General features: G+C 37.7%; 2 protein-coding genes across 2 annotated transcripts; both read left to right on the forward strand.

Annotated features, from left to right (window-relative positions):
• The first annotated feature begins 22,621 nt into the window (after positions 1–22,621).
• Positions 22,622–23,998, forward strand: LOC128111705 (tripartite motif-containing protein 43-like). The gene has a single exon (XM_052739923.1). The coding sequence runs from the start codon at positions 22,622–22,624 to the stop codon at positions 23,996–23,998; it is 1,377 nt and encodes a 458-aa protein (XP_052595883.1).
• Positions 23,999–30,815: 6,817 nt separating this feature from the next.
• On the forward strand, positions 30,816–32,192 carry LOC128111706 (tripartite motif-containing protein 43B-like). Its single transcript, XM_052739924.1, has one exon. It carries the CDS (start codon positions 30,816–30,818, stop codon positions 32,190–32,192), a length of 1,377 nt encoding a protein of 458 aa, XP_052595884.1.
• The last annotated feature ends 39,897 nt before the right edge of the window (positions 32,193–72,089 follow it).

The raw sequence follows: 72,089 nt of genomic DNA on the forward strand, positions 1-72,089 counted from the left end.
GCTCCTGAACAATAGGTATTTTCTTAGTGCTTTGGGAACAAAGGAGTGGGAAATGATCTTGGTACTGTTTTCAGTAGTTGCAAGTATCTGCTCAGAGGCTTATTGGAGTCATAAAATGAAAAGAAAAACTAGTGTTTCCTCCTCAGAAAAAAAAGTCCTATTTTTATTAAGAATAATATAGACTCATGCTCACAAAAGGTGCATAGAAAATAAGTTGTGTATATCCATTGGAGCTAATGGTAATTTAACAAACATGATTAAGGAATAATATATCTACCACACAAAATTACTTATTGAAAGAGTATTAAATGATGCTCCAAATCCTCATAATTAAAGCTTTCATTGTGAAGTATTGTTTTCTTAGGTGTGTTATATATTAGGCCAGTTTATTTTTCATTTTATTCTACTCCACAATGCAATTAGGCTTTTCTACTTCATTTTTCTGACCTAGTTAGCAAAGTTGAGTTTTTTTTAAGTATCTAAATAAAACAAACACACAAACCAATGGATCATCATTATCTTACAGGATTGTGTATTTATTCTTGAACATTCTTGATTCTGTTGGATTATGTTGTCATAGAATACAATTTGGGCTGTACTGTTGTATTAATATCTATAATTTCCCACAACCTAGGTTTAACTCAAGCAGAAAGATTACATTTTATGATATACCCATACTTCAGTACAATGTGGTAAGATTCATTAAAGCAAGTTAGAAGTTATGTACAATCATGGACTCTTCGAAACAACCAACTACAGTATAGCCAAGAGTGACACTCATCAGAATGCAGCTCTGCTTCTAGGTGGGCTATTAAACTATTGAGATGTTTCAACCAACATTTTCACTTAGCTGATGCTCTGAACCCTAAACTATACCACTTGTTTTTGTCAGTTGATAACCTCCCCCCAGACTATTGCTCCTCAGCTCTTTTTACCAAGAAACTAAACATATAATGCCTAGAATCTCAAAAGTAATTCAGAATTCAACTTCAGCACCAAGGCCAGCACTCTGTTATTTTTCTCATACAAAAGTTATTGAATATGTTGAATATTATACCCTTAAGAGTGTTTGGTTGTTCACATAAGACTTTCTGTGCCTGTTTCTTGCATTTTATAGTGATCATATTCTTTGTATTTCATTTAGTTCTGTTTGTTTGGGGGTTGTTTTGTTTTTTAAAGTTTTTTATTTTGCAAGAATCTTAAATGTTGAATTTTATTTTCACTCAGGACTAGAACAATTTGTCTTATATTAAATAAAAATTCTTTCTCACTTTTGTTCTTCTAAGTAGGCCCAGTAAAACATTGAATGGATTTTTTTAGGGTCCCAGTTAACACAGATATTCTAGATCCATGGGTTAAATGTGAAGAGCACTGCTTTTCAGCAGAGTGCTTTTAAACTGGCTACATACTTGAATAGTCTGGGATATTTTTTCTTTAACCCTGAGTTAAGAATTTCGTTTGTTTTTATTTGTGCTAAATAGTGTATATTATAAAATTTATCAATATAACTCTTCTAAATCCTTACTTCAGTTGTGTAACCAAGACTTTTTCAATTACAAGTTTGAAATTTTATACTCATTAATTAACAATTACTTGTGTATTTCTAACTGTTGTAGACACCATTTCTTTTTTCTGTCAGCTTTTATATTCTCTGTACCCCATATAAGTGAAAATGTATATATGTGTCCTTTCATGACTGGCTTATTTCACTAAACATAATGTTCTTTTACTCAAGTCATGTTGTAGAATGTATTATATTTTTTCTCCTTTCTCATAGATGGATAATATGTATACTATATATATTTGCTACAATAGTTTGTTCTAGCAATGAAAGCATGCATTTTGTCTATATTTTAATTATTGTGAATAATGTAATGAAAATGTGTGTCAAATATCTCTTTGACATCCTGTTTTATATCCTATGGTAATTCTGTGTTCAATCTCTTAAGGAATCAGCAAAGTGCTTCTATATCAACTTTACTATTTTAGTTTCTAACAATTCACAAGGATTACAATTTCTCTATACCTTCTTCAATATTTTATTTTATTTATATTCTAGCTTTGTTGTAGGCCCCATTCTAATGGAGTGAGATGACAAGACTGCCTTCTATAATCAAAGCTTACTAAAATTAAATGGCTTATAAAATATCTGAGATAATTTCTAATATCTGTAATATTTTGGGTCAATGTTTTTTCAAAGTTTGAATACTCAAAGCCACATTTTTATCTTACCATTATTTTTGTAATATTATGCACTATAACTGTAAACTTTTTTAAGATTTATTTATTTATTATGTATACAATGTTCTGTCTGCATATTTGCCTGCACACCAGAAGAGGGCATCAGATTTCATTATAGATGGTTATGAGCCACCATGTGGGTGCCAGGAATTGAACTCAGGACCTCTGGAACAGCAGCCAGTGCTCTTAACCTCTGAGCCATCTCTCCAGCCCCTATAACTGTAATTTTGAAATGAATTAAAAATATTAAGTAAAATTGTATTTTTACAATACTACTTTAAAAGGTGATGATTTTGACTGTCACTAAGGATACATCCAAATAGCCCGTCCATGAGACTGAGAACCATCTCCTCAGTTCTTACTCTTGGCATGTTGTTATTACATGACATTCCTGTGGTGAATCTCATACTTCCAGGTCTATTGCTAACAACGTGTATAGAAATGATAAGATAAAAGGTAGATTTTTGGATCTACTAAAAAAAAGAGAATACGGATATAAGATAAAAAGGGAGACTATTGAATCTACTTTTTAAAAGGAACTACTTGCTTTAAATAGGATAGGTAATGAAAATTTTTTGTCTGAATCTGTCAAATGTTAATGGACTAAACATTGTTAATGTAATTCTTGACTGTATATATTGTATATACTTATAGGATATAGTTTTTCTTGTATTAGTTACAAGCTTTTTTATTTTAGACAAAAAAGGAAATGTGGTTGATATGTTGTGCACCCCAATAAACTTATCTGGGGGTCAGAGAACAGAATAGCCATAATATTAAACATAGAGGTGAGGCAGTGGTAGCACACGCCTTTAATAGCATTCCAGAGGCAGAGATCCACCTGGATCTCTGTGAGTTCAAAGCCACACTGGAAACAGCTAAATATGGTGATTCACACCTTTAATCTTAGGAAGTGATGGCAGGAAGCAGAAAGGTATATAAGGTGTGAGGACCAGAACTAGCCTGGTTAAGCTTTTAGGCTTTTAGCAGCAGTTCAGCTGAGATCCATTCGGATGAGAACACAGAGGTTTCCAGTCTGAGGAAACTGGATCAGCTGAGTAATTGGCAAGCTGTGGCTGGTTCTGTCTGTCTGATCTTTCAGCGTTCACCCCATACCTGGCTCTGAGTTTGTTTTTATTAATAAGACCTTTTAAGATTCGTGCTACAAACTTGTAATTTGGTAATGGATTTTTTTTTATTCTCCCTATATTTCAAGTTCTAAATAATTCTTAGTGAATTCTCCACATCCATCTTGATAATTTCTAATTTATATTATTCTGAAATGAAGAATATATTATGTGTGATAATTTAAAAATGAGAAAAACTGCATTCAAAGAGAATGCATTATCCTGATAATCTGCAGTGCCATGAGTTAGCAAATGAACAAAGACAGTTCCAAGGCACAACTTGGACACTCCTAGAATGAGTTCCAACTTTGAACTACTTACTAAATCAATAATGCTTCCTTTTTAAGTAGCCACTTGACAGAAACTAGATATATTTAGCACAGAGAGGTATTACACATTAAAAAAATTCATTATTTAAAAGTCTGCAGTTTGATGTAGACTGTTAAAAATCAATTTATATACAGAAGCAAAGAGGTTGGCATTATTTCCCATTTAATTCTAAATTAATATCCCATGTAGATTCCTGAGATATATAAAATTGTAATTTAATAAACTTGAAAATCATAGGAAATATACACAAGTAGATGGATAATTAATTTTGGATATGGGGGTTACAAAACCATTGTTTTACATAATAATATTACCTGGGCTTTATTAAATTGAGTATAAATTTGAAAGAATTTTGATGATTTTCTATTGGAATTATGAAACCTTCCACCTTTGCAATAGTATACTTTAAACAAATAGAACACAATATTTTCTTTATTTCATATAATCATTTTCATGCTATCAGTAATATAAATAAAACTTAATTGGAATCTTTTGCCAAACTATCTCTATTTAAACAGGTGATGCATGACTTCTATCGTAAATCACAATCCACATTTCACCAGCTTCATATGTTATGCTCTGCACCACACTTAAAATTTACTTACTAAAACAGACAGCTATATGGTGAGCAGGATATCGGGGCTTTCCCCTGAGATGTAGATATGCAAAGAAGTCTCTGATGTAAATGACTCACAGACCTCCTTTACATACATGAAACCTTACAAGAGTCCTTCTCCACTCAGAGCAGCTTACTCTCTTGGACAGCCATCTTCACTTTGAACTACTTGGTGAGGCATGGCCTTCTTCATCAATGAGCATTGGGTGAAGAATATATAGGACACTCCAAAAATTATAAGAAAATCAAACTATTGAAAATTCAAAAGTTTTTAAATTATTTTTATTTTATGTGTATGAGTGTTTTGCCTTCATGTATGTCTGTACACTTCATGCATGCAGTTCCTGTGGAGTACAGGAGAGGCCTGTCAAAACTCCTGGAACCGGAGTTACAGGTTAGCTGTATGTGGATGCTAAGAATCAAACCTGGGTACTGTGGAAAAGCAGGCAGTGCCCTCACCACTGAGCCATTTCTCCCATCAAGTTAAAAACTTGAAAGCTTTTAACATTCTTGTTGAGCCTATGGTTTATGTAGTCACCTTACATTCTTCTACTCATATGTGAATAGTAATACACAATAAAATTATTAGCATTGATAAATACTTAAGTCATGCCAAGTAAACTGAGATTTTACATAATTTGCATATACTATCTCTTTTAATTATCACAGCAGTCCTATAAAGTAAATATTCACTTTTTATAGTTGATAAACCTGAGATGCTGAGAAGTTAAAAAAAAAAAAAAACTTTTACAGGTCTATAAAACAAAAAAAGTGTGGGGCCAGCATTTAAATGTGTTTAGACTGACTCCAGATTCTAGCTATTCACTGTGAAAAATCTACTTGGTTTTCAATCACACAATATCACAACCAAAGGAAAAAAAGTAACTAAAGAGTGCTTACAAATACTGATTGAACTGAACCACACACTTTCTCACATTTTTCAGTAGCAGTTAGAACGTAATGAAGATGTTTATTTCCCATATCTATTTCTTCATTCTTGACATTGTAAAATAGGCCCAGACAGAGTCATTCTAGCTAAGCTCCTATGTTAACAAATCATAAGTGATTTGCTTGTAAAAATCTGACACTGAGAAGAAACAAGAAAGAGCAGGTGTCCAAACAGCAGTAAATATGCAAGATTCTCCTTCAGTTCCCTCAGGAACTTGATACAACCAGCTCTCTGCTGGCTGCTTATTTCTACCTTCCTCTGATCCCAACGAAATTCTCCACTGTTTTGCTCACTGGAGCCTCTTTCTACACTCAGCACTGTGGACAGGTGCTGCCAGACACAAGAATCACTGACACAAGACTAATTCAGTTTCAAAAATCAATTTCTTACATTTTATTGACAGACTCCATTCCCAAGCTGCTCGTTTTTAAGTTGGTAACAACATGATTATCCTCTTAAAAAATTCATCATGGAGGAAAGAAGGGGGTTCATTTCTCCTCATTATCTAGGAAACTGCTTGATCACAAATTGACTTCTTAACCAATTGCTATTGACCTGAAGTTAAAGGGACTGTAAGTAATCATGGCTGGTCACCTGCTTTTCAGAAAGTTTACACTCAAGACAAATCTCCTGTTACATGTGGACTGAGCTTTGAAATCTAATGCTTTCTCCAAGGGGAACCAATGCTGGATAATTAACAAAGGATAAGTCTTTATTGGGAAGAACACGGCTGTGTTCTGAACACAGACTGTGTTCTGAAATATGTCAGTAAAAGTAAAGAAAATTACACTGTTGAGACTGCCATGCCCTTGGCCAGTAGCCACTGGAAGTATTATTTGATCAGCTTAAAAATTGATATACAAAGCCAGGTGGAGTGACTTTGTATAGCTGTAACCCCAACATCCAAGAGAACAAAGCAGGAAAAACATGAGTTATGAATAGAAGCCAGCCTTTCTACATAGACATTTTTAATCTAATCCTCAGTGTTAAAATGTGTGGTATTTCGTAGCCCATCCTCATGGAACATTGTAGAAGAGACTGAAAAGAGATCATAAGAGCCAGAGATTGGGGAGGTCTGTAGAAAACACTATCTTTTGGATATGACCAGGACATTGCACACAGTAACTTACAACAGTATGGTTGTCTACAAAAGTCCTAAGTAGGATTGAGGTAGCCAACTATCCTGAATAGATGAGGGGAAAGTTCATGAGGCCACATCCATAGCTGGGAAGTAATTCACAGTTGACGGAAGAGGATGTAAGCTTTCTGCACCAGTATGATTGCTGATAGGTTGTTCATGCTCTAGTGCATGGACCTACGCAAATGCATAAATGATAAGCACTAATTTGACTCAGTGAGTTGTAAAAACTAATTAATTAATTTAAAAATATCAGAATAGCATGTTCAAATAATTCAGTTGTTCTTTAACTAATGTTAGACAATTTTGAAATTTTCAGAGATTAAAAATATTTACACATTTTTATAATAAAGTTCAAGTAACCATCTCTTTTTATGTCAATATAAATTGTGATATCCCATTTGTGACAAGAAAGGATAAACTAATTATCAATGATGTTCAATGTATCATTTCATATAACCACTTTGGGGGGCAATTTTGAAGACAAGATTTCTCTGTGTAGCCTTGGCTGTATGGAACTTGTTCTGTAGACCATTCTGGCCTTGAACTCAGAGATCCACCCACCTCTGCCTCCCAAGTTTTGGTAGTAAAGGCATGTGCCACCATTGCCTAGCTCATACAGCTACTTAAATAAGTGAAATGAATCATTAAAAAATTATTCCTTAGCAGCTTTCTGCTTTAAAACATTGATAAAATCCTATTTATCATTTCATAATACCTATTTGAGAACTTAGCATATGATAGCTACTCCACTGAGTATGGAAGATAAAAATCTTATACTGTCTGTGCATTTGCTCAAATAGCATGCTTTATAATGTGTGTATGAGATCCATTGAGATAGATCAGTGGGTAAAGGTGCTTGCTGCCAAGCCTAAAGACCTAAGGTAAACCCCTGAGACCCACAGGGTGGGATTAGATCTAGACTCCTACAAATTATCCATTGACCCCACATGCTTGCCACGCCACTCATGCACCCACACATGCAAACACATACAGATGCACACAGACAAATTAGTAAAGTAAATGTGATTAAAAATCTGGATACTGAAATGACTGGACCTGACTTTTTCATTATCCTTCAACTCTGAGTCAAGATCTGTTGTTCGTAAGGAAAAGAATGTGTGATTTAGTGTTTTTCTGTAATCCTTCAAAACCATGCACAGTATCTCCCTTCCTTGACCAGGTAAGTAATCATACTCTGATAGCACAAAAGCTCTGTAAAAGCTCTGTAGTTCTCTTTACCCGCCAAGTAGTTCATGAAGTATCAATTAATTAATAAGTTAATAAAAATTCCTTTATTATAGCATTTGGTGACAATGGAAGGCAAAGTAGTCAAACATTTCTCCTCCTGAAAATGCAAGCACAGTGGACTGATTTAGCCTCAGCACAGTTTCATGCAAGTTTAAGTAAAACATACAGCAATAATGTCACGTTGATATCTTATGATACAGTTTTATTTTATGTGATATTATCACTTGATAGCTGTGATTTCGATTTGTGATGAAAGTCACTGTGTTTTCCACTGTGTCACAATCTCGGCTGTTTACATGACATCTGACAGTCATTTTCACCTTGGAAGCATGTCTCAAAACCATTTTTTTGTATATTTGATTTCCCCCTGCTACTTGCATCCAATAATTGATTTGTTTTTTTCTTGCCAAATGTATTTGCTTGAGAGGTTACTCTGCTATGTTTTGAAGAGTTATGCCACTAATTGATAGCATCTTATATTAGACAGTGCACTGCTGAGTAAGAGTTGAAAGGTGTTATTCAAAGAAGCCAATATTTGGAAAGTTGAAAGGTGTTATTGAAAGAAGCCAATATTTGGCTTTTCAAGAGGTTTCCCTGTGTTCTCCTTCCTTTCAGTTTATGCTATAGGCATGCCCATCTTAGAACATAGAACTTCATGTTTTGTATTTATACTAGAATAGCAAATGCTATTATCCTTAAATAATATAGTTTCAATATATAAAACTTCTGTAACTGTTTCTGTCAGATAGCTCATTCAGGACTACAAAATTAGGTTGCCAGAGATGTAATGATACTGGTGTAAGCAGCATGCACATCTCAGGAAGATGTGTAATGAACATTTTGCACACTGACATAGTTTAATAATAGATGGCATGAGGGCCATTGCCAAAGCTTATGCAACTAGAAGCATCGGAATTCATCATTTCTTTGTCCTCTTGTCAGCCCTATACATAAGGCAATCTTGGATTAAACCTAGTTAGCTGTACAATGACAAGTAGGGAAAGAAGTAAAGCTGTTGTTATACACTTTCCCCCAGTTATCAGGAAGTCAGAAGAGTTGAGGTTGTGAGGGTTCTTCTGAGGGAAATAAAGCAGGCAGTGGGTCCAATGTAATTTCCCAGGAGTATAACTGTCTCCCTAGTAAACTGACAAATACCGCACTGTGAACACTCTGTCTGTCTGTTTTGAAATATTACTAACATCTATTTGTATTTCATAATATTTGCATGTATGTATATCATATATTTTGCTCATGTTCAACTCCCCCATTAAGTTATATTGCTCATATTCCTCTCCTCTCCCACTGGTTCCTTCCTCTTTCTCAACAATACCTTCTTAATTCTTGTGCAATAGTTCATAAATTGGTGACAGAAAGATGGGTATATGAATAAATAGACAGGTGAATATAGATAACAGACAAATGGACATTATCAAAGTGGATTTATGAATAAATAGATGATAGAAAGAAAGAAAGAAAGAAAGAAAGAAAGAAAGAAAGAAAGAAAGAAAGAAAGAAAGAAAGAAAGAGGAAGGTAGGTGGGTAGATAGATAGATAGATAGATAGATAGATAGATAGATAGATAGATAGATAGATCCTCCAAATGAGACATAAGATACATTCGTTTTTAAACATCTGGCCTATTTCACCTAATATGAAAATCTCCAGTTCTACCTACTTTTCTTGCAAATGATATCAATTCACGCTTCTTTATAGTTGAATTAAGCACCATGCAAATCACAAACAAATACACAAAACTCTATTGTGTATATAATTCTTTACTCATGCCTCTGTTGATGGCTAACCTAGTCTGGTTCCACAACTTGACTGTCATAATCATGTTGCAATAAGTGGGGCAGATATCACTGAGGTCTGCAGACATAGATTCCTTCAGGCATGTGCCAGCAGTGGGAGAGCAGAAATACTTGTTGGTTCTACCTTTAGTTTTATCATGAACCTCCATACTAACTTCTGTAATGTCTACACTAATTTAAACCATCAGTGCATAAAGGTGGTTTTCCTCTTCATCTCCCACAGTACTTGTTTTCACTTCTCTTTTTGATGCTAGCTTTTCTGCTTGGGGCAAGACTCTCTCTTTAGTTTTTGCATTTCTCTAATGGCTTAAGAATTTTTTAAAATTTCATGCATGACGAATTCTTACTTTTAGAATGCATTGAGTTAGATGCCTCTGATTTACACGTGTCTGATGTAAATATGCTTGGTACTTATATATTTGTGAGCCTTGTCTTCTTTGAAAATATCTTGCACACTCCCTGCTATAAACTGGAGATATTTCATTATTTGAATGTTCCCAGTTGTATGGATTATCCCTTAAACCACATTAGATACTTTCCCCAAAAAAGTCTGTTCCAACAAATATATCTCAGATTTTTTCTTATTTCTGTTATATAATTTGATTGCTTAAAATTTTAAGTCTAACACTTAGCAAGCTATCTGCTCACATATGAGTATATACTCATATAAATAAGTATATACCTCTGGTGAATATGTGGAGATGATATAAAAGTCCATTGAATCTAAACAGGTTAATAAAGAAGAGAGAATTCAAGGAAAAAGTAAATGGAGAAGAGATGGAATTTTCAAAAAGAAAAATCTGCTGGATAGAAGCATGAGTCTGTCTGGTAGTATTGTAGCTTTTGTTTGAGGTACTGAGTGTATTAATAAGGACATTTAAACAAAAAAGTAAACAAAATTATGAATTAAACAATTTCCATATGATTATATTATTGTATCTTATCCAATCAATGTACAAGCTGAAGGAAAAATGTTTCCAGAATCATTGTTGTACATTCAACAATGTAAAGGGCTATAATAAAACACCCTAACTGAGTTTTTAATTCTTAATTTGTAGTATAGTTGCTACAATTTACTGTGAACGGATATGAGAAATGAATGAATTTAAGGGAAACAAATGTGTTTTTTTTTCCATTTCCAAACAAATGAAACAGTTCTTAAGTTACAAAAAAAGTTAGGAGACAGGACTATCAATCTTCCATTTTCACTTAAGTCATTCAATAAGATAACAAGTAATAGGAAAAACTGTTCAAATAGAGTTGTCAACCTTGAGTTAAGTAAAGGAAATTGACCCAAAGTCACTGTCTTTCCTTTGTATGGCATCCTTAAAATGGCGAAAATGGCTTGGCATGGTTTTCAGTGACTAATTATAGAGCTGCTGCTTAAAATAACCTGCCATACCCAGCACTTAGGAATTCACAATGCATGAATATCCTGCTAAGTAATAGAAGCCGAAATGTGAGTATAATATTGCTCCAATCTGGGAGAGAGAAAAACACATACTAAAATAAAAATATCATCAGAGTGACATAGGAAATTTTCAGGATAAATTAAATACCAAACTCACATCTGTTATATAGACAGTTTAAAAAAAAAAAAAAACTAGCCCCAAATAACTACTTTATACGTACTACATAAAACTTGAAAACTTGGTAAATAAATAGCTTATTTGGAAAGAATAAATTACACATAATGATTGTAGTTAGGAAACAGAAGAAATTATCAACACTAAAGAATAACTTTCCACAACTGAGTTAGGATAAGCAAAGATATAGAAGTCATACGGTACATAGAGAATGAGAGACTGTAGGAAATTTTGTACGTTTCTATATTGTCATTTGCAATATAAATTGATGCTGTATTTCTTTGGAATGACAAATATATGAACACTATACTGTTTTGATCCATGAAAACAGTTCACAAATGAGACTCTTCCTTTGGAGGTAATGATTTGGTACATATAAATGAGCCATTTCTAATGCAAAGTCAAGTAGATGATTGAAATTTCCAGAATAACTACTAAAAGAGTAAAAATGCAGTATCAGTATGGCTTGAAAGTTTGTATCTTCTCAAAGTTCATCTTGAGACCTATCTACCGACATGGCCTTCTTAAGAGGGGGACATCCTCCTGAATCAGATTGGTACCATGATGAAAGAGGACACAGAGCACTGTCTTATCCCTTCCACCATATGATGATGCTGAAGAAGACACTGTCTATGAGCCTGGAATAAGGCCTTGTGTATAAGAGAGGAAGTCCTGAGGGAATGATATGTGTTGACATAGGCACCTCCATGTCAGGGACTCCAATGCCTTAACTCCATGGGAGTGGCAAAGCCTTCCCCAGGTGAAGCTCACTGAGATGGCAATGTCTTCCTTGGGGATCCAAGTGTGTAGATGTTGATAGTGTGTGAAGAAAATGCCCATTGTATCTTTCTCCTTCCAGATGTTTGCCATCTGAAGACTGCTCCTCCCCAGAGACGACTCCTGCTAAGATTATCTAAGCTTGTATTTGTTCAGCCGTATACCATAAACACTGCCTCCTTGATTAAACTGTATGCAGTAACCCTGCCTCCCTGTTCAGCTGTGTACAATAAACACGCTGAGCTTCCAGGATTCTGAGGTTTCTCCATCAGAGAGCCCAGTCCATCTGATCCCAGCATTTTGGTGTATATGCGTGTTTGTTTTTTCTTCATCTCCTTGACACTTCAGTCAGGTCCATCCCTTGAGCAATGCTGAACACAGCAAGGCCCTCTGCGGATAGTAATTCTGTCAGTGTTCCCAGATGCCAGCATGAGGAGGGACAAAGTCTTGCATTTAGAACTCACCCTGTCAGTAGTATGTTCTGAAGTGGCACAAACAGACTAAGACAAGCAGATAATTCCCAAACATTAGAAGAACGGTGTATATAAATACACATAAGGATAAAAAGAAATGAAAATAAGTAAATAGGGTAAATGCATCTAGCAAACTTAAGCTTCTTTAGCTACATAATAATTTACAGTTGATCTTTATCAGAAAAATGCATATTTAAAGATAAAAGGGGCTACTATATAAAGAATGAATTTAAACTTTTTAAAATCCCCAATACACCCTTGTATGAAAAAGTATTAATAAGTGTGAATGAAAGGTAATTATGATCTTTAAGACAGTAATGAATTGTAGGTCAGCAATGATACCTTGGTTCCATTCATTACCATTTAGAAACTAAGTATATACTGTGTGTGTATGTGTGTGTACACATATCAGTTTAAATGTGATATTTATAAAATGTGATATATTATAATACATAGAATTCAATTATTTGACATTTCATTCAGTTATATATGTTGAATATATGGACAATAAACATCATGTTGCATTAGAATGGTAGAATTGTTAACTTCTTTTGAGTACAGTTTGAAAATACTTCAAATTCCCTGTTAACTCCATAAAAAAATAAGAATACAAGTTAACAAACAAAGGTTGGGACACAGGTGAGTGGTGTTACTTTTTTTTTTTTTTTTCCCTGAGACAGGGTTTCTCTGTGTAGCTTTGCACCGTTCCTGGATCTTGCTCTGTAGACCAGGCTGGCCTCGAACTCACAAAGATCCGCCTGCCTCTGCCTCCCGAGTGCTGGGATTAAAGGCGTGCGCCACCACTGCCTGACGGTGTTACTGTTATTAACTGATTTGAATTAGTTTATAGAATAGTGGAACAAATTTTGCAAATAGGCTGTTTGGAAATTAAAACTTATGTCACAATTACAGAAATTAGAAAACAAAAGATAAATAATTTCCCAAAAAATGAGTCCCAAATGAGAATTAGATGTGGTAGTGCACACCTGTGATCCCAGGGAAATAGACACAAAAGTGTCAGGTGTTCTAAACCAGCCATGGCTGAATAGTGAATTGGAGACCAGTCTGAGTCAGACTCTTTAAAATGGTATTTTTATGTCTACAGTAATGCTAGCCATGTCTTTGGAGTATATTTTACCTGGAAAATATAAATATTTATGCTTTTAACCAAACATGTTTATATTCAAGCAAAAATACTTAACACCGACTGTATGAGTTTATTTTTTTTTCATTTTGCATTCACTGAAAAAACTAGGAAATATCCAGAAAATCATACTATCCTGCAACTAAAACAATTTCTCATATCTACTCCACATGAGTTCCTGATTTAACTGAATCTTGGATGGGTTAGATGGTGAATTAGCGTACCTAAAGTGAGGGTAAGGGGTTAGACTGTGTTACTCTACAGAACGTAGCTGACATCATATTCTGTTTAGGGTTATTACTTTTGTGTGTATTTATTTCTTAGATGTATAAGCTGTGAACTCTATCCTGAGTTCAGTGCAGTAAAATCTTCCAAAGGCGGAAAAATAGCAGAAAGTCCAGACAGGCAGTATAAAATATAATATGGCCTCTCCATAATTACGCTGTAATTCTGCTAGAACAAAACCATTTCTGGTGTAAGCCTTGTTTTTAGACACTTGCCTTAAATTTCTGGAAAAAGAAAAACTATTCATTTTAGCTAAGTTTATTTTATTCTTGGCATGTACTCAAAAAGTCTAATATTTCCTGAGTGGTTTTAAACGAAGGGAAGATATATCATACACAACACACAACACACACACATACACACACATACACAGTTCAAGATATATGCATCTTTTATTATCAGAGCCTTATCTCAAAGCATCTCGGTCTTGCAATCTTCAATTAAAAAGACCGGAAGTTTACCAGCTTCCTGAATCTGAAGTGGAACTGCAAAGATGTACACGGAACCCTCAAACAAGTGTGAGAGTTTCATAAGGCTTTCACCTCGTTTTGTTGAGATTAATTTATGACTACATAGGACACACCATTTAGGATAAGAATAATGACTCTGTATTTGTTTTTTGAGTGGTCATTAGCATGGCACCCACTCCCAAGCTGTCTCTTTTGCAACAGAATCTACTTTCCTAAGGAGTCAAGACATTGGAAGTAAACAAAATTTGCACTGTAATGCTATGACAGTTATATTTCACCTTCATACAAACTGTTCCAGAAAACTAAGTGGTTCTTGGTTGCCCTGCTCAAAACAGTACCTAGGGTTTGTTTTCTCACTGGCTAAAACTTTTTCTCAGGAAATGGACTGAATTGCCATTGGACTATCAACAAATTACCCAGTTAGAGCTGCAATAATCTGTGTTCTTGCCAAAATCAGAAAGATACCATGATTCTTTGGGATGTCTCCAGTGTGTATCTCTATAGAGAGTTTAAGTCTCTGAGATTGTATTCACATAGCCCCTGCCAACATCCTTTATGAGACATCCATATCCAGTTATTCTGCCCACAGGCCAACTGCTTGTGTAAATCAAAGTAATTGCGGACTTTAGGCTTTATCTAAACAACAGTTCTTCGTAATTAGATTTTTCTAATAATAACTAATGTTCTGGTTATAAAGTGTTTATTTCCAAATACTATTCACACCTAAGTACAAAGAGACACCATAATTAACAATTCAGTGAAATAAAACAGAAGTTTAAAGTTACTGAAGAAAGTCAATATTTCTCTGTTAAGTTTTGATTTGGGAGATTTGTCCAACGGTGAAAGTGGGGTGTTGAGGTCTCCCACTATTAATGTGTGGGGTTTTATATGTGATTTAAGCTTTAGTAATGTTTCTTTTACATATGTGGGTGCCCTTGTGTTTGGGGCATAAATGTTCAGAATTGAGACTTCATCTTGGTGGATCTTTCCTGTGATGAGTATGTAATGCCCTTCTTGATCTCTTTTGATTGATTTTAGTTTGAAGTCTATTTTCCTGGATATCAGGATGGCTACACCCGCTTGTTTCTTAAGGCCATTTGATTGGAGAGTCTTTTCCCAGCCTTTTATTTTTAGGTAGTGTCTATCTTTGAATTTGAGATGTGTTTCTTGTATGCAGCAGAAAGATGGGTCCTGCTTTCGTATCCATTCTGTAAGCCTATATCTTTTTATAGGTGAATTAAGTCCATTGATATTGAGGGATATTAATGACCAGTGATTGTTCATTCCTGTTATTTTTTGGTGGTGATGTGTGTGTACTTCTCTTCATTGGGGTTTACTGCTGTGGCTTTATCTATTGCCTGTATTTTCGAGGGTGTATCTGACTTCCTTAGGTTGGAATTTTCCTTCTAGTGCTTTCTGTAGGGCTGGGTTTGTGGATAAGTATTGTTTAAATCTGGCTTTGTCTTGGAATGTCTTGTTCACTCCATCTATGACAAGCAGGACACACAAAAAAAAGGACTTCCAATCCATGCCAAGACAAGGTAGAAAGGCTCTTTAGAAAATCTTGCTTCACAGATAGTCTGTCAGATGTGCTAGGCTTGTAGGCTGAAGATGGATGTCCCAACATTGCAGAGGAAACTTGGGTGACTGTCCAGGCAGCCAGATGTTTCTGTCATTTCTCCCATTTTTTGGAAGTCCCTTGCTTATACTTCCTGCTTACTCAGTTAATATTATGTCCTTCTTGGATCTCTGAGGGAGTTGAAGATTAGATAGTTATAGTTTTCCTTGTTAACAAATTCAAATTCAGAAAAGAAACTCACTACAGAGGTGTAAAGTGTATGAGTTAGAAGGACATCAAAGGATAGTTTTCTTTTGGTAATACAAGTTAGGATAAAAAGTGAATAGGGAACATTTCGGATCATGATCCATTCCTGGTGCATGAGTGGGCATTTTGGAGCCATGTGCCTAAGGTGTGACACCTTGTACAGCCTTGATTCAGAGTGGAGGGCCTTGGACCTGCCTCAAATGAATGTACCATGCTCTGCTGAATCCCCATGGGAGAGCTTAAAATGGAGGAGGTGGGAATGAGGGGTGCTTTGAGGGGGAAGACTGGGGTTCGGTAAGAGTGAGGAAGAGTGATCTGTGGTTGGTATATGAAATGAATAGAAAAATTCTTAATAATAATAATAAAAGAAAAAATAAGAGTGTACAGAGACATAACTCATATTTCTAATAATGTTACTCCATCGTTTCCAGTTTTTGTAGTTTCTTTGTTGAGACATGGTCACACTATGTCTTCTTGGCTTTACTGGTACTCACTCATATGTAGGCCTCAAATGCAAAGTGCCAACCTGCAGCTGCCCTAGGTGTGCTGGCATTAAAAGCTTGCACCACCCGATCCAGTTCAATATGATATTATATTTATAACTAGAGGAGGTGGGAATAGGTCGTGGGCTGGGGGGAAGGTGAGGGGAGCGGGGCGGCGTGGGGAGGAATAACAAGGGAATCTGTGGCTGATATATAGAACTGAACTGCATTGCAAAATTAAAAAATATAAATAAATAAAAAATGAAGAACCCATCACAAGAGAAAAACTTCTGTGGAATATTAGTTGAAGATGTTACATTTGTTACACTGTGTAATATTTGTTTAATGATGCAAAAATGTGTTGCATTTGTTTAACTCTGACATTCTGTGTTAAATTGCCTGTCTAAAATACCTGATTGTTCTAATAAACAAGTGAATTGCCAATAGCTAGGTAAAGGAGGGACAGCTGGGGCTGACAGTCAGAGAAAATGAATAGAGGGAGAATAAGAGAAAGAAAGGAGTGAGAAAAGAAGAAAGAGAAGATCATGCTGGGGAGCAGCCCCCTACCGATCCAGCCACACAGCAAGAAGCAGAGTAAGAGGTAAAGAAAACTTCTACAAAAACAGAAAAATGTAAAAGCCCAGCAGCAAAAGGTAGACTGGCTAAATTAAGATCAGAAAAGCTGCTTTCAACAAGCCCAGCTAAGGCCGGGCATTCATAAGGAAGAATATTTCTCCATATGATTATTTTGGAGCTGGGTGGCAGGCCCTGGAAAGTGTAAAGAATAAAAGGAAAAAAACAACAGTATATTAAATAAAGCTCTAATAAATAATGATAAAGTATTTATTAATTATGTACAAAGCACAGATCCCATCTCATATATTCTGCATGATGTATTTCAAGCAATAGATGAATGAACAAAGCATTAGGAACTGAAATTAAAGAGTATTTCTCTATAAAATAAGGAAGTTACTAAGCACAAATGATGGTTGTATGCATTTGTACATGTTTGGGCAAGTGTGTGCACATGTGTGCAGTTGCTTATGAAATGTTGAGCTTGCATACTTACAGTAGAAACTGATGCTAGAGTTTTCTCTAGTTGTCCTCCACCTTAGTTTTTGACAAAGAACCTCAAATTCAGCCTAGAAATGTTCATTGACCACTGCCTGGTAGTGAGCTCCAAATACCTTCCTATGGCTGACTCCTAGAGCTGAGACTGCATACAGAAACCACAGTGCCTAATTCTCTGGGTGCTCAGAATCCAACTCATGTCCTGATGCTTGAACAAGCATTTTACTGACCAGTCCTTCTCTTTAGACCCTAGATGTTACTTTTTAACAACCTGGTGTCTAAGCATTTAAATATATGAGTCTATGGGGGGTGGACATTCTGATTCAATCAAACGTTATCTACTTTTGTATCGTTTAGAAACCCTTACACAGGAAATGATGTAGTGATATATTGTGTACTCAAATAACCTTGCTGGGGATCAGAGGACAGATCCAGCCACTAGATTAGACATGGAGGCCAGACAGTGGTGACACACAACTTAATGCTATCACTTGAGAGGCAGAGATCCATCTAGATCTCTGTGAGTTGAAGACCACCCAGGAAACAGAGCCAGGCAGTGGTGGCACATACCTTTAATCCTATCTAGATATTTGTGAGTTCAAGCCTGTACTTGAAACAGAGCCAGGCAGTGGTGGCACATAACTTTAATCCCAGTACTGGGAAGCAATGAGGCCTTTAATCCCAAGAAGTGATGTCAGGGCACAAAAAGATATGTAAGGTGTGAGGAATCAGGAACTCATGCTCTTGAGGCTGAGGATTTCATAGAGGTAACAACATGACTGGTTTGTTCTGTTTCTCTCATCTTTGAACAGTCACCCCAATATCTGGCTCTGGGTTTTCTATTAAGAAGACGGTTTAGCAATTAATGATACAGAACAGAATACCCAAAAGACAAAATGGACCATTCATTCTTTCTAATTTATAGCGGTTAGTTTACAGTTTTCATTCCACAAACCAACCTCTGGATAAATAAACTGATAAGTCAATAGTGAAAGGGCTCTTATGAGATGGCATAAATATGGAGCAAGTACCCTCAAACAATATTATACCCTCAACTCTGCAGGCTGATGGGTTGGGATAAGTAGATGTGGGGCACAGAGAAAATGATGACACAGGATTCTCACAGGGCCATGGCAGGGGTCTTTGTTTGTATTTTGGTTTGTATTTGGTTACTTGATTTTGAGTTGGGGTTCCAATAGTTGTCCTGGGGTAGTTTGAATTTGTGATGGTCCTGCTTCAGTCTCTCATGTAATTGGTCCTCATAATAACTACTTTGATAATGAGTATGAGTATTATCAAATGAGAAGGGTTTCTTTCCTGGCCCCACCTATTCTGTTCTCTTCCCCACCACACCATGTTCTCTAGAAAGCAGATTTCTCAGACTGGCCTGACCTACTACAGTCGCCTTCAATTCTCGGGTTTTATTGCCTGCTATCACCTTTTGGTGACTATAGTAAGCTCTCCTGCCACATAGTGTTTGATATTTCTATCCTGAATTTTTAATTTGCTTTTTATTTGTTGTTTCATTGGTGTAGGAAACCAGCAAGTATCTAAACATACCCATAGAAAGTAACACATGCCTAAAAAGGAAACCATGTTTGATATTTAAGAGACTGTGCTCTACTCTAAGTGAAGAGGCAACGTGGACTTCAATTTCAAAATCCCAAATGAGATCCTCAAAATTATTATTATTACTACCAATATTATTATTATTATTATTGCTGTTGTTGTTATTATGAGATACATTCTCCTGTATCCCAGGCTTGTCTTCCACTCAATCTCTAGTTAAGTATGAACCTTAATGTCGGGCTCTGCCTCCTGAGTAGCAGAATTATAGGCATGTGACACAACACCAGATTATCTGTGATGCTGAAGATGGAAACCAGGGCCTAGTACATTCTAATCAAGTTCTCTGAAAACTGAGATATAGCTCTTTCCATTTTTTTTCCTTTTCAAAAATGGGACCACATAATATAGGTTATCTGGGAATCAAGTTTTAAGTGATTGCTGGTCTTGAACTTCTGATGCTAATGCTTCCATTTCCACCATGATTAACATTTATAAAAGTAATTTCATCATAGTATACCCTTCTAAATAACAGATTATCCTATAAGAATTTAATGCTTTGGGGCTGGAGGATGAAAGTCTGTTGGGAGAGTGAGTGCCTGGTATCTAAGGCAGGATTTCAATGAGGAAGCAACAGAAACTCATATTGGACCCATTTTACTTGGTGATTAATAAATTCTGTAAGGATCAGAAGAGTAAGAAATCATAAAGGAAAGGCAATGATGTTCCAAAAAATAAAATGCAGAAAAAGTCTCCTGGTAAACTCAATGGAATAGATCAATTATTTAAAGTCAAGGGTTTGATATTCTGCCATTGATAAAAATAGCCAAGCAGCTTACCAGTTATCCACATGCCTACTTAAAAACCCTGTGTTTAGGCCAGGCCTTGGTGGCACATTCATTTAGTCACAACACTCAGGAGTTAGGAGTATGTCTGTGAGGTCCAGGGCAGTATGGTCTACACAGTGAGTTCCAGGACAGCCAGAATTGTTACACAGAGAAAACCTGTCTTGGAAAAAACAAAGAAAGAAAAACAAAAGAATGAAAAACAAAAGAAAAAAAAACACAAAGCAACAAACAAACAAAAACCTGGGTTAAAGTGGGAGTATTCAGCAATCCACTGTAGATGGTCCACAGTATTTTTCTAGGATCATACTGTAATTGTTTCTACCTGAAAAATTGATAATGTCCTCAAAACACAGAACACTGAAAATAGATCCATACCTATGACCTTGCATAAAATTCAACTGCATGTGGATCAAACACATCAACATAAACCACATACACTGAACCTAATAAAATAGAATGTGTGGAACAGTCTTGAATTGGTAGACACAGAAAAGGATTTCTAAACATAACAACAGTAGTACAGTCCCTAAAAGAAACAATTAATAAATGGAACCTCATGGAATTGAAAAAGCATCTGTTTGGCAATGGACACCATCACAAGGACAAAGTGACAACCTACAGAAGAGGAAAAGTTTTTTGCCAACTACACACACTATAGATGGATGATATCTTAAGTAAGTAAAGAATTCAAAAAACTGGACATCAAGAAAGCAATGTACTCAGTTAAAAATGGAGTATAGTACTAAACAGAGAATTCAGGAAAGTGAAAATACAACCTCCACTTCAGGATACCTTCATCCTGTACCCACACTTCCTAATCCTCAGACTCCCAAAATGAAGATCAGAGAGCTCTGATACAGCTTAGCTCACACCCCAAATGTTCACTTCAATGAAGGAAATCATTTGCCTTTTTGGCCCTGGTATTCTCAAAGGCAGTTTTTAAATGACTTCTATGATCCTATCTACTAGGGTTAAGGCATTCTAGGATCTGGCAATGACTTTGGAGGCAAAGGAAATTGCCTAAGGGGAAACAGTAGGATCCATCTCTTGGTTTTCTATCATGTAACACCTGCGATTGGAGGGATTTTAATTCAAACACAGGAAAGATGCTACAGTGAAGACAGACCATGAATAAAATCACACTTGGTGACTTCATCTGTAGGATTCCTCCCAGTTCAGTTTGGTATGATCCTTATCTGAACAATATTTCTAGCTACAAGCCTCAAAAAAACTTTACATACAGGACATCTTCATTAGTCTAAGATTTATTAAGTTACATTTAATTTTTATGTCTTCCTCATGCTCATTTTATACAATCCTTGGAATACATCTTAACCTACTCATTATGATTCCTCGAGCTCTCTAATTACTAAACATATCTCAATGTCAACAACTGGCTTGACACATAAATCCAACAAAACGTCCTTTACCTGCCAGTCCTCTTAATAGTTAACCCAAAAGGTAGGGTCCTACACCAGCGAAGGACTGACCTTGCCACTGAGAACAAGAGCAAGAAGAGAAATAGCAAAGACGAAAGAGTTTCCTTCCTCCATGTCCTTTATACAGGCTGCCAACACAAGGTACAGCCAAGATTTAAGATGAATTCTCACATCTTAAAACATCTGACTTTAGGTGGGGCTTAATAATTTCAATGATTCAATAAAGAAAATTCCCTCAGAACAAAAATCATTGCTTCTTAGGTTTTTGTTCATTAAACATGTTTTTTTTTCCTTATCACAGTTTTTTGTTTGTTTGTTTGTTTGTTTTTCTATTTTTTTCTAGACAGGGTTTCTCTGTTTAGCTTTGGAGCCTGTCTTGGAACTCATTCTGTAGTCCGGGTTCACCTGAAACTCTCAGAGACATGCCTGCCTCTTCCTCCTGAGTTTTAAGAATAAAGGGGTGTGCCAGCATCTGCTAGCTTCTAAATGTATTTTTTTATAAAGCAAGAAGGAAAGAACAGAAAGGTGAGTGGGTAGAAAAAGGGATGAATCTTGAAGAAATTGCAGTTGTGGTAATATGATAAACATGTGTGGAAGTAAATTTCAAGGAATTATTAGGAATTTTTTAATGTTGATATTTACTAAAATCACAGATTGATATCATTAACTGTTAAATTGCAAAAGGTAAATTGAAATTATAAGAACATCACAAAATATTTAGAAACAGTGAACTATTGCAGTAAAATTGCTCTTTATTTTTTTTTAATACAAGTTCTCACTGTATATTCCAGGCAGGCCTTGAACTAAAACTCCTGCTGCCTCAACATTCCATTCCCTAAGGCTCTAGGACTAAACGTGTGAGCTATCACACCCAGATAAGGTGTGTGACTCAGGAAACCTTATTGTGGAGGATTGTTTTGTGAGTATCGGCCATAGATTTAATTCAATCTTCCATCCAATTAGATTACTGCTATTTAGAGTGGGTGTGGTCTCTAGGAAGTATATAAGCACACTCCAGGGACCAGCCAGGTTCATTCTTCTCTAGACCAGACAGAGTGTGTTGCCATACCTTCTGGCTCCTAGACTGCTCCATCATTGTCACCCACACATTGAGGATCACTCCACAGAGCTGAGTTAACATTGTTGTGACCCCAGCAGACACTGCTGAGAACAGAGTCTATTCCGTGGGAAAATGGAGTCAGACATCTCACAAGCCTTCCAGGAAGAACTCACCTGCTTCATCTGCCTGAGCTGCCTGACAGAGCCAGTCACCATAAGCTGTGGCCACAGCTTCTGTCGAGCCTGCCTCCAGCTTTCCTGGGAGGACACCCAACTTCCAGTCCACTGCCCTATGTGTCGGGAACCATGCCAACAGAAGGAAATGAGAACCAACGTTGTTCTGAAAAAGCTGGTGTCCATTGCCAGACAAGCCAGGCTCATGAAGGACCTGAGCTCTGAGGAGCATAAGTGTGTGACCCACAAGGAGACAAAGAGGATCTTCTGTGTTGAGAGCAGGATCTTCCTCTGTCAACTCTGCTCTAACTCCCATGAGCACAGAGGTCACAGACATTGTTCCATTGAGGCAGCAGCTGACCATCAAATGGAAAGAGTTCTGAAGCAGATGGCATCTTTATGGGAGAAGATCCAGGAAAATCAAGAGAATATCGAGGCAGAGAAGAGAACAACAACTTTGTGGATGGACCATGTGACTCTGCGGGAAGAAATGATCAGGACCGCGTATAGGGAGCTGCATCCATTCCTCTGTAAAGAGGAAGAGAAACATATCGAGTGCATGAGAAAGGAAGGCCAACGTGTTTTAGAGAAACTGAGGAAGAGTGAGGCCATGATGATCCAAAAGAGCAAAGAACTAAGAGATATGTATCAGGAGCTGATGGCAATGTCCCAGGAGCCATATGTGGTACTTCTCCAGGGTTTGGATGACATGGTCAGAAGGAGTGAGTCAATGCAACTGAGCATGCCCCAGGGTATGCAACCTGAACTCAGTGCCCTACCCATCACTGGACTGACTGAAAGGTTCAAGCACATCCAGGTGCTCGTTTTCTTTGACAACGTAACCACATTCCATTACAGGATGAACCTATTTAATGTCTTGAGAGAATTTAGCTTCGGACATCACCGTAAGGATACATCTGTGGATTCTGTTGGATGCTATTTGGCTTCCTGGGGATCCTTGAGCTTCAACTCAGGGAAATATTACTGGGAGGTGGATTTGCAGGAGTCTGGGGACTGGGCTGTAGGGGTCTGTAGGGATTCCTGGTTAAAGAATACAAACCAAATGATTGACGATGAGGGTGCCTTTCTTCTTGTGTGTGTGAAGGAGGGTAATCATTACAGTCTCCTCACCACATTCCCAGTCTTCCGGCACTATATAGAGAGGCCACTGGGCCGGATTGGGGTGCTCCTTGATTGTGACGATGGATGCTTAAGTTTCGTGAATGTTGCCAAGAGTTCCCTCATATATAAGTATCCCCAAGGCATGTTCAAAAACCCTGTCCAGCCTTTCTTCTCCAGTGGTCATGAAGGGAGAGGCTTTAATCCAGCACATTAGTGTTTTTGTAAATATTTCCTACTGTACTGTTATCTCTTTTATTTCTATTAAATAATAAAATACTAAAAAATGGAAAAAATTGGTTGTTTCTTTCTTTACAGACACTGTATTTGAGTGCATGTCTAAAACAGGGTTCACTGTGGAGCGATCACTGGCCTATACTAGGCCTCTGGTTACTAGAAACAGTTGTATAGCTTGAGCTATTTGGGGGGGGGGGGTAGTGGGATCAGGATCCATTCCTGGTGCATGAGTGGGCTTTTTGAAGTCATGTGCCTAAGGTGTGACACCTTTTGCTTCCTTGGTTCAGACGGGAGGGCCTTGGACCTGCCACAACTGAATGTATCATGCTCTGCTGAATCGTCATGGGAGAGCTTAAAATGGAGGGGATGGGAATGAGGGGTGCTCATTGGTGGGCAAGGCTGTGGTTGGGGGAGAGTGAGAAGGGCTGATCTGTGGTTGGTATGTAAAATGGATCGAAAAATTCTTAATAAAAATAATAAAAGAACAAATAAAAGAGGGTAGAGAGACATAGCCTGCATTTTTAGTAATGTTACTCCACATTTTCTAGTTTTTGTTGTTTGTTTTGTTGAGACACAGTCACACTATGTCTTCTTGGCGTTACTGGTACTCACTCATATGTAGGCCTCAAACTCAAAGATGTCCACCCGCCTCTGCCAGAGGAGTGCTGGGATTAAAAGCTTGCACCACCCGATCCAGTACAATATGAGTTGATATTTATAACTACCTTTTCCTCTTCCTTTTCTCTGAAATTGAATATTTGACCCTGGCTGAATATTAACAAAATGCCTAGCTATTCTAATAATGTTTAAAATTCTTACAATATTATAATAATATAAATGCTATGGTAGCACTTTAAGAAGAAATAAAGAAATATAATGAATGATTTTGGTATTTAATAAAGAACCCATCCCAAGAGAAAAACCCATCACAGGAAAATATTCTGTGGAATATTATTTGAAGATATGTTCCATTTGTTTAAGCTGTGTAATATTTGTTTAATGATGCAAAAATGTGTTGCTTTTGTTTAACTCTGAGATTCTGTGTTCCTTTGCCTGTCTATTATACCTGATTGGTCTAATAAAGAACTGAATGGCCAAAAGCTAGTTAAGAGAGGGATAGCTGGGGCTGCCAGTCAGAGAAAATAAATAGAGGGAGAATATGAGAAGAGAAAGGTTGTGAGAAAAGAAGAAAGGAAGGATGATGCTGAGGAGCAGCCACCCACCCATCCAGCCACACAGCCAGAAGCAGAGTAAGAGGTAAAAAAAATTTATATGAAAACAGAAAAATGTAAAAGCCCAGCAGCAAAAGGTAGACTGTCTAATTTAAGATAAAAAAAAAAAAAGCTGCTTTTCAACAAGCCCAGCTAAGGCCGGGCATTCATAAGGAAGTATATTCCTCCATATGATTATTTTGGAGCTGGGTGGCATGCCCTGGAAAGTGTAAAGAAAAAAAGGAAAAAACTCCAGTATATTAAAAAGCTCTAATAAATAATGATAAAGTATTTATTAAGTATGTACAAAGCACAGATCCCATCTCATATATTCTGCATGATGTATTTCAAGCAATAGATGAATGAACAAAGCATTAGGAACTGAAATTAAAGAATATTTCTCTATAAAATAAGGAAGTTACTAGGCACAAATGATGGTTGTATGCATTTGTACATGTTTGGGCAAGTGTGTGCACATGTGTGCAGTTGCTTATGACATGCTTGTGCTTGCATACATACAGTAGAAACTGATGCTAGATTCTTCTCTAGTTGTCCTCCACCTTAGTTTTTGACAAAGAACTTCAAATTCAGCCTAGAAATGTTCATTGACCACTGCCTGGTAGTGAACTCCAAATACCTTCCTATGGCTGACTCCTAGTGCTGAGACTGCATACAGAAACCACAGTGCCTCATGCTCTGGGTGCTCAGAATCCAACTCATGTCCTGATGCTTGAACAAGCATTTTACTGACCAGTCCTTCTCTTTAGACCCTAGATGTTACTTTTTAACAACCTGGTGTCTAAGCATTTAAATATATGAGTCTATGGGGGGTGGACATTCTGATTCAATCAACCAAACTATTGGTGAGCTTGCGCTATCTACTTTTGTATAGTTTAGAAACCCTTACACAGGAAATGATGTAGTGATATATTGTGTACTCAAATAACCTTGCTGGGGATCAGAGGACAGATCCAGCCACTAGATTAGACATTTAGGCCAGACATTGGTGACACACAACTTAATGCTATCATTTGAGAGGCAGAGATCCATCTAGATCTCTGTGAGTTGAAGACCACCCAGGAAACAGAGCCAGGCAGTGGTGGCACATACCTTTAATCCTATCTAGATATTTGTGAGTTCAAGCCTGTACTTGAAACAGAGCCAGGCAGTGGTGGCACATAACTTTAATCCCAGTACTGGGAAGCAATGAGGCCTTTAATTCCAAGAAGTGATGTCAGGGCACAAAAAGATATGTAAGGTGTGAGGAATCAGGAACTCATGCTCTTGAGGCTGAGGATTTCATAGAGGTAACAACATGACTGGTTTGTTCTGTTTCTCTCATCTTTGAACAGTCACCCCAATATCTGGCTCTGGGTTTTCTATTAAGAAGACGGTTTAGCAATTAATGATACAGAACAGAATACCCAAAAGACAAAATGGACCATTCATTCTTTCTAATTTATAGCGGTTAGTTTACAGTTTTCATTCCACAAACCAACCTCTGGATAAATAAACTGATAAGTCAATAGTGAAAGGGCTCTTATGGGATGGCATAAATATGGAGCAAGTACCCTCAAACAATATTATACCCTCAACTCTACAGGCTAATGGTTTGGGATAAGTAGATGTGGGGCACAGAGAAAATGATGACACAGGATTCTCACAGGGCCATGGCAGGGGTCTTTGTTTGTATTTTGGTTTGTATTTGGTTACTTGATTTTGAGTTGGGGTTCCAATAGGTGTCCTGGGGTAGTTTGAATTTGTGATGGTCCTGCTTCAGTCTCTCATGTAATTGGTCCTCATAATAACTACTTTGATAATGAGTATGTGTATTATCAAATGAGAAGGGTTTCTTTCCTGGCCCCACCTATTCTGTTCTCTTCCCCACCACACCATGCTCTCTAGAAAGCAGATTTCTCAGACTGGCCTGACCTACTACAGTCGCCTTCAATTCTCGGGTTTTATTGCCTGCTATCACCTTTTGGTGACTATAGTAAGCTCTCCTGCCTCATAGTGTTTGATATTTCTATCCTGAATTTTTAATTTGCTTTTTATTTGTTGTTTCATTGGTGTAGGAAACCAGCAAGTATCTAAACATACCCATAGAAAGTAACACATGCCTAAAAAGGAAACCATGTTTGATATTTAAGAGACTGTGCTCTACTCTAAGTGAAGAGGCAACGTGGACATCAAGTTCAAACTCCCAAATGAGATCCTCATAATTATTATTATTACCACTTCTACTAATATTATTATTATTATTAATGTTGTTGTTGTTATGAGATACATTCTCCTGTATCCCAGGCTGTTCTTCTACTCAATCTCTAGTTAAGAGTGAACCTTAATGTCGGGCTCTGCCTCCTGAGTAGCAGAATTATAGGCATGTGACACAACACCAGATTATCTGTGATACTGAAGATGGGACCCAGGGCCTAGTACATTCTAAGCAAGTACTCTGCAAACTGAGAAATAGCTCTTTCCCTTTTTTTTCCTTTTCAAAAATGGGACCACAAAATATAGGTTATCTGGGAATCAAGTTTTAAGTGATGCTGGTCTTGAACTTCTGATGCTAATGCTTCCATTTCCAAAATGATTAAACTTTCTAAAAGTAATTTGAACATAGTATACCCTTTTAAATAATAGATTATAAAGATTGAATGTACTTTGGGGCTGGAGGATCAAGTTCTTTTGGGAGAGTGAGTGCCTGGTATCTAAGGCAGGATTTCAATGAGGAAGCAACAGAAACTCATATTGGACCCATTTTACTTGGTGATTAATATTTTCTGTAAGGATCAGAAGAGTAAGAAATCATAAAGCAAAGGCAATGATGTTCCAAAAACATAAAATGCAGAAAAAGTCTCCTGGTAAACTCAATGGAATAGACCAATTATTTAAAGTCAAGGGTTTGATATTCTGCCATTGATAAAAATAGCCAAGCAGCTTACCAGTTATCCACATGCCTACTTAAAAACCCTGTGTTTAGTTAGGCCAGGCCTTGGTGGCACATTCATTTAGTCACAACACTCAGGAGTTAGGAGTATGTCTGTGAGGTCCAGGGCAGTATGGTCTATACAGTGAGTTCCAGGACAGCCAGAATTGTTACACAGAGAAAACCTGTCTTGGAAAAAACAAAGAAAGAAAAACAAAAGAATGAAAAACAAAAGAAAAAAAACACAAAGCAACAAACAAAAACCTGGGTTAAAGTAGGAGTATGTCAGCAATCCACTGTAGATGGTCCACAGTATTTTTCTAGGATCATACTGTAATTGTTTCTACCTGAAACATTGATAATGTCCTCAAAACACAGAACACTGAAAATAGATCCATACCTATGACCTTGCATAAAATTCAACTGCATGTGGATCAAACACATCAACATAAAACCACATACACTGAACCTAATAAAATAGAATGTGTGGAACAGTCTTGAATTGGTAGGCACAGAAAAGGATTTCTAAACATAACAACAGTAGTACAGTCCCTAAAAGAAACAATTAATAAATGGAACCTCATGGAATTGAAAAGCATCTGTTTGGCAATGGACACCATCACAAGGACAAAGTGACAACCTACAGAAGGGGAAAAGTTTTTTGCCAACTACACACACTATAGATGGATGATATCTTAAGTAAGTAAAGAACTCAAAAAACTGGACATCAAGAAAGCAATGTACTCAGTTAAAAATGGAGTATAGTGCTAAACAGAGAATTCAGGAAAGTGAAAAAACAACCTCCACTTCAGGATGCCTTCATCCTGTACCCACACTTCCTAATCCTCAGACTCCCAAAATGAAGATCAGAGAGCTCTGATACAGCTTAGCTCACACCCCAAATGTTCACTTCAATGAAGGAAATCATTTGCCTTTTTGGCCCTGGTATTCTCAAAGGCAGTTTTTAAATGACTTCTATGATCCTATCTACTAGGGTTAAGGCATTCTAGGATCTGGCAATGACTTTGGAGGCAAAGGAAATTGCCTAAGGGGAAACAGTAGGCTCCATCTCTTGGTCTCCTATCATGTAACACCTGCGATTGGAGGGATTTTAATTCAAACACAGGAAAGATGCTACAGTGAAGACAGACCATGAATAAAATCACACTTGGTGACTTCATCTGTAGGATTCCTCCCAGTTCAGTTTGGTATGATCCTTATCTGAACAATATTTCTAGCTACAAGCCTCAAAAAAACTTTACATACAGGACATCTTCATTAGTCTAAGATTTATTAAGTTACATTTAATTTTTATGTCTTCCTCATGCTCATTTTATACAATCCTTGGAATACATCTTAACCTACTCATTATGATTCCTCGAGCTCTCTAATTACTAAACATATCTCAATGTCAACAACTGGCTTGACACATAAATCCAACAAAACGTCCTTTACCTGCCAGTCCTCTTAATAGTTAACCCAAAAGGTAGGGTCCTACACCAGCGAAGGACTGACCTTGCCACTGAGAACAAGAGCAAGAAGAGAAATAGCAAAGACGAAAGAGTTTCCTTCCTCCATGTCCTTTATACAGGCTGCCAACACAAGGTACAGCCAAGATTTAAGATGAATTCTCACATCTTAAAACATCTGACTTTAGGTGGGGCTTAATAATTTCAATGATTCAATAAAGAAAATTCCCTCAGAACAAAAATCATTGCTTCTTAGGTTTTTGTTCATTAAACATGTTTTTTTTTCCTTATCACAGTTTTTTGTTTGTTTGTTTGTTTGTTTTTCTATTTTTTTCTAGACAGGGTTTCTCTGTTTAGCTTTGGAGCCTGTCTTGGAACTCATTCTGTAGTCCGGGTTCACCTGAAACTCTCAGAGACATGCCTGCCTCTTCCTCCTGAGTTTTAAGAATAAAGGGGTGTGCCAGCATCTGCTAGCTTCTAAATGTATTTTTTTATAAAGCAAGAAGGAAAGAACAGAAAGGTGAGTGGGTAGAAAAAGGGATGAATCTTGAAGAAATTGCAGTTGTGGTAATATGATAAACATGTGTGGAAGTAAATTTCAAGGAATTATTAGGAATTTTTTAATGTTGATATTTACTAAAATCACAGATTGATATCATTAACTGTTAAATTGCAAAAGGTAAACTGAAATTAGAAGCACATCACAAAATATTTAGAAACAGTGAACTATTGTAGTAAAATTGCTCTTTATTTTTTTTTTAATACAAGTTCTCACTGTATATTCCAGGCAGGCCTTGAACTAAAACTCCTGCTGCCTCAACATTCCATTCCCTAAGGCTCTAGGACTAAACGTGTGAGCTATCACACCCAGATAAGGTGTGTGACTCAGGAAACCTTATTGTGGAGGATTGTTTTGTGAGTATCGGCCATAGATTTAATTCAATCTTCCATCCAATTAGATTACTGCTATTTAGAGTGGGTGTGGTCTCTAGGGAGTATATAAGCACACTCCAGGGGCCAGCCAGGTTCATTCTTCTCTAGACCAGACAGAGTGTGTTGCCATACCTTCTGGCTCCTAGACTGCTCCATCATTGTCACCCACACATTGAGGATCACTCCACAGAGCCGAGCTAACATTGTTGTGACCCCAGCAGACACTGCTGAGAACAGAGTCTATTCCGTGGGAAAATGGAGTCAGACATCTCACAAGCCTTCCAGGAAGAACTCACCTGCTTCATCTGCCTGAGCTGCCTGACAGAGCCAGTCACCATAAGCTGTGGCCACAGCTTCTGTCGAGCCTGCCTCCAGCTTTCCTGGGAGGACACCCATCCTCCCGTCCACTGCCCTATGTGTCGGGAACCATGCCAACAGAAGGAAATGAGAACCAACGTTGTTCTGAAGAAGCTGGTGTCCATTGCCAGACAAGCCAGCCTCCTGAAGGACCTGAGCTCTGAGGAGCATAAGTGTGTGACCCACAAGGAGACAAAGAGGATCTTCTGTGTTGAGAGCAGGCTCTTCCTCTGTCAACTCTGCTCTAACTCCCATGAGCACAGAGGTCACAGACATTGTCCCATTGAGGCAGCAGCTGACCACCAATTGGAAAGAGTTCTGAAGCAGATGGCATCTTTATGGGAGAAGATTCAAGAAAATCAAGAGAATATCGAGGCAGAGAACAGAACAACAACTTTGTGCATGGAATATGTGAATCTGATTGAAGTAATCATCAGGACCGCGTATAGGGAGCTGCATCCATTCCTCTGTAAAGAGGAAGAGAAACATATCGAGTGCATGAGAAAGGAAGGCCAACATGTTTTAGAGAAACTGAGGAAGAGTGAGGCCATGATGATCCAAAAGAGCAAAGAACTAAGAGATATGTATCAGGAGCTGATGGCAATGTCCCAGGAGCCATATGTGGTACTTCTCCAGGGTTTGGATGACATGGTCAGAAGGAGTGAGTCAATGCAACTGAGCATGCCCCAGGGTATGCAACCTGAACTCAGTGCCCTACCCATCACTGGACTGACTGAAAGGTTCAAGCACATCCAGGTGCACATTTTCTTTGACAATGTAACCACATTCCATTACAAGATGAACCTATTTAATGTCTTGAGAGAATTTAGCTTCGGACATCACCGTAAGGATACATCTGTGGATTCTGTTGGATGCTATTTGGCTTCCTGGGGATCCTTGAGCTTCAACTCAGGGAAATATTACTGGGAGGTGGATTTGCAGGAGTCTGGGGACTGGGCTGTAGGGGTCTGTAGGGATTCCTGGTTAAAGAATACAAACCAAATGATTGACGATGAGGGTGCCTTTCTTCTTGTGTGTGTGAAGGAGGGTAATCATTACAGTCTCCTCACCACATTCCCAGTCTTCCGGCACTATATAGAGAGGCCACTGGGCCGGATTGGGGTGCTCCTTGATTGTGACGATGGATGCTTAAGTTTCGTGAATGTTGCCAAGAGTTCCCTCATATATAAGTATCCCCAAGGCATGTTCAAAAACCCTGTCCAGCCTTTCTTCTCCAGTGGTCATGAAGGGAGAGGCTTTAATCCAGCACATTAGTGTTTTTGTAAATATTTCCTACTGTACTGTTATCTCTTTTATTTCTATTAAATAATAAAATATTAAAAAATGGAAAAAATTGGTTCTTTCTTACAGACACTGTATTTGAGTGCATGTTTTGAACAGGGTTCACTCTGGAGTGATCACTGGCCTAGAATAGGCCTCTTGTTACTGTAAACAGTTGTTTAGCTTGAGCTATTTGGGGAGGGGGGCACCCAGGTAGTGGGATCAGGATCCATTCCTGGTGCATGAGTAGGCATTTTGGAGCCATGTGCCTAAGGTGTGACACCTTTGCTTCCTTGGTTCAGAGGGTAGGGCCTTGGACCTGCCTCAACTGAATGTACCATGCTCTGCTGAATCCCCATGGGAGAGCTTAAAATGGAGGGGGTGGGAATGATTGGTGGTTTGGGGGGAAGGCTGTGGTTGGGGAAGTGTGAAGAGGGCTGATCTGTGGTTGGTATATAAAATGAATAGAAAAATTCTTAATAAAAATAATAAAAGAAAAACTAAAAGGGTGTACAGAGACATAGCCCACATTTCTAATAATGTTACTCCATAGTTTCTAGTTTTTGTAGTTTTTTTTTGTTGAGACATGGTCACACAATGTCCTCTTGGCTTTACTGGTACTCACTCATATGTAGGCCTCAAACTCAAAGATGTCCACCTGCCTCTGCCAGAGGAGTGCTGGGATTGAAAGCTTGCACCACCCAATCCAGTACAATCTGAGTTGATATTTATAACCTTTTCCTCTTCCTTTTCTCTGAAGTTGAATATTTGACCCAGGCTGAATATTGACCAAATGCCTGGCTATTCTAATAATGTTTAAAATTCTGACAATGTTATACTAATATAAATGGTATGATAGCACTTTAAGAAGAAATAAAGGAATCTAATGCATGACTTTGGTATTTAATAAAGAACCCATCCCAAGAGAAAAACTGCTGTGGAATATTAGTTGAAGATATGTTACATTTGTTTATGCTGTGTAATATTTGTTGAGTGATGCAAAGACGTGTTGCATTTGTTTAACACAGTGAGTCTGTGTTACTTTGCCTGTCTAAAATACCTGATTGCCCTAATCCAGAACTGAATGGCCAATAGCTAGGCAGGAGAGATATAGATGCGGTTGCCAGTCAGAGAAAATAAATCGTAGGAGAATAAGAGAAGAGGAAGGCGTGAGAAAAGCAGAAAGAGAGGATGATGCTGGGGAGCAGCCCCCTATCCATCCAGCCACACAGCCAGAAGCAGAGTAAGAGGTAAAGAAAACTTCTACAAAAACAGAAAAATGTAAAAGCCCAGCAGCGAAAGGTAGACTGGCTAATTTAAGATCAGAAAAGCTGCTTTCAACAAGCCCAGCTAAGGCCGGGCATTCATAAGGAAGAATATTTCTCCATATGATTATTTCAGAACTCAGTGGCCGGTTATAGTGGCTAGTTTACAGTTTTCATTCCACAACCCAACCTCTGGATAAATAACGTGATAGTCAATAGTGAAAGTACACTTATGAGATGGCATAAACATGGACCAAGTACCCTCAAACAATATTATGCCCTCAATCTCTACAGGCTATTGGGTTGGGATAAGCAGATGTGGGGCACAGAGAAAATGATGACACAAGAATCTCACAGGGCTATGGCAGGGGTCTTTGTTGGTTTGGATTTTGGTTTTTGTTTGGTTGTGTGGTTTTGAGTTAGGGTTCCATTAAGTTGTCCTGGTTTGGTTCTATTTTGTGATGTTCCTGCTTCAGTCTTTCATGTAATTGGTCCTCCTAATAATTACTTTGATTAATGAGTCTGTGTATTATCAAATGAGAAGGGCTTCTTTCCTGGCCCAACCTATTCTGTTCTCTTTCCCACCACACCATGCTCTCTAGAAGGCAGATTTCTCAGACTGGCCTTACCTACTATAGTCTCCTTGAATTCTCAGGTCTTATTGCTTGCAATCCCCTGTTGGTGACTATAGTATGCTCTCCTGCCACATGGTATTTGATACTTCTATACTGAATTTTTATTTCCTTTGGATTTATTGTCTCATTGGTGTAGGAAACCACCAATTATCTAAACATAGGCATCAATTACATAGAAAGTAACATGTGCCTAAAAGAAGAAACCATGTTTGACATTTAAGAGACTGTGCTCTACTCTAAGTGAAGAGGCAAGGTAGATACCAAGCTCAAACTCCTAACTGAGTTCCTCAAAATTACTGTTACTACTACTACTACTACTACTACTACTACTACTACTACTACTCCTACTACTACCACAACTATTATTATTATTAATTTGAGAAATATTCTCCTTTATCCCAGGCTGGTCTGCTACTCAATCTGTCATTAAGTACGACCTATAGTATCTCTCTGTATCTGTTGATTACTGGAATTACAGGCATGTGACACCACACCTGATTATCTGTGATGCTGAAGATTGAACCCAGGGCCTAGTACATTCTAAGCAAGTACTCTGCAAACTGAGAAATAGCTCTTTCCATTTTTTTCCTTTTCCAAATTGGGGCCACATAATATTGGTGATTTAGGAATCAAGTTTTTAAGTGATGCTGGCCTAGAACTTCTAATCCTAATCCTTCCAATTTCCACCATGATTGACCTCTCTCAAAGTAATTTGAACATAGTATACCCTTTTAAATAACAGATTATCCTATAAGAATTTAATGCTTTGGGGCTGGAGGATGAAAGTCTTCTGGGAGAGTGAGTGCCTGGCATCTAAGGCAGGATTTCAATGAGGAAGAAACAGAAACTCATATTGGACCCATTTTACTTGGGGATTAATATTTTCTGTAAGGATCAGAAGAGTAAGAAATCATAAAGGAAAGGCAATGATATTCCAAAAAATAAGATGCAGGAAAAATCTCCTGGTAAACTCAATGGAATAGATCAATTATTTAAAGTCAAGGTTTTGATCCTCTGCCATTGATAAAATCAGGCAAGCAGCTTGCCTGTTATTCACATGTGTACTTAAAAACCCTATGTTTAGGCCATGCCTTGGTGGCACATTCCTTTAGTCCCAACACTTGGGAGGTAGGAGGATCTCAGTGCGGTCCAGGTCAGTATGGTCTACAAAGTGAGTTCTAGGGCAGCCAGAGCTGTTATTCAGAGAAAAGCTGTAGTGAAAAAAAGGAGAAAAATAGAAAAGAAAAGAAAAGAAAAAAACAAAAAAATCAAAACAAAAACACAAAACAACAAACAAACAACAACAAAAAAAACCTGGGTTTAAGTAGGATTATGTCAGCATTCCAGGGCAGGTGGATCACTGTATTTTTATAGGATCATACTGTAATTGTTTCTATCTGAAACATGGATAAAGTCCTCAAAACACAGAACACTGAAAATAAATCCATACCTACGACCTTGCATATAATTCAACTGCATGTGGATCAAACACATCAACAAAAAACCACATATACTGAACCTAATAAAAGAGAAAGTGGAGAATATTCTTGAACCCCTAGACACGGGAAAGGACTTCTAAACAGAACACCAATAGTACAGTCCCTAAAAGCAACAATTAATAAATGGAACCTCATGGAATTGAAAATCATCTGTTTGGCAAAGGACACCATCCCAAGGACAAAGTCACAACGTACAGAAGAGGAAAAGATTTTTGCCAACTACACACACTGTAGATGGATAATAAATTAAATAAGTAAAGAACTCAAAAAACTGGACATCAAGAAAGCAATGAACTCAGTTAAAAATGGGATATAGAACTAAACAGAGAATTCAGGAAAGTGAAAATACAACCCACACTTCCTAATCCTCAGACCCCCAAAGAGGAAGATTAGAGAGCTCTGAAACAGCTTAGCTCACACCCCAAATGTTCACTTAAATGAAGCCAATCATCTGCCTTTTTGGCCCTGGTATTCTCAAAGGCAGTTTCTAAATGGCTTCTATGATCTTAACAACTAGGGTTAAGGCTTTCCAGGATCTGGCAATGACTTTGGAGGCAAAGGAAATTGCCTAAGGGGAAACAGTAGGCTCCATCTCTTGGTCTCCTCACATGTAACACCTGCAATTGGAGGGATTTTAATTCCAACACTGGAAAGATGCTACAGTGAAGCCAGACCATGAATGATATCACACTTCCTGACTTCATCTGTAGGATTCCTCCCAACTCAGTTTGGAATAATCCTTATCTGAACCATATTTCTAACTACAAACCTCAAAAAAACTTTACGTACAGGACATCTTCACTAGTCTAGGATTCGCTATGTTACATTTAATTTTTATGTCTTCCACATCCTCATTTTATACACTCTTTGGAATCTATCTTAACCTACTCATTATGATTCCTCGTGCTCTCTAATTACTAAACATATCTCAATGTCAACAACTGGCTTGCCCCATAAATAATACAAAAGGTCTTTTAACTGCCAGTCCTCTTAATAGTTAACCCAAAAAGTAGGGTCCTACACCAATGAAGGACTGACCTTGCCACTGAGAACAAGAGCAAGAAGAGAAATAGCAAAGACGAAAGAGTTTCCTTCTTCCATGTCCTTTATACAGACTGCCAACAGAAGGTACAGCCAAGATTCAAGATGAATTCTCACATCTCAAAACATCTGAGTTTAGGTGGGCTTTCCTAATTCCAGTGATTCACCACATGTCCAAACCTATGGGACACTATGAAAGCAGTACTAAGAGGGAAATTCATAGCACTAAATGCCCACATAAATAAGTTGGAGAAATCTCACACTAGTGACTTAACAGCACACCTGAAAGCTCTAGAACAAGAAGAAGCACAGTCTCCCAGGAAAAATAGACGCCAGGAAATTATCAAAGTGAGAGCTGAAATCAATAAAATAGAAACAAAGAGAACAATACAAAAAATTAATGAAACAAAGAATTGGTTCTTTGAGAAAATCAACAAGATAGACAAGCCCTTATCCAAACTAACCAAAAGACAGAGAGAGAGAGCATCCAAATCAACAAAATCAGAAATGAAAAGGGGGACATAACAACAGACATTGAGGAAATCCAGAGAATCATCAGGTCATACTTCAAAAACCTCTATTCCACAAAACTGGAAAACCTAAAAGAAATGGATAACTTTCTGGATAGGTACCACATACCTAAGTTAAATCAAGACCAGATAAAATATTTAAATAGTCCAATAATCCCTAACGAAATAGAAACAGTCATTAAAAGTCTCCCAACCAAAAAAAGCCCAGGACCAGATGGTTTCAGTGCAGAATTCTACCAGATCTTCAAAGAAGAGTTAATACCAATACTCTCTAAATTGTTCCACACAATGGAAACAGAAGGAACATTACCAAACTCCTTCTATGAGGCTACAATTACCCTGATTCCTAAACCAAACAAGGATACAACAAAGAAAGAGAACTACAGACCAATCTCCCTCATGAACATTGATGCAAAAATACTCAATAAAATACTGGCAAACAGACTCCAAGAACACATCAAAACAATTATCCACCATGATCAAGTAGGTTTCATTCCAGGGATGCAAGGGTGGTTCAACATACGAAAGTCCATCAATGTAATACACCATATAAACAAACTCAAAGAAAAAAACCACATGATCATCTCACTAGACGCAGAAAAGTCATTTGACAAAATCCAACACCCCTTAATGATAAAGGTCTTGGAGCGATCAGGAATACAGGGAACCTACCTAAACATAATAAAGGCAATTTACAGCAAGCCACAGCCAACATTAAATTAAATGGAGAGAAACTCAAAGCAAGTCTACTAAAATCAGGAACAAGGCAAGGCTGTCCGTTCTCCCCATATTTATTCAATATAGTACTTGAAGTTCTAGCCAGAGCAATAAGACAACATAAGGACATTAAGGGGATACAAATTGAAAAGGAAAAAGTCAAGCTTTCCCTATTTGCAGATGACATGATAGTATACTTGAGTGACCCCAAAGATTCCACCAAGGAACTGATACAGCCTATAAACACCTTCAGCAACATAGTAGGATACAAGATTGACTCAAAAAAATCAGTAGCCCTCCTATATACAATGGACAAAGAAGCTGAGAAGGAAATCAGAGATACATCACCCTTTACAATAGTCACAAATGACATAAAATACCTTGGGGTAACACTAACCAAGCAAGTGAAGGACCTATATGACAAGAATAGACGAATTTCTATAATTTCTATAGCTTCTATAGCTTCCCAACTGAGAGTGCTTCTTCCTGTCTAACCTGTGCCTTTATTGCCTTGCTGTTCTGCCTTCTCATTGGCTCTTAGCTCAGCTACCTCACTTCCTTGTCACTGCCTGTCTGTACAGACCTCCAGGTCTCTATGGTTAGTACTGGGATTAAAGGCGTGTGTCACCATGCTTAGCTGTGTCCTTGAACACACAGAGATTCTGCCTGCCATGTGATCGAATTAAGGGTGTGTGCTACCACAGCCTGATTTTGTTTATGGTTGGCTATGTCCTCTGATCTCCAGGCAAACTTCATTTATTAACATACAAATAAAATATCACCACATTTCAGCACAAATAAAATATCACCACATTTCTCCTTTTTTCTAATAAAAATAAAAAAGTTATAACTAATATAAGAAAGACTATATACAATAAGTACAATAACTATATACAATATATACAAGCAATAATTATACCAACAATGCCTAGTCCATTTGCATTTGACAAATATTCCATTATCTATCCTATTTTGGTAAGTCCAAAATGTACTTGATTCAGTGATGGGGTAATGTCTTTCTGTATGCTGTGAAAATATGTTGCTCTGATTGGTTGATAAATAAAGCTATTTGGCCTATGACAAGGCAACTTAGGGGCAGGTGGAAAATCCAAACAGATAGACAGGAAGAGAAAGGAGAGGCAAAGCAGACACCAGACACCACCGAAGGAACAAGATGCCAGCAGACTAGTGAGCCACAGCCACATGGCAACTTATAGATTAATATAAATGAGTTAATTTAAGATAGAAGAGCTAGCTAGCAAGAAGCTTGAGTCATAGGCCATGGCCATGCAATTTGTAATTGATATAAGCCTCTGTGTGTTTACTTGGATCTGAGCGGTTGCAGGACTAGGCGGGACACAGAAATTTTATAAATGGCTGTGGCACCTTGGTGCCGGGTGAGACCAGGAAAACTTCAGCTGTAAGAAATACTATCCCACACTTCAGAACACACACACACACACACACACACACACACACACACACACACACACACACGTATGTACTTGAAAGTACAAGAACAATAGGGAGTAGGAGAATTTAGAATCAGATCATAAGATTGAACAGCTTTATCTAAGGAAAGCTATGCAAACCTCCCTGAACATAATCTTTCCTCAATTATAAAAATAGACTATAATATGTAGTAGTGGGCTAGAATTGCAAATTAGATTGATAATATAAACAGTCAGCAAATATGAGCTGACACGGGAAGTGATACTATTAAGTGAAAAAATATGGTCATATAATGATGGAGGGATGAGTAAGAATATATGAGTGAATCTAAAGGTGGAAATCCCTTAGGTTTGACTAAATAACATTCTCAATGACCCCAAATCCTAAGTTCAAAAAGAAACAAATTCAGGCATGTGGTGATATTTTATTTGTGCTTTAATAAATAAAGTTTGCCTGGAGATCAGAGGAAATAGCAAGCCATTTTAAGTAAACAAATAAGTCAGGCAGCGGTAGCACATTCCCTTAATCCTATACCTTAGCAGACAGGATCTCTGTGTGTTCAAGGCCACACCAGGGAACAGAACCATTCATGGTGACACATGCCTTTAATCCCAGTACCAACCATAGAGACCTGGAGGTCTGTACAGATAGACAGAAAGTGACAGAGCTGCGTAGGAAGAGGAAATGAGGAATGAGGTAGCTGGGCTAAGAGAGCCAATGAGAGGACAGAACAGCAAGGCAATAAAGGTGTGGGTAGACAGGAAGCAACTTGCATTTGGAAGCTGCTGAGTTGGCGAGATGAAGTTGGCTGGTGGCTTTCCCTATTTCCATGATCTTTCACCCCTATATTTGGCTCCATGGTTTTGTTTTTTTTTTTTTTTATTTAATAAGAACATTTAGAAATTTATCTACACAGGCAGGCCTTAATTCCATATATATATAATACAAAATTAGGAAAAAAGATAACAGTGACAGAAATTAACAGCACCACAGTGAGGCGGGACAACAGAACATAATGATAAAAAGAAATAGAATTTGGAGTAAGTTATTTTCCCAGAAGAACAAAAGGGTAACCTCAATTCAAATTAATTTTCCAAACAGAGGCACAGATATATTCATACAATTCCCAAGCCTTCCCTCCTTCTACTGGTTTTTAGTGTTGCCGAAATGAAATTAACTCTATAGCTATATAGAAAGGTATATCAGACATCTTCTCACTAGCATTTCCTATTTTAAGACAAGCATGTAAAAAAAAACACGACACAAAGAGATGAGTGTGACTAATAGGGACGTGAGTATGTGAGATTGAAACGGACACACTTAACGCACTGGGGGGATGTGTAAAATGAAATTCGCCAATCCCAGGAGCATTTAAAACAATTGTCTTGATCAGGATGCACTTTGCAGTCAGTGTTAAGCTCAAGAAATAGTGTTACAGGTAGAAAGCCATGGCTTCTAATTAAGCCTGACTTATTCCCGGCTGTAGAATGTGGGCTACTCACCCACTGAAAAGCAGCTCCACCAAGGTGACTGGTGCCGCTTTAGGCCCAGCAGGACACCCGCCGCCGCTTGGGAAGCTGGTCCTAAGAAAGCACAGTCCTTACTACTTTGGGAGATTAAATGGGACCATGGGTCTTTCAGGGAGCCCAGTGACGATGGGAGCTGATGCTGCTAGAGATGAGGAAGGATACGTTTATTTCTAAGTGAATATAATTGCTCTTTCCCTGGTGCAATTAAACTCCAGAAACTCATCCGTAAGTGCGAAATTCAGCTTGTTATTTTGTTGAACGGCGTCAATTATGCCTACTCCAAATATGTGGATTGGATCTGAGTGCATTTGTTCACTTATCAACAAATTGACAGACTTCCTGTTGTGTCTCTATTATGAAAAATACTTTAAAAAAAAATACTAGCCGAGGAAAACGGTGTTAAACTCACATTAGGAGTTAAGTGGAAACAAAACAAAAATTACCCAAGCAAACAAACCATCTGGCAAAGTATCAGTTTAGGATCATTGATAAACCTACCTCTCTGCTAGACAATTTAAAATGGCATGGTAAAATAGCTATGATGTTTAATTCTTATGGATTAGTAGTCATAATATGTAAACATGATAAAATATGTAAAGTTGACTAGAATTTAAAGCACATAAAGTATTACATTATAGTGCTCAGGGGATGACTCAGTGGGAAAAGAGCATCCACATTAAAAACCCGTATGTAGCAGCATGCTCTTGCAGTTCCAGCATTGGAAGAGATGGGGATCCCTGAGGCTTGCTGGATGGTTACTTTGAACATCAAGCTTCAGGTTCAATAAGAGACCATGTCTCAAAAGATAACATGGAGAGCAACAGAGGAGGACACCTGATGTCAATCTGTGACCCTGATGCACACACACACACACACACACACACACACACACACACACACACACACACACACCTATAACAACAAAATACTCATGCCGATAAGTACTAAAGCAGTGAACAAATACCAATTTAGTCTCCAGATCATATAACTTCAGCATCTGATGCGTAATACTTATATTTTGAAACCAGCCCAAGTCACAGATGTGAAGGAAGCTGGTACAGCTTTTGTCTCTGTGTGAGAAGCAGAGACAAGAGTTTTGCTGTGGATTCAGGCACCAGGAGATTAGGCAGAACTTTGAGGGACTTGTTCAAAAACAATGATAAGTTAAACACTGTTTTACCGAATGTTTATGTAAACAAGAGTAATATTTTAATAAAACACATAAAAAAACTGAGTGAGTTTTTGAACAATAATTGCTAAATCAAGTCTATAACTACAGAATCCTTTAAAGAGATGAATGTAGAAGTTTGCATTCAAAAATTAAAAACTATCAAACTTTGAATTCTAGCCAATCATTTGAGGCAAGAATCTAAACTAAATATGCTAGAAAAGATCATTTTACTACAAACCACTGGGTATCTTCAGGAAGTGAGTAGGGATGAGCTGGGGGAGGCATGTGGGAGGATAATCAGATATATTTTTGTGAGTATGTCTGTTAGGGGAAAGCAATCTATGCCAGATGTTGCAATGGGATGGTGATAGCATGTGTTTGCTTTTATATATGATGAGTGTAGTCATTAATCACCAGTTAAGAGTGGGTATCACCTGCAGTGAAAAACCAGAGCTCGAAACAAGAAGCTAAGTATAAGAGGTTTAAATGGTTGGAATTTTTAGGACAGTAGGCAAAAACTTTGTGATACGGCATCTCTAGTCAAAAGGCAACCAATTAAGGGGCTAGAGTATACCACAATTGGTAGAGTTGCTTGTCAAGCATGCGTGAAGCCCTGGGTTCCATCCCCAGCAATACTGGGTATGGTGGCACACATTTGTAATTTCTGCACTTAGAAGGTAGAGGTAGGAGCATCAGAAGCTCAAAGACATTCTGAGCTGCAGAGCATGTACAGTAAGTCTGGAGTAAGCCTGGAATAAATGAGAGTGCATTTCAAAATCAATCTGCCCTCTGCCCCTGCAGATACATGATGTAAAAGATGCGTAGCGTAAATAAAAAGAAAGTAAAAATATATAAATAAAATAATAAGAATCACAATCAATATAAAAAATAATAAATAAACCAAGCAGGAGAAGCCAGTGCATTTTACAGACTATTAAAAGAAAGGATAGAAAGGTGCTGTTTTTCAGCAAGTTAGAAGGTGTATCACTAAGAAGGGTCTGAGCTGGTGGCAGTGGGAAATTGCTGGTAATGAGATAAAGGCCAAGAAAAATCATAGGCTGCTCAAGTCAATTCAAGATTGAAACAAAAGGGCATCTTTAATCATGGTCATTTACAGAAGTTCATGTCAACTTATAGAAATGTTTAAATAAAATGACAAACCTGCATGCCCAGTCACACTCATAGCCCCTGCTTCTCTTTTCCAGAATCCTAGGGAGGGAAAGGATAGAAGATAAGACAAAAGACAAAAACCCAAAGCTTGCCAGAACAGCTTTAAAACCGTGCCCTTCAGCCTTTCATCCTTCTATGTCCAAAGAAACATGTGCTGTGCAAGCCTGCTCAGCAAAATACCACACAACTCACGGGAGCTTGAATTAGAGGAGGGCAAAAGGATGGCTGCTGGGAGGAGCCAAAAAGGGGGTTGCTCTTAGAGCAAACATCTCACAGCTGGTGAAAGCACAAAGCTCTGACAAAGATAAACTCTAGCCCACCTCTTTTTCTGCTGCTCACATGGAGAAGTCAGAGGCTCTCATCTCCACCTCACGGCTACACAGTGGAGGAGACACTTCTCAGGAACTTCTGACATCTGCTGGATGCTAGCCTGAGTTGGTCACTGCATCTTCACCATGGTGCTATATGAAGTAGCTAACAGCAGGTGAGAAAATTGGGTTTACAGTGGTAATATGATGTCTGCAAGAGAAGCAGCCAGATGCAGGAGTGGGATACACACCATACTGTCCCACTTTATCCAGGGTATCTTTTTGACAGCTATATCCTCTGTGGGTTTGAATTCTAGATACCCTTCTAGGCACAAATTACAATTCCTAACGAGGAATTGAGCATGTGAAAACTGCGATGGTTGTGTATCTCCCTTCCCAGAATATTTCAGCTCTATTGTCTGATTGACAAGTGTCAATGACTTTCTGCTATCTACTTTTGAAAATATTCTTCCTCCACTGAGATAAAATTATGTTTTCTAAGCACAAGCTAGAGCAGCTACATAAATTATAATTTATGTGCATCTCTAGAAGACATGAGATAACTTACCACTGCAGGAGGGGTCTGATATCATGCTAGAGTACAGAATTGTTTGCAAATCAATATACCTGAGGAAGTTCTTAAAGCAATCAAAACTTACATAGATTTATATGGTCAATTCAAGATATCGAGTCACAAAATTCCAAGTTATCCAATGTAGTTGATCAACCTCACACGGTGAATTAACACTCAGATTAAGAATCTGTGGTTTCTTTAAAGTCAAGGATAATTTGCTTTTGAGCATCAATATAAATGAAGCCCCATTATTTTTGCTGATAGAACTGGTTTGCTCCCTGACAATGAAAAAATTGTCTATCCTGTCGCATAAGCTAAACAGATGGAGGAATACAAGGGCAGGAGGATCCAGTGTTGAGAACTTCCCTGAGGAAGCCACAAGTGTGCTGAAAGTCCTGCAAATGGATTGGCTGACTGGAACACTGTAATTGTAGAGAAATAGAGTGCTGCAAGTGCAGACCCAAAATTAACCTTCTGCTCTCTTTAGTCCCTTTGAAGAGCCATTTACTACCAATTTTTCTATCTGCCCTAACAACTTTATGACTACTAGGCAAAAATTTGGGGGTATATTATTAACCTCAGCAGTCCTCTAGCTCTAGTCAACTCTAAAATTAAGAATACTTTTCTAACATCTGAAACCTGCAAGAGACCCTCATGCATGCTCTCACTGCTGCCTTGATGTCTCAGCATTGTGTTTGGTAAATGCATTAATTAGGACTGTCTTTGATCGATGACTAGAAAAGCTCATATATTATCTTCCATGGTAGAACAAATTATTTTGGGGGTAAGGGGGTAAAGTAGAATCCATGTTCCCAGGCCTTGGTTACTCCTCCTTGACAGGGAATAGATTGCCTCTCGATCCCTGCGAAGCAAGAGCTGTAAACTGCACCAATGCCAGAGCTGTAGATTACTAGCCATGAAGTGCCCAATCTGTTCCACACCTTGACACTGTTACAGTTTCCAAATGAAGTAAGAACAGTGTTCTATGGACGGACTCTATGAACTCCTGGCTGCTAAAGTGCTAGTGATTTCAACAACAGGGATTCTTTTAGCTACTGTAGTGTCTTTCCCACACCCTCTCTTCCTCTTTCCTCCCTTCCCCCTCTCCATCTTTTCATTATTTCTCCTTTATTTTGACTAACTCTTATTTTGAAATTTTGTCAAGATTAGTTCTTCTTATATGATGCAAATGTATCAAATTCACAGTAGGAATATAACATGTAGATACTGAGTCTTTCTTATTTAGGGGACACTGTTTTGTTTCGAATGAAAGGGAATGGGTTTGTGATAATGTGAAGGTTCACTTTCTACTTTCACATAAATTGGACGATAGTTCTAGAAAATGTTTTAGCTTTTAATTTTATCTTTTTCATGTCCACTTGTTAATGTAGTTTTTCCAATGCATTATTATATAAATATTTAAAATAATCAAAGAAAGATACAAAGACCTTAGGAATATTTCCATGGTTACCCTGAAATTGAAATGTTAAAGCAAAGGCAAGAATACCTTAAAGTAAATTAGACACACTTATCATTACTTAAAGCAACAACAACCCTCTTTCCTAAGGAGTCCAAGGGTAGAAGATTTTTTTAATCTAGACAGAAGGAAAGGAACATTGCAGGGGGGCGCGGGGTGTCAGAGAAAATCAGTATGACACCCTTTATTGAGAACAAATTCATACATCTCAGAACTTACAACTTACCATTTTAAAATAAATACATCAGGGGCTGGTAGATGGTTCAGTGACCTATTTTCCCCAACACTCTCTTGCCTATCCGAGGTGAACCTACTTTCTGTCAGTTGATTTGTTGATTCTGGACATGCCACAAACATGGGATCATATACTCTCTGGTATTTGGGGACTGGCTTCTTTTTCTTAGCAAAATGTTTGCAAGATCTATTTCTATTGTAGCATGTACCAGTCTTCATTCTTCCTATTGCTTTAATAATACTCTGTTTCATTCACATGTCATACTTTATTTACTCATTTTTCAGTTTATGAACAACACTGTTGTCTTACTTTTTTGAATTTTACTAATGTATTTGCATCAAAATTTTGTGTGAACATACATTAAATATGTACGGGAAATTATATATGAAATAAGAGCACAATTGTTGGTTCGTGTGGCATTCTGCACTCATTATTTTTGGAAATTGGCAAGGTATTTTAAAAAGCGAATTCACCAGTTTATCTTTCCCCAGGAGTGTTGGAGGATTCCAGTTTCTATAAGTGTATCCTGGCTTAAACAGGATTACCTATCTTCATGTTTCTCTGGTAACACCCTTATCAGTATGTTCTGGTATTTCATTGTGTTTCTCTCTTGCCTACTTGTGTGAATGACTTTTTTAAGGTGATCATTAACCATTTGTATATCTTCTTGAGGAAAATTTCAATATAAATCGTTAAAACTTATATTTCATTGTTAATGTATAAGAATTATTAAATATTCCACATTGGCTGAAGAGATGGTTTACTACTTAAGAGCACTTAATGCTCTTCTAGCTCTTCTAGAAAACTGGAAGTAGTTAGGTTCTCAGTATTCATGTCAGAGGGCTCAAAACCACCCATAACTCTAGCTCCAGAGATGTTCAACACATACACACACACACACACACACACACACACACACACACACACACACACACACACACACAAAGAGAGAGAGAGAGAGAACAAATCTTATTAAAGCATTCTACATTCAAACATTCCAATCGCAAATACCTTCTTTCAATGTGTAGACTGAATTTCTATTTCTTTGTATCATTCTTTAGAGCACAAAGCTTTGAAAATTTCCCGTCTTCCTCCTTTGCTGCTTATGCATTACTGTACGTTCAACACTTTTCTCAATTGAGTGAAATGATCCTGTGTCTTTCACCTTTATTCTCCTAGTATTAATATTAGTATTAGATATCCTTACTGACTTGAAGATATTTAACACATGTGATATTTTTTAATGTTTAAAAAAAAACAAATATATTTATAGTAAGTGGAAACGACAATGTACTAAAACAAGCCTCATAGCAAGAAATTCTGGAATATTTTAAGACAATCACATTAACCTAGTCCTTAATTCATATAATATAATGCTACAGAGTGTGTCTTGGTAAATTGAGCTTATAATTAAGTAATATTTGAGCCCTTTAGGCAGGAATCCAAATTTTGAACTGTTAAATCAGAAATGTTAAACAATTAATGAATTCATGTGTATCCATTATATTAAGCAAGCTATTCTCAACCTATTAACTGAATAATAAACCTTAAACTTTCATAGACATAAGCAAATGTATCACCACACTGATTAAGGAATATAAAACACTTGAATAAATAAAGAATAATGCCATGTTTCTGCATACTGAAAAGATAATTACTATCTTCAATGTTAATAATAAATTAATTATAATTTCATTAAAATTGGATTGTTTTAAATATACTAAAATAAAGCTAAAGCTCCCATTGAAGTCACCATTTGAAAAGTTTTTTTCTTTTTTTTTTTTGGTTGTTTGAGACAGAGTTTCTCTGTGTAGTTTTGGTGCCTGTCCTGGATCTCTCTCTGTAGACCAGGGTGGCCTCGAACTCATAGAGATCCACCTGCCTCTGCCTCCCGAGGGCTGGGATTAAAAGCGTGTACCACCGCCACCTGGCTGGAAGAGATTTATTTTAAGTTGAAAGACATTAACCATGAAAAATATTGACATTAGCAGATATCAAAATATCCTCCAAAGTTTCTGATACCTTACTAGTATTACTTCTAGAAAAAAAAATTGTAATAGAAGAGAATTTTTCAAAATAGAAGGAAATAGCAGTTTGCTATATTCTTAAAGTATTACCTTAACTCGATTAAAATTGTTATCTGATAAAAAATTTGGAGCAATGTCTGAGAACAGGGGCTTTCTGTTCCCTGTAGTAGCAGATATTTGTCAATTTAACAAGTGAATTGGGACACATCGTTTTTCTTCCTAGCTGTCATATCTGGCACTGAATTATAAATCTGATGCAGATGGGCATCCTTCCTCACTATGCATTTCCCAGCCACCAAGGTGACTCCACTCTCTTCTCTCTGCGATCCCAGCTCCTGCTATTGGAACAGTCATCAAATTCCCAAAACAAAGCACAGCGCGACCTTCACATGGAAGGCTCGGTGTGGCACATGCTGGCACTCTTTTTTCTTAGTCTAATATTTACTTGTATTCCTGTAACATTAATTTACCACTACATCTTTAAGTCAGTTCTTTATGAACTTTGTGATATGGTACGTTGCTCAAATTTAAATTTTGATGAAGAAGGTCTAGGTAGGGCCCAAGATTCCATCTTTCTAATAAACTTTCACAAAATGCTTTCAAGGAGAAAAAAAAAAATCTACTCACAAATCTCCTTTCATTCTTTGCTTTATTGCCTGCAAAACAAGATTGCTCCCTTAGCCTTAGATTTCTCTCCATAGTCACATACACCTATTCCATTAGGATAAATAGCATGAGATCAAAAGACAACCTTCCAAACACATCATATTCTCTAACGATTAAATGAATCAATGCATTTTTAAAATAACTTGTTATCTGGAAATTGATATGTGCAGCTTATTATTTTAAATATTGAGACATAGTCGAGCAACATAGTGATTACTCATAAATACAAAAGTAAAAGTAGAGTTAGTTGTTACTATTTGGCACTGGCATTGCAAAATTCTCTCTTGGGGCTTTTTTTGCTATGAAAAGACATCATGACCATGGCAACTCTTTTAAAGGAAAACATTTAATTGGGGTGGATCACTTACAGTTTCAGCAGTTCAGTCCATTATCATCATGACAGGAAGCATGGCAACGTGCAGGCAATCACGATGCTGGAGAAGTAACTGAGAGTCCTACATCTTGTGGACAACAGAAAGTTGACTGAGATAGTGGGTGTATCCTGAGTGTAGGAAACATCAAAGCCCTCCCCCACAGTGACAAACTTCCTCCAATAAGGCTATACCCACTCCAACAAAGCCACACCTCCTAATAGTGCCATTCCCTATGAGTTTATGGGGGCCAATTACTTTCAAATTACCACATTCTACTCTATGGCCTCCATAAGCTTGTAACAATATCATAATGCAAAATGCATTTAGTCCAACTTTAAGTCTCTATAGTCTATCACAGTCTCAAAAATGTTTTAAAGTTAAAAGTTTCTTTTGAGATTCATGCAATTTCTTAACTATAATCCCCTATAAAATCAAAATTGAAAAACAGATCTAACATATAATGGCACAGGATATACATTACTGTCAGAAACTGTAGGAAAGGGAGCATAGTGAGGAAATACTGAACCAAAGCCAGACCAAAAACCAGCTGGGCAAACTCCAAACTCTGCATGGACATGTCTGATGTCAGTATGCTCTTCAGATCTCCAACCCCTTTCATCTTTGTTGAATGCAACACACTTCTTTCTCTTGGACTGGTTCCACACCCTGTTAGCAGATCTTCTGAGAGGTATTCCACAACTCTGGCATCTCTAACATTTTGAGTTCTCCAAAGCAACCCAGTCTTCAACTTCACAGCTCATGCAAAGGCCTCTCTAGGCCTCCATTCAGGGACACCCCAACACATGACTGGCCTCAGCAGCTTTCTTGGATGCAGACACAAATTCCATAACCCATTTCTTCTACTCTTAACTCTAAAACCAGAACCATGTGCCTGAAGCTGTCAATTTCTGCTGCTTGCTGGGGCTAGAACATGGCCCCCTTGTTCAATTACATCTTCACCAGCTATTTGTTTTTTATTGTTACCCTTACTGCCCAATGTTTACTGTCATTGAACTTACTCTGTAAACCAGATTGGCCTCAAACTCAGAGGTCAGCCAGCCTCTGCCTTCTGAATGCTGGAATTAAAGATGTGTGCCACCACCACACTGGGTTCTAAGATTTTCTTTAGTTCCTTTTCTCAAGTTGGAAACCTAGTTGGGTGGAATATTGTCCTGAGGTCACCACTCCCTTTATTCCATTTCTTAATCCATTTACCTCCTTGAACACAGGATTTAGCTCTATACCACTTCTTGGTGATCCTTTTCTCAATCTGTACATTTTGTTTTTTTATTTGCTCAGCTTTTTTCCTTTTCATTATAAATCTTCATTAGAGTTACCACTAATAACCACACAATAGAATCTATACTAGGCTGTTTTGAGATTTCCTCTGTCAATGGAATTAACTCAAAACTCTTCCCTTTAGCCTCAAGCAGACTTTCTGAACAAGAGCAAAAAGCAGCCATATTCTTCAGCAAAATATTACAGAATGATTTCTAGGCCACATATTAATATTCTTCTCCTCTTTAACTCCTTGAGCAAGCTCCCTAAAGTTCATCAGATCAAACTCAGCATCAATGTCTCCCATGCTCCTTACTAGCATGACCAATTAAGCAGTGCTTAAAGCATTCCACTGTTTTCCTAACCTAAACTTCCAAAGTCCATATATCTCCAAACAAAAACATGGTCAGGCCTATCACAGGAATACCCCAGCCCTTGGTAGCAACTTCTGTCTTAGGGTTTTCATTGCAGTGAAGAGACAAAGAAACTCTTACAAAGGACAACACTTAATTGGGGTGATTCGCTTACAGTTTTGGAGGTTCAGTCCATTATCATCACAGTGGGGAGCATGGTGGCATGTAGGCAGCCATGGTACTGGAGAAGTAGCTGAGAGTCCTACATCTTGCAGGCAACAGGAAGTTGACTGAAACACTGGGCAGTATCCTGAGCATAGGAAACCTCAAAGCCTGCCTCCACAGTGACACACTCCCTCCAACAAGGCCATATCCACTCCAACAAAGCCACACCGCCTAATAGTCCCATTTCCTATGAGTTTATGGGGGCCAATTATATTCAAACTACCACAGACTCCCTGGGCTAGTTATCACTCACTCCTATATTATGTTACTTAAGTTGCCATAGCGTAATACCTCAGACTGATGCCCTAACAGAAATGTAACTTCTCATAATTTGGAGACTGGAAGTCCAATATCAAGTTTGTAGTAGAGTAATTTCTGGTGAGCAGTCTCTCAATAACAGGTTCCCTATCTCTGGAACATCATGTGGGCATTCCTCTTGGTGCACATTCTTGACATTTCATCTACTTGTTAAGTGAGTATCAGTTCTGGTAGACTGAGACTTCACTCTTACAATACCACTTAAATTTAACAACCTCCATAAAATTAGTTATTTCTTTTTCCAAACATGTACATGGTTTTGCTTCAACAAATAAATTTATAGAGGGATAAAATTAAATCTTAACAGTACCCCTGTTCAGAATTTTAAAAAATAGTCTCTTGTTCTTCTGCCAAAACACTACTTACCATAATTTTTAATTTTTGTGAGAAATACATTTGGAGCACAATATGAGTGGTACAAATGAGAACATAAGAGAAACGCAATTCTTTCTATTAACAGCTTTAGCCTTGTCAGTGTTAATGGCACAAATTATTTTAGCCTGCCCTCCTTTCATTAGATAACCAGCTAATAGTTATTTACTAATTGGTGGTGCTTACATATAACCAACACCTATAATTTTGAAGCCTGTCTTAGACAGGTTTAAAAAGAAACATGACCCTTTGTATTGAATGAAACATTTTAAAATCACATTAAACAAAAAAATGAAAAGATTGTTAAGCAATGATAAGGTGCACTACAATTACAAACAATTTTGCTTAATTATATGCTACTCTAGTACTGAATAGAATATGTAGATAAACCCTTTAATGCATTTATAAATAAGATCAAATTTGAATAAACCACTAAACGCACCAGCTGTACTCACAATTAGCTTCTTATTTGAGTCTGTTTCTTTTGTTAATTTTGACCAAAACTTATTACTGTACCAGACAAATTGGTTTCAGGATATTATTTCTAAATGTAATTGTATTAGTTAACAAATTAAAGATAACTTCAGACTCTAAAGTTTATAGAGAGTGGTGTCAGTATCACATTGAGGAGTGAAAATAAAGCCACTTCCTCATGGCTTAATTTAACCAAGAGAAGTCCAACTTTGAGTTTTCCACTTCTGTTTTGTCTCTATGTATGTAATTTGTGGTTACTGGCCTATTTGTAGCTCTCTCTCTCTCTCTCTCTCTGTGTGTGTGTGTGTGTGTGTGTGTGTGTGTGTGTGTGTGTGTGTGTGTGACAGAAAGAGAGCTATGCCTGTCTTTGTCCCTAACCAACAGCTTTGCCCTGTATTCATTGAATATTGAAGAAAATATGGCATAGGAAAGGAATGAGAGATTCTTTCAGGGGATCTTTAATGGTTTTACAAGGAACGAAGTAATTTTACTGATCCCAATAGACTCAGAAGTACAGAGAACTGCAAGCATACATATTATCCAGCTATGTCTACATAATGGTTTCAACAAATATGGTGGTTATTTCTTGTAGAAGGTTGATTTCAAGCTGCTGGCTATTTTCAGCAGATGATTATCACACATATATACACATACATTACTCTAAGTCAAGGGCATGAATATAAGATTAAAGCTATGCTTAAGCTTTGATTACTGTAAAAGGCGATTGAATGGAAAATCCAAGGCAAATAAAATTGATCACATTGTTCTCATAAAGGCAGGCTAAACCTAAACAGGCTTAGTACATACACAGTAGGAAAGCAGGCTAAATACATAGTCTTAAATTACCTCAGGGAGTATTATTAACTTTGCTGTGAGACCCACCAAATATTTAGTCTTTTGAAAGTCAAGATATTCTCATTAAAATGTATCACTGCATGTAATCAAGACAGAAACTATCTAAAACTACAATGAAAGAACCATTTATGATTGTAAATCTAATGTGTTATTAGATGCAAACAGTAAGAGTTTTACTCAAAATCTTTTTCTAACATAAAGCTCACTACAATAATCCATAGGGATTTTTTAAATTTTTGTTCAGGTTAGTATATGTGTACTTGTGTATACATGTGTACATGCACGCAGTGTGGAAATCAGAGGACAACTACGGGACTCTCTCATTACATCTTGTGTAGTCTAGGGATGATCTCTGATGGCCAGGCTTGGTGGCTATCACCTGAACACTCTGGGTCATCCCACTGGCTCCATTTGTACAAACTTATTCATGAAATGAAATGACAAGAGGCATTGCTTTTACTAAGAGAAAAGTGTATTTATCTTACAATGATGAACATCTAAATTAAGATGAACTCTTCTTACATGCCTCTCTTTTAAGCACTGAATTTAAAAAGGGCATGCAGCAATAGTACAACAAGTCTCTGTCATGAAGATTTGAATAGAAGACCAGAGACAGGATGTATTCTGTGAAAATGTAAGCACACATAAACCTATGCTCATGCTAAACACAGAGGAAGAGTAAAGAATTTCTAACAATCCATCATCTTTTACTCTTTAAGTCCCATTTTAATTACAAAACACTCTTTTCTTTAAGCTTACTCTTTGGGCTTATTCCCTCCTATTCTTTTTTAGTCCTAGAATGTATTACTTTGCAAATCTGCATTTGAAAAGGAATACTAATTTTGATAACAAAAACTTCATCAAAACTAAACAGAAGAACTGAATTATGCCATCATTTTTAATGTCTTAAGTAATAATTCCATTATATGTCTGTGCATTCTTGGAAACATTAAATAATAAAAAAGAATACAAATGCTTTGTCCAAAATGATATCTTAGAAAATATGGCAGAAAACTTATTTAGTCTTGTTTTTTTTTTTTACTCTACTCTTTGAGTGGGGGCCAGCACCCAGCTCCGAAATAAATGCATGGAGGCTTATACTTACTTATGAATGCCTGGCCTTAGCTTGGCTTGTTTCTAACCACTTTTCTCAACTTAAATTATCCTGTCTTCCTTTTGCCTCTGGGCTTTTACCTTTCTCTATTCTATATTCCTTTGTTTACTTCTTACTCTGTGCCTGGCTGTGTGGCTGGCCCCTGGTGTCCACCACTCCTCCTTTTCTCACTCCTCTCTCTTTTCTATTTATTCTCTCTGCTTGACAACCCCACCTATCCCTCTCTTGTCTAACTATTAGCTGTTCAGCTCTTTATTAGACCAATCAGGTGTTTTAGGCAAGCAAAGCAATGCAGTTTCAGATTTAAACAAATACAACATAAGAGAATACAACACACCTTTGCATCATTAAACAAATATCCCACAGCATAAACAAATGTAACACATCTTAAAATAATATTCCACAACATAGTCTTCTTTCACTCTTACTTCTCCCAAAAGAAGAGCCGATGACACCGGCTCAGGATGTAACTCACTTGTTGCTTGGCTTGTGTAAGGTACTCTGTTCAAGTCCTGCATTGAAAAAGAGATTATATGACAAAGTAATCTTAATAAACTTGAAAATTTCTACTCAGTCAAAAACATCATAAAGAAATAAGCAAATAAACTTACTGGAAGAAAATGTCCACAGCATAAATACCTAATGAAAACTAATTTTCCATATACATGAAAATTACACTTGTAATTCAATAATAAAAGTACAAACACCCCCCAAATGAGTGAACAAAATCTTAGACTGTTCATAAAAGAATATGCAAACTAACTGATAAGCACAAAAAATGCTTAACATCATTAGAGTCAGAGAAATGTAAATTAATATTATAATCAGTTATCAACTCAATACATACCCATCAAATCTAACACTCTTGCACAAATGTATCTCACATATACAAAACAAAAATATTCATCAAGTCAAAGTAAGCAGATGAAAACCACAATTTAAATAAGTATATTGCCCAATTTTAAAAAATATCACCAAAGAAAACCAGCAAAATTTGCAAAGAACTTTATGGTGTATATGTGGCCAGATGAAGTATGAAATAATTGTTTAACAACTGATAATCTGAGAAATCACTGAACCCACATGAAACATCACCTTATGACAAAATGGTTGTTATTAGACAAAATATGGTAAATCTTGAAGATGTAAAGTACTCTTTTAGAGGAAACAAGTCAACTCCCAGCAGTCACAAGGTAGCCACAAACATCTGTAACGCCAGTTCCATGGGATTCAATACTGTCTTCTGGCTTCTGTGTACACCAAGCATGCATATGATGCACATACATACATGCAGCAGGCATGCAGTCTTTAAAACACTCATGCATATAAAATAAAATAACTAAGTCTTTTTTTAAAAAAAAGATGAAATCTTACAATTTGCTATAGAATGGATGTGACTGGAGGTCATGAAAATGATTTGAAAAGTGATAGAAAGACAAGTACAGTATGAGCTCAGTCTTTTGTGGAATATAAAGAAGTTAATTTCATAGAAGAATCAGGGTTGAATGGTGGTTATCATAGAGTACACAGTATAAGTGAGAGAGAAGGATAAAGAAACATTGATTAATGACTCAGTTATCAGTAAGGTGACTGTAGATATTGATAATTCTATATATTTTTCAAAAAAGATAATGAATGCGTACTTCAAAAAGTTTAAAGAAAGTGGTTTTAATTTTATAACACAAAGAAGATTATGTATTTAAAGATAGAATTTTTTATATTGCCCCATAAATACCTTTTATATATCAGGTAAAATATAGTAAATAAAGATAAACCAGATGAAACACACACACACACACAGAGCATATATATATATATATATATATATATATATATACATATATATACATATACATATATGCTCTGTGTGTATGTATGTGTGTATGTGTATAATTAATTACCTGAGAAAGAATTAGCATAGTAAGATGTCTTAATTTGCTTTCTGTTGCTGTGACAAAACACCATGATCAAAAACAACTTGTAGAGGAAAGGCTTTATTCAGCTTACAGGTTGTAGTCCATCATCAAGAGAAGCCAAGGAAGGAGCTGAAGGCAGGAGAGGCCATAAAGGGATGCTGCTTACTGACTTGCTCATCATGCTTGCTCAGCCTGTTTTCTTATACAATAAAGGACCACTTTCCTGGGGATAGCACTGCCCACATTGGGCTGGGTGCTCCCAATCTGATTACTAATAAAGAAAATTCCCAACAGATTCACCTAGAAGCCAATCTAATGGAGGTAATTCCTCAGTTGAGGTTCTCTCTTCCCATGTAACTGTGGTTAATGTCAAGTTGACAAAAACTAACAGAACATAAGATTAATGTAAAGAAATAAAAAAATAGAAAAAATTTATAAATTTTCTTTTTTAATTTTTTAAAAAGAAAATTGTTAGATTTTTAAAAAAATCCTCTCTCTCCTGAAGGAAAAGCTATTTAAATATGTCTTTCCCTAACTCTTAATGTGTAACTATTGTGGGTGGATAAGGTCAAGTATAACAAACTTTCTTCAATGCTTGAACATGTACCCACCAGAGCTGGAGGAGATTTGAGATAAGGGCTGCACCACTGTTCTGGGATGAGTTACCTTCAATGTGTCTTTCCAGATGCTAGAGAGCCATAGTCCCTAAAATCAACATCATCACACTGCAAGTGAGCATTATAGTCTCATTTTCTAAGATGATGCAATCGAAACACAGAGAAGTTAGGAAATTAGGAAATGGGCACAAATTCGTCCAATAGCAAAACTAAAAAGATGGGGTCAGATCTAGAGGGCACATATGATTAGCTTCATAGTAGTTTTTCTACTAAACTGTCTACAAAATGTTCCTCCTCAAAGGAATTCTCTGTTCTTCTGTTTAACTATCCAAGCTTTGTCCTTTTCTTAATCTCTTTTGTGTTTAAGATAGTGATGAGCAAGCAATATCCTAATTTCCTAAGAATAAAGGTTTATAACACTAATCATTTACTATGTCTCTAGTTTATAGGTCAGAAACACAGTCAAAACCTCATGGGGAGTGTTTGCCAAATGCTAGAGATAACTATCTGCAGACTTGTTCTCTCACATGTTTGGTAATTGCCAATGGGTTCAGTGGATTTAAATATTTTAAAGTTTAATTTAAATTTTACCGCAATGCTGAGAATTGAACCCAGGGCCAGATTTGTGCTAGGCAAGTGATGCTGTACCACTGAACTGCATCTCTCACCCTTGCATTTTTGAGACAGGATCTGTCAAGCTCTGGTTGGTATTGAGATCATGAGCTTCCTGCTTCAGCCTCCTGAATGCTGAGTTTGTGTTTACCCTCAAAGCCAGCATTAATTAATTGCACGATGTTATGGATTAAGAATCTGGGGGGGGAGGCAGAAGAGGGGAGGGCATAAAGGATGAGAACATGAGGGAAAGGGATGGTCGACGTGGGGAAGGAACAGAGTGACAGAGAGAGACATTATGGGGTAAGGGAGAAACCTGGTGCTAGGGAAATTCCCAGGAATCCACAAGGACAACCCCAGACTAGACCACTAGCAATAGTGGAGAGGGACCAGGCAGTGATGTCGCATGCCTTTAATCTGAGCACTCAGGAGGCAGAGCCAGGCCAATCTCTGTGAGTTCAAGGCCAGCCTGGTCTACAGAGTGAGATCCAGGACATGTACCAAAACTACACAGAGAAACCCTGTCTTGTAAAAACAAAAACAAACAAACGAAAAAAATAGAGGAAAGGGTGCCAGAACAGGCCTGCCCTGGTAATCAGATTGGTGACTACCCTAACTGTCATCATAGAGCCTTCACCCAGTAACTGATAGGAGCAGATGCAGAGATCTACAACCAAGCACTAGATCAAGCTCTGTGAGTTCAGTAGAAGAGAGGGAAGAGGGATTTTATGAGCAAGGGGGGGTCAAGATCATAATGGGGAAATCCACAGAGACAACTGAACAAAGCTCATAGGAACTCAGGAACTTTATACCAACAGCTGTGGAACCTATGTGGGATTGGAATTCACCCTCTGCATATGGGAGACAGTTGTGTAGCTTGGTCTGTTTTGAGGGGCCCCTGGCAGTGAGATCAGGATCTATCTCTGGTGCATGAGCTGGCTTTCTGGATCCCATTACCTATGATGGGACATCTTGTTCAGCCTTGATGTGGGGGGAGGGGCTTGGTCTTGCCTCACCTGAATGCACCAGGCTTTGCTATCCCCGCCCCCTTTTGGAGGAGGGGAAGGTGGAAGGGGAGAGGGGGAGGGGAGGTGGGGTGGAGAGATGAGAGGGGGATCTGTGGTTAAAGAAAAAAAATTAAATAAATAAAAAGAATCTAACTAAGGCTTGGATCCTGTATCCATAAAGTTTTAATCACAGAATCACAGATGCAGACTAAATTAGCAGTAATTATTAAACGGATTTATTTATGCAATTGTGAGGGCTGATTAAGTAACTTCACAGTCTGTACACTAACAAGAAAGAGGGGATCAAGCATAGGCTGGAACTCCATGGTTTTATTAAGCTAAAGTCACTATCCACAGACTGACACACTAGGAAAGCATAATAATGATCTCATTTTCTGTCTCCAGGTCATGTCACATTGGTACTCAGCTGGATGTTAACTGGTCTACCCAGATAGCTGCACAGTAGTATCTGGAGCCCTGGCAGGAAAAGGCTGCAGAATGGATTCATCTGGCCCTTTCTCTCCATATCATCGTTAAGACCCCACCAGCTGACCTCTCTGCTAAGGCAGCTGGATCTTTCAGACTCTGGAGATCTAGATCTAGATCCCTATTTGTTTGCTCAAAGCAATCACAGAGGGGCACAATTTCTCATAAAGAGAAAGAGACTCTTCTGTTGGACGGAAACACATAAAAGCATATGCAGTCCTCTAATCTGCCACAGATACTCTTTCTTACTGTATGGTATAGCAGTAGAGAGGCTACAGGATTTTCCTATTGTTAAGAAGTAAATAAAGGCACAGGAAAATAGAGAAACAGACACAAATACAAGAAGCTCGATGCATAATAAAGATGACACTCCAGATCATTAGGCAGGAGCTGCACCAAACAATAAACAGTTCTGGATAATGGTGCGAAAAATGGAAATTGGGTCGCTACTTCACACCGCATATAAAAAAAAAGAAAAGAAAATCAATAATGCCAGATGGATTAAAGACATCAGTGTGAAATCAGAAACTTTTAGAAAACTTTTAATAAAAGGATAAAATGTGCTGCTAACTCAAAGGAAAGAGGATGACTCTGATCATCGCAGAAAAAGATCTGTTGGGTCGAATTAAACTGAAAACTTCATTTTCTTTTCCTACACTCACCTTGCCAATATGCCTGCAGTTAATTTCCAATAAAATAAAAATGGAGCAGAAATATACAACTCTTGAGGCTCTGAAAATGTGATTTTTTTCTGTGAAATAATTGTACATATTAATCTTAGTATTGCTCATATGTATGTGTTTTTAGGGCTGGCCACTTGATATTTGGTAACCACTTAAAGAGCTCACTACTGTGGAAGACTGATTCTCCTCTCTGCAGTTATTAATTGCCTGTAGCTCTCCTTCTCTGGGTTGGGCCTTGTGTGATTGCTCTCATCTACATTGGGATGTCAACTGGTATTGTCATTGTTCAGGTCTCATTTAGCAGCCATATTGTTGATATTTCATGGGTATAGTTTTTCTATCATGTATAGAAGCACAATTTTGTAGCAGAGATCCTGGTCCTCTGGCTTGTACAATCTGTCTAGCCCCTCTTCCACAGGTTACCTAATCCTTAGGTGTAGAGCCTGTATTGTAGATGTGTCCACTAGAGTTGTGCACACACAGTAAATTGAAAATTTCTGTTCATTGAGACTTGAAAAGAGCAAAAAGAAAAGCCTAAACTGGAAACCTGTTTGCAACACATCCAGAGTATAAAAAGAATTCTAGAAAACAATAGAAATAATCAAATATTCTAGTAGAGAAATGTGGTGGTATTGTGTTCCCCAAAATATTGTGTATCCTAATAAACTTATTTGGGGTCAGAGAACAGAAAAGCCACAATATTAAACATAGAGGTTAGGCAGTGGTAGCACACGCCTTTAATCCTAGCATTCCAGAGACAGAAATCCCTCTGGATCTCTGTGAGTTCAAGGCCGCATTGGAAACAGACAGGCATGGTGACTCATGCCTTTAATCCCAGAAAGCAGCCTTTAATCCCAGGGAGTGGTGGTAGAAAGCAGAAAGGTTTATAAGGCGTTGAGGACCAGAAACTAGAAGCATTTGGCTGGTTAAGCATTTGGCTGATTAAGCATTTGGTTGGTTAAGCATTCAGGCTTCTAGCAGCAGTTCAGCTGAGAGCCATTGGGATGAGGACTCAGAGGCTTCCAGTCTGAGGAAACAGGACCAGCTGAGGAACTGGCAAGGTGAGATAGCTGTGGCTTGTTCTGGTACTCTGACCTTCCAGCATTTACCCCAATAACTGGCCTCAGGTTTGATTTTATTAATAAGAATTTTTAAGACTCATGCTACAGAGAAATTGATAAAAATACATGCACTGGTATTAAAAAGAACATTAAAATGATAGGTAACAAATAAGTACAAAGAAAAATATCTTCCACCTCACCAATAAATGCTCGGTCATGAAAACGGTTAGACTCTCACACACCACGACACCTACAATGTGACCTAACAATCTAACTGCTAGGCATATATCCAAAGACAATAGGGTTGAAAAGAAATTAACACTGCCATGTTTTATATATGACTTATCAAGAAATAGAAATACCCTGTGTCAATTAACTGATGAAGAGGTAAAGAAAATTTTATATATATATATATATATATAGTAGGATAATATCCAGCCACAAAATAATGAGATCCTGCTCTTTTTATCAACATGGGTGCAACTGTAGGATATGGTGTTGAGCAAAGACAAACCCATGATCTCACATCTGCGGAATTTTAGATTTTAAACATCATAGAAACTGGTAGGAGAAGGGTCATAGCAGAGGTTGGTGGAGATAGCAGAGGCAGGCTGACCAGTGAGTACTTATTTAGAGATTGGTAAAAGTAGGAGGATGTGGTGTTACACAGCAGCATGACTACAAATAATAATGATACGTGTGTGCTTCAAGTCACTGGCAAAAAAGGACTGCATATTTTTCACCATCTGCAATGAAATGATAAATGTGGAGAGAGAAGTTTAACTTGATTTAAACAATAAATATATCCATGCATCAAACATATCACAGTGCCTCAGGAACATAGCATTTTTTTATGTATCACTTAAAAATCTAAAATTAAAAAATTCATAATGCTGTAAAATTGGAAAGGGACCCAACATGTATTTGGGATAGAGAATTTTTCTGTATTAATAAGTACTTGCTTGCTATGATTGTAGCTTGGGGCTGCTGCGCTTGATCCTAGGTTGTAACATAACTGAGTGTTCATTGTCAATAATCTGAAGTAGTAGTCTATATTTATCTGTACTAAAGTAACCGTAAACTAACAGAACTTTTCTCTGGATTTAGGAGCTTTTGTACAGCTCGGTCAAACAATCTTATTCAAGGAAGAAGACATGGTGTTATCAACATGCACAGGAAAAACTGAAATGAGTAACTATGTTTGTATTAGCTGTCTACTGAATTGGGAAGGTGTGGCATAGACCTTACATTGGTGTTTCTCAAATGTGAATTGTGGCCAAATGCTGCTTTGGGTAGACTGCAAGTGTTTTGGATAGTCTCAGCACTGAACATGTAGTGATACATTTCAGACAAATGAAACTTTTGCCTTAGGTTTTCTCATGCCTCAGAAAGGGTGTATGCGCCTGAGAATCCACTCATCTTTTACCTCATGTGGATACCTCCTGCTTTTCTCCCTTTGTTGTTCTTGTTGTTACATATTTTTATGTTTAAAATTTAGTTTTTAACTACTGCTTGTTTACGTAAAATGTTACTACTGCTAATTTACAGAAATGAAAATCAACAGCCCCATTCATGTAGCTGTTTAAGTGAATTACATTTGTGATCCGTGTTCATGAATTTGTAATGAAGCTGTGTTTCTGTTCAGATACAAGTACAGTTTTGGCTTCTGGTAGGAATGCTTTTCTACTATTGATTAAATGAAGGAATGTATCTTTTTAAAAAGATTTATATACTATAAATAAACGCTGGTTGTAACAATAAAGTTGAACTCTAAGTACAAAAATAATAACTCTACTAAGTTTTAAATGCTGAGCTTTGCCCAGTCTTATGTAAATATATTCTTACCAAAGACAACATAGGCATTAGAAATAACCCTGCCACTACCATATACACACACCATCTCAGAGTACAGTGTGGCAGAGTACATACTGCCAAGTCAAGTGATGAGAGAGATGTCAGTTCTATTCAGAGACCTTCCCTTTCCATGTGTCATCCTTGAGAGGAAAAGATTGCCAGAGACAGAGAGATCTCATCACTTCAGCAACACCACAAACAGCAACACAGATGGCATGATACTACATATCCCATCAATTAGACAATTAAAACATTCAGAATTTATAAAATTGCACCTTTCAGTTAAAAGAAGTCACATCTCCTAAGCTGCCCTGTACTGTCACTATAGGGGAGTGACACTACTATTTTTTTAAATGTGGTAATAACTATACTTTTTGATATTTGTCAGGCACTTTCCTGTCTGGTGACTTCATTCTTGTGAGAATGAAAAGTAGATTTAATTCATGCACAATATGTACTTAATAATGACAATAGCCTTTTTATCTCAGAAGATATCTTTTCAAATAAACTTTATTTCATGTTTAATAGCTAGTTTTGAAATGCTTCAGACATCTATGAATTACTAAAAATCACTATGATAATTAACTCCAGAAAAGCATTGAGACATATGAGCCTTAAAAGCAGAGGGCATTCTTTTTGCAAAATCAAATTTAAGCTCATTTTTGCAACATATATAATAATGAGCAATGAGATGAATGTAAGTACAAATATGCCCTCCATTAGGATAGAGATCTCTGAGAGAGGTACAGTGGCTATACAATTTACAGAGAATTAAATAGAAAACACCTGTCTTTCCAGGACAGCCTTAGCTCATGGCTACAATCCCAACACTCCAGAGTTATAGATATTCAAAACTATCCTTATGGTAGTCTGAATGTAATTGGCCCCCGTAATCTCATAGGGAGTGGCACTATTAGGAGGTGTGGCTTTGTTAGAGTAGATACGGTCTTGTTGGAGGAAGTGTATCACTGTGAGGGCGGGTTTGAGTTTTCCTATTTTCAGGATACCGCCCACTGCCTCAGTCATCTTCCTGTTGCCTAGAAGATATAGGACTCGTAGCTACTTCCAGCACCACATCTGCCTGCATGTTGCCATGCTCCCTGTCATGATGGTAATGGACTGAATGAACCTCTGAAACTATAAGTAAGCCACCCCAATTAAATGTTTTCTTTATAAGAGTTGCCGTGGTCATGGTTTCTCTCTCCAGCAATAAAAAGCCTAACTAGGACAATCCTCATCCTTATGTCTACTTCAATGTTAGCCTGACATACATGAGATGCTTTCTCAAAAATAACCATAACATCAAAGAAAAACAAAAGCTTTTTAATAAACATTGGTGGGTAAAACATATTAATGAAACTATTTGATTTTCATTGTATCCATTTAAAAGAACAATTGTAATCAATATTTGTGTATACTACTAATTATTTGAAATAACTGGTTCATAAAACAGATACTTATTTTAAAATGTAAGAGAGTTAGGCATTTTCAATATTATGTTATTGGAATACTAAGTTTTAAATGTATTTCCAAAAACTCATTAAATTAGAAACAACCTCTACCACAACAGATTTGAAAAGGGAAATTTTTATAGGAATTAGGTCACAAGGATTGTGTCTTCATGAACAGGTTAATTCCATTTTCACAGGAGTGATATAGTTGTAAAAGAAATAGACTCAGGATAAAAAGATGAGTTTGACCCTTCCCTTCCATCTCCCTCTCTTCTACATGTATGCTCCTGGAAGTCTCTCTCTCTCTCTCTCTCTCTCTCTCTCTCTCTCTCTCTCTCTCTCTCTCACACACACACACACACACACACACACACACACACACATACACGTATGTATATATGTATATATGTATGTATGTATGTATGTATGTCCTGCTAGTTTTATGTCAAATTCACACAAACTAGAGTCATCTGAAAGGAGGAAATCTCAATTGAAAAAAATTCCTTCGAAGACCTGGCTATAAGGCGTTTTCTTAATTCGTGATTATAGGGGGCAGGTCCAGCCCATTGTCGGTGGTGATATCCCTGAGATGGCAGTCCGAGGTTCTATAAGAAAGCAAGCTGAGCAATCTATGATGAGCAAACCAGTAAGCAGCAACTCTCCAAAACCTCTGCATCAGCTCTTGCCTCCAGGTCCCTGCCCTGTTTGATTTCTTGTCCTGACTTCCTTCAATGATGAACAGTTATATGAAAGTATAAGCCAAACAAACCCTTACCTCCTCAAGTTTCTTTGGTCATGGTGTTTCATAACAGCAATAGTAAACCTAACTAAGACTGTACACACACACACACACACACACACACACACACAGAGAGAGAGAGAGAGAGAGAGAGAGAGAGAGAGAGAGAGAGAGAGAGAGAGATCCAAGTCCTCTGATCTGGAACTCCCCAGCCTCCACAACTGTAAGTGCAAATATTTGCTCCTTATAAACTGCATGCTCCCCACCATTCTATTAGAGCATCACAGAACAGACTCATGCAGAAAATTAGTACTGAGAAGATAGTCTGTTGCTATGATAAACCAGAAATCATAAAGGTGATATAGGAACTGGATAATAGTAGGGAGAGGTTGGTGCAGTTTGGAGGAGCATGCAAGAAAAAAATCACATATTGCTGCAAAATGAGTATTAAGAAGGACTGCAGTGAAGATTCAGGATAAAGCATTTTCTAATTTTTTAGATATTATCTAAATAGTCATGATCAGAATACTGGATGAATTGAAAGCACAAAGGACATTCTCACAATGTCTCAGGCAGGAATGAACACGGTATTTGAAATTGGAGTGAAGGCATCCTTCACTATATGCTTTGATTACACTATCCATTTACCAGAAATATATTCATGTCTCAAGGAATCATGGAAATAACATAACAGAAGTACTCTACATTAGTCAACAATGGTGCTTCAAGAAGACATGGGTTATTAAATGAAAATCCCAGGCACGGACTACTTTCCCAAGAATTATTGGTTGGAAAAACCCCAGAGGCAGGCGCACACACACACACACACACACACACACACACACACACACACACACACACACACACAGTCTATTGTCATTGATTTTGACCGACCCCTGTAACCAAATGATGCCACCCTATTTCTGATGATACCACACACTCTTTGCAGGACTCAGAGAAATCAATCTTCAACTCGCCAGGAAACTCTCTTTTCCAAAATGTGTTGTTCAGGCTGCTGAGGGAGAAAAGACATCAGTTGTCTTATCCAGCACTGGACCTTACATGCTACAGTACCTACTCGCCGGGCAAGATGTGCCTACTGATGAAATAGTGGCATAATTGTTCTTGGGCATCACTAAGTGCTTTCTCAACTTGATCCGAGGACAGCTCCACAGGAAGGAATCCGTGTGACCTTGTAAACATGACCAAAACCTATGGCCATGGAGGTCGTAAGTTCTACAGGAGAACCTATTGATGCCGTTTTGCTCAACGGTCATCTAGTCAAACTGCCTTCTAAATATTTATGTTTATACTCATAAGTTTGTACTGCTCAAAGCGTTTGTCAAAGAAGCATCATGTTTCAGTGTGCAGTGGTTAATGCAGAGATGCATTGCTGTTCAAAGTGCTAATAGCAAGTGACTGTGAGTGCTAAGCCGTAGATGGGTCATATATATATATATATATCAATAATTCCACTGTCAAGGCTCAAAGGAATCATGGAAGAGAGGGTTGAAATAATGTAATATCGGAAAATGGGAGGAATGCATAGATGACATGGAGTGTTGTACACTTGCACTCATAGAAGCTATGGTTACCTATACAAGACCTGCACAAGACCGAGTCACTTAAAAATTCTAGCATAGGGTGGAGAATGGTTCCTGATGATACTCTCATAGCTGAGGAGCCATGGGCAATTGATGGTTGCTGAGGTAGTGAGCGTTATTGTTCTTTAGATGTATGTCTATTGGAAGATTGTCTATACCACAGTGTTTAATTCCATGTGTATGTAGGCAGTGATGATTGAATTCATTGAGAAAGAAAGAAAGAAAGAAAGAAAGAAAGAAAGAAAGAAAGAAAGGAAGGAAGGAAGGAAGGAAGGAAGGAAGGAAGGAAGGAAGGAAGGAAGGAAGCTGAAAAGGAGGTTGATGGGAGGGTCCTTTATGAGAGTTGGAGTGGTGAGGTGGGTATTATTCAGATGCATTGTGTACATGTATAAAATTTTCAAAGGATAAGTTAAAATACAATATGAAGCTTAAAAGGATTTTTAACATAAAGTTAAATTAAGATAGTTATGAAGCTGGAGCTGTCCTAGAAAATCCTTATTAAGGTAAATTTCTCATAGATCTGTTGGAGCAGGGCCTCTACACTGACCCCAGAAACAAAGCTGTGAGTATATAACTGTAGTCTGGGAAAAGCCATGGGCACAATTCTTCAAACTCATAAGAATTTATAAGTAGATTGAGTCCACAAAGCCATGAGGGCCTCAGAGGCAAAAGACATATCACAGTGTACCCAAGATGAGGAACATGAAGTCTAAAGAAGCTATTTTACAGCTTTAAACTTTAATAGAATTTTCCTTGTTGAGTTTTGGACTTTAGGAGAGTATTTTTCACTATTTTCCTGTCTGCTTCAGCCTTCTTTAGTGGTAATGTCTCTATTCTGTATCTGGACCAGCATTGTGGTTTTACAATAGAGAGCTTGCTTTGGTTTCAAGGGCTTATAGCTATGAGGGGCTTTGGCTCAGGGTGATTCATAAATTGAGTCTTGTCCATAACCAACTGGAAGAAGAGTCTGTATGTGAATATAAGGATTGGGGCTGGAATGAATTAAGATTTTGTGGTTGTAAGGATGAAGTAAAGATATTTTAGATAAAATGTATATGTGAATTTAGAGGACTAGTGCCATAATTGAACACTTCATATGTATTTCTCAAAATTTCCTCAGAAACAAACCTTCAAATCAAGGATATAAAGAACAGAGACTTAGTAACTGATTAGATCATTAGAGCTCAGCCTTTAAATGGATCACTATCTATGAGTTCAAGTCTCCGTATATCTATGTATCTATCTGTGTATGTATGTATATATATGTATATGTATATATATATATATATGTATCCATCTGTCTTCTATCTATCTCTCTATCTGTCCATCTACCTATCTTTATCTTTCTTCTTCTACCAAATGTTGATAAAGAAAAAAAGACCCTCAAAAGTTGTGAGTAGTCCTATGATCTTGGACTTCCTAGGATCTACACTGTAAGACTTATATCATTGTTTATTATAAATTATCCATTATTGAGTATTCTGCAATAAGAGTATAAAGCCACCTAAGACAGGGAATAAATTTTTGAGCATTGTTTGTAAGTATTTAAGGAAAACTCTTACTTGTGAACATTCAGGAAAGTTATGCAGGGTTTTTGTTGTTGCTGTTGTTGTTCCGATTTATGTCTCTGAACAACACTAACACAAGCAAGCACTTATTAAGGATTCATTAAAAGCCAGCTAGATTTATGGATTTAAGAAAAGAAAGGAAACATTCTTGCCTGGATAGAGTCAATTCTTCAGGGATGTGTTTATGGCAGTAAGAAAATGACAAAAAAAAAAATTCCAGTAAAAAAAGTGCTATAACCAACTCAAATATTCATTTATAGGATGGATGACCTCTTTATATTGGTTACATAATGTTACAAATTTACTATAATATAGGCAATATTTTAAGTGAAAATACTACTTCTAGCATAATAAAATGTCTTAAAATTCAAAAGAGAATAAATACTGATGACAAAATGCCTAAATATGCAGTACAACTATGTTTTTGAAAGTCTCATGACTGACACTCTGAAGGTGATAGAAAAAAAAGAAAAATTATTGAGTTAATTTAATGAGATTATTCTTTTGTTATTAAAAATACTGTTTAGTTTCTTGTCATAGGAACCTCATTGTTCCAGTAGTTACTATTTGTCTGAGACAATATTTATAAATGAGAAAAAACATGTAAGTAAAAATCAATTCTAAATTTCCCAGAATCACTCCATAACAATCACTTTGGTAACAATATTCTTTATTGCTATTAAATTCATTCTTCAACATTTTCATACACGCATACAAAGCTTTCTAATTACCCTCAACCCCTACCGTCTTTTGTCTCCCTCCCATCCACTTAAACTTCCTCTCTTTACTACAAGTCCCTTCACCATCTTCATGTTTTTATTTTGAGACCTGGTGGATTTAACCAGGGCCATCTATGTGACTATACAGATTTGAAACCCTCTACTGGATCCTAGTGAGATCAGCAGTTATGAGTCAGCTGATGGTAGTTACTCTCCAATGCCCAAAATCTATCAGATGCCACTAGTTCTGTAGAAGGCAAGATGAGGTGTGCTGAGTCCCTCCTGAATCCATGGTTCAACTTGGCATTTTGTCATCAGTGTTTATTCTCTTTTGAATTTTAAGACATTTTATTATGCTAGAAGTAGTATTTTCACTTAAAATATTGCCTATATTATAGTAAATTTGTAACATTATGTAACATATCAACAAGCCCTTTCTTGTTCAAGCTCAGTGTAGTTTGTGCAGTTGCTTGGAGTTGGTTTTTAAAGTGGCTGTATCATTTCCATGAGATATCATTCTATAGAGTTTCTTCTATCTTCTGCTTTTAAATCCTTTTTCCCTTGAGCCTTAGATGGGGTGGTATAAATGCCTTGTCAATAGCTGAAGACTTAATCTTAACTTCTTTTTTTTATTTAAGAAATTTTTTTATTCATTTTACATACCAACCACAGATCCCCCTCTCATCCCTCCTCCTACTCCCCCTCAACCTTTAGGGCCTCCCATTGGGAGTCAGCAAAGCCTGGTACATTCAGCTGAGGCAAGACCAAGCCCCTCCCCGCTGCATCAAGGCTGAGCAAGGAGTCCCTCCATAGGTAATGGGATCCAGAAAGCCAGCTCATGTACCAGGGGTAGATCCTGATCACACTGCCAGGGGCCCCTCAAACAGACCAAGCTACACAACTGTCTTCCATATGCAGAGGGCCTAGCCTGGTCCCATACAGGCTCCACAGGTGTCAGTCTAAAGTTTGTGAGTTCCCACAAGCTTGGTTCAGTTGTCTCTGTAGACTTCCCCATTATGATCTTGACCACCACCACCACCACCCCACACACACACACACCACCCCCCACCCACCCCACTCCCCGCTTGCTCATATAACATCATGAAAATTACAGGCAAATGGATGGAACTAGAAAATATCATCCTGAGTGAGGTAACCCAGACTCAGAAAGACAAACATGGTATGTACTTACTCCTAAGTGGATACTAGATGTAAAGCAAAGGATAACCAGACTACTACAATCCATTGCTCCAGACAAGCTAGCTAACAAGGAGGACTCTAAGAGGGGTGGATATATTGCCCTGGGAAGGGAAATAGATGAGATCTCCATGCATTAACTGGGAGCAAGGGGTGGCAATAGAGAGGAGGGGATGGGAGATGAGAACATGAGGAAACAGGATGGTCGAGCTGGAACAGGGATAGAATGGGTGAGCAATGAAAGAGATACCATGATAAAAAGAGACATTATAGGGTTAGGGAGAAACCTGGTGCTAGGGAAATTCCCAGGAATCCACAAGTATGACCCCAGCTTAGGCTACTAGCAATAGTGGAGAGGTGCCTGAGCTGGCTTACCTTGGTAATCAGATTGCTGAATACCCTGTCATCATAGAGCCTTCATTCAGTAACTGATGGAAGCAGATGCAGAGGTCCACAGCTAAGCACCAGGTCAAGCTCCAGGAGTCCAATCAAAGAGGGATTATATCAATCTTAACTTCTCAGCAATTTGAGCAGTCGTATGTCATTGTATTAGCCTTCTGCTACAAGAAGAGACCTCCGGTAAAGGCTAACAATAGTAGTTGTCTTTGCATATAAACACAATTAAAAGGTAATTTCACACTATGTCGATTTAGGTAAAAACAGCATCAGTATGTTCCCTGTTAGGACCTACTACTTCCCTAGTCGTGGTATTTTGATCAGAATTTACAGTACCTGAAATGGATTCCCTCCTGTGGGGTGGGCTTGGAGTTCAGAGAATGATTCATTGCTCCCTATGCTAGTTAGATGGGAGCTATAGTTATCTGGGGGGGAAAGAACTTGAACTGAACAACTGTCTCCATCAGATTGGCCTGTGAGCATGTGTGTAGGATATTTTCTTGACTAAGGATTGACATGGGAGGCCGTAGCCCATCCTGGGTGGTACCACCTCTAGGCCTGTGGTTCTAGTTGTGTAAGAAATCAAACTCAGCAAGCTATTGAGACAAGCCAGTAAACAGAACTCCTCCATTATCTCTGCTTCAGTTCCTGCCTCCAGGTGCTTGCCTTGAGCTCCTGTCCTGGCTTCCCTTGATGATGGACTGTCTAAGCCAAATAAGTCCTTTCTTCTTCCAGGTTGGTTCTGGTCAGTGATTGATCAAAGCAGCAGGAAGCCAACCAGGACACTTCCATAGCAGTCATGCCACTGTTGCAGCGCTAGACCCATTTTGCCTGGCAGATTGGGTTTGTAATTCATAGAGTTCACAGCTGGGTAAGACCCTTTTTGCCTCCTCTCCCTCTGCAGCCTGCAATGCAAAGCACCTTCTGGTACTGTGACAACTAGCCACTGGGGAGGAGGCTTCCATCCCAGTTTGAAAATTGGTATGTTGTTGTTTGATTTGGTTTGGCTTTTTTGTTTTGTTTTTTTCCGTATCTTGAAATTGAGGTGTCTGCTGTCTTCGGGAATAGCGTCTTATCATCCAGTTCTGGTGACGACCAAGAGAAATGGAAAAAGCTGTATGGCTCTGAGAGACTCAGGAGCCTCCCTGGACAAACAACTCAAAAAGTTTCTTAACCTTGGTACTCAGTTTTTTGTTAAATGACTCATGAATCCTAGCAGTAGCTTTATCTGACCTTGCAGAGTATCACTCTTTAAACTATTGCATATAATATGTATTATATACATACATTATATTTTATGCACTATATATATTTAAGGCTATATTTTCAATTAGTTTACAAAATAATAGATTTATTTCTGCATTTATGTATTACTACATGTATTTATTAATATCTGTGTGTTTGAGTGTGGATAGGTATGCCATGGTGCACATGTGAAAGTCACAGGATAACATGTAGTAATTGACTATTTTTCTTCTTTCATGTAGGTCTTGGAGATTGTACTCAGGTTGTCAGACTTATGTTCACCAAGCTATCTTGCCTATCAGATAATGAGTTTATATGACCATTTCATACATCCTTCTATTTGACTCTTGTGGGCCACAAGAATATATTATAGACATTCAGCTAGATATTAAAGCTATACCTAGAAATTTCAAGGCATTTTTCTAGACGAATCCATCTATCACAGAATATTTGGTATTCTTAGTTTTTAATATTTAGCTGTCTTCTGCTATGAAATTCTTATGGGCCCATATACTACTAGACCATTGGGCAAACAGTTCAGTTTCTCAGACCCACTGATCTTCTAGGTAACTAACTCCCCCCACCTCCCTGAGCCTAGGAGACAAGCAGGCTGTAGATGCATAGCTTTGCTTCTTGAGCAAATGAAGCTCAAACCATCCCTTGCCTTCAGGCCTAGTGGAATTCCAGAGCAATTGAATGAGGACAATAGGACTTTTTGTACAACCAGGTGCAGTAAGGACTAGAGAGGGATTCTAGAGGCAGGCAGAGAGAATCACATGGCTGGGAGAGAAATAACAAGGTAGTTTTCCTGTAGAGGGTAGACAGAGCCACATGGCCAGAGAGAAGATTCTGTAGATGGTAAGGCAGATCTCTTGTAGAGTTTTCTGAGAGCCAGGAGTAAGGAGCTAGGAGGGATAGATGGAAGATGAAGGAACAGAGGATGAAGATGAGGTCAAAAGCATAGAGAAAATTATGGCAGAAAAATTAGGCACAGAGAGGAACTGAATGTGAGGACTGAACTGAAGCTGTATAGATAGAATTTTATTATAGAGGAATAAAGTAAATGAACAAAGAGCT

Source organism: Peromyscus californicus, unplaced genomic scaffold (assembly GCF_007827085.1).
Source record: "Peromyscus californicus insignis strain IS unplaced genomic scaffold, ASM782708v3 Scaffold_16__1_contigs__length_79575227, whole genome shotgun sequence".
Classification (NCBI taxonomy): Eukaryota; Metazoa; Chordata; class Mammalia; order Rodentia; family Cricetidae; genus Peromyscus; species Peromyscus californicus.

Excerpts from the sequence above, each read along its gene's own strand:
- LOC128111705 (XM_052739923.1), top strand. The coding sequence starts at position 22,622 with ATGGAGTCAGACATCTCACAAGCCTTCCAGGAAGAACTCACCTGCTTC.
- LOC128111706 (XM_052739924.1), top strand. The coding sequence starts at position 30,816 with ATGGAGTCAGACATCTCACAAGCCTTCCAGGAAGAACTCACCTGCTTC.